The sequence below is a fragment of the Parasteatoda tepidariorum genome, chromosome 10 (genome assembly GCF_043381705.1).
Source record: "Parasteatoda tepidariorum isolate YZ-2023 chromosome 10, CAS_Ptep_4.0, whole genome shotgun sequence".
Lineage (NCBI taxonomy): Eukaryota > Metazoa > Arthropoda > Arachnida > Araneae > Theridiidae > Parasteatoda > Parasteatoda tepidariorum.
The window spans coordinates 82,546,178-82,618,266 of NC_092213.1; the positions used below are offsets into that span (position 1 = coordinate 82,546,178).

The following is a 72,089-nucleotide window of genomic DNA, read 5'->3' on the forward strand; positions in this document are numbered from 1 at the left end:
TTTATCTCTTGCTGTAGATTCTTCAGATTTTGCTATTGGTGAAGTTTTGCAACAAAAAGTAAACAATGAATTACAGCCTTTGAGTTTTTATTCTCGCAAACTTAATGCTGCAGAGCAAAAATACAGCACTTATGATAGGGAATTGCTTGCAATTTATTCAGCAATCAAACATTTTCTTCACATGCTTGAAGGTCGAAATTTTCTAGTGTACACTGATCACAAACCTCTCATTTACGCATTTCAACAAAACAGTGAGAAATGCTCTCCAAGACAAATGCGACATTTTGAGTTTATTAGTCAGTACACTACAGATTTAAGACATATTCCCGGTAGTGAAAATATAGTTGCTGACACTTTTTCGAGAATTTCTTCCTTTAGTTTAAATAATTCAAGTGATATCAATTTTGAAGAGACTGCGGAGGCACAGTTTAATGACACGGAGCTTCACTCTTTACTTGAGTCTAATTCCGGTCTCGAACTTAAACCTATGAATCTCCCAAATTCAAAAATGATCTTTTGTAATATTTCTACTGGTGATATAAGACCATACATTCCTAAAGACTCTCGTTGGAGTATTTTTCAGACTTTTCGTGGTTTATCTCATCCCGGAGGAAGAGTAACTTTAGACCTCATCAAGAAGAGATTCGTATGGAAATCCATGACCAAAGACATAAAGCTTTGGTGCAAGACTTGCCTCTTATGCCAAAAATCTAAAGTTGGACGTCACACGAAATCCCCTCTAGGAGAATATGGACTTCCTAGTGCCAGATTTCCGAATGCTCATATAGACATCGTGGGTCCTCTACCACCGTCAAGAGATTACAGGTACATACTTACATGCATTGACCGTTTTTCTAGGTGGCCTGAGGCATTTCCAATGCAGAATCAGACAGCTGACACAGTTGCAGAAACATTCTTTGCTGGTTGGATAGCCAGATTTGGCGTTCCGGAGACTGTCACAACTGATCAAGGTCGCCAGTTTGAATCTGAACTTTTTTCTTCCTTGACTAAGTTTTTGGGAACACAGAAAACCAGGACGGTAGCTTATAATCCAAAGTGTAATGAAGCTATAGAAAGGTTCCATATAAGCCTAAAAAATGCTATTAAATGCCACCTAACTGAGCGCTGGATGGAAGTTTTACCAACAGTTTTGTTGGGCATTCGCTCAAGTTTAAAGGAAGATATTAATTTTACACCAGTTGAAATGGTGTATGGTTGTTCGATACGCCTTCCAGGTGAATTTTTTCGCAACTCTTTTTCAAAACCTGTAACATCTCATTCTGACTTTTTACAGAAACTTCGTGAAAAAATGAGAGACTTGCGCTCTGTTCCTCTAAATACTCGTGGTGCCACTCGTCCAATCTTCATCAGTAAAGTCTTGTAGCCATGTTTTTGTCAGAATAGACAGCGTCCGACGTCCTTTGGAACAGCCCTATAAAGGCCCATTTAAAGTAATTTCACGAACTAACAAAGTTTTTGTTCTAGATCTTGAAGGACTGAAATCTAGTGTTTCGATCGACTAATGAAAGCCTACCTATTTTCTATCTGATGAAGTTGCAGACTCCACCAATCAGTCTCCTATGGTAAAGCCAGAAGTAACTACTAGGTCTGGAAGGAAAGTTCGATTTGTCCTGCCATTCCAAGCCTAAACGTCTTACAGACTGGAAGGGGAGTACTGTAGAGTTCACTAGATCAGACCGGCGGTTCGGAATACCGAACCTGCGACCTCTCATCCTGATATTCTTTCTGCTGTCAGAAATTAACTGCAACTGACTGCAGGATACTGATGTCATAATTATTCATCATACATTTTCTCCAGTATATATATTCATCTGTAAAACCACAAAACTACTACTACTCTGTTAAAACTCTATTTTGAATTTTAATTTGTTTTTAAGTTAGTCACTCAGCTTTTGTGACTTTATCATTTTTCCGGTAAATAAAAGCGTTTATTTTTACCTTCTGATTGTCTTGATGTTGTCTTTGATTCCGTAAAAATGTAGGAACGCTATTCCTCGTTCCCACAAGACTTTCAATTTACACTGAAGAACAACTTAAAATCAAGAGTGATCGCTTTGTTTTAGATTATCACCTTCAATAAAACCAAAAATTAAAAAGAAAGAGTTTTAAAATCACAACAGACCTAGTTGCTAAATTGTAATTAAATATCTATATCATAACATTATGTATAATTCATTATTGTCATGCAATAACAACACTTTTCGTTTTAAGGATTTAAATACTAACAATCAAATTCAAAAACGTAAGAACAAAGAATACTATTAACAAAGAAAAATAACTCTTTTCACATATAGAACACTTTATTCGCTTTAAAACATTGAAAAGAAGTTTAAAAAATAATATATATTAAAATAAATAAATAAGTAAAAATTATCAGAAATTTATCCGTTTATTAGCTATTATTCGCTATTTACCAAAGAAAAAAAAGTGTTTTTTTATATACAGAACGCTTGATTCACGTTAAAATATCAAAAAATATATTAAAAGAAATAAAATGAAAAAAAAAAAATTAAATGTCAACAATCACAGGGTTTCGAACACATGGCCCCCGGGACAACAAATCTAACTTGCCACACAGCTTTACCTACAGCGCCTCGCTTCACGTGCCAACCCTGCGAATATTTGGCTTAAAACACCTCCTCCCGGTTAGTAAACAAAACATATTTTGGCGCATTGTGGGCCCACTTATTAGTTTATAAAAAAATCCTTCTTTACAATTGTTCGAAACATTAAACTCTAATTTTGGGCGGAGATTGAGATTTATAGGATAATATTATATGGAGTTACGGGGTGTGATGTGTGCGTGCCTCCTAATATGACTTCTGTCCCTTTTTCAGCCATTATTCGCTGTTAAACAAAGAAAAATAATTCTTTTCGCATATAGTACACTTTATTTGCTTTAAAACATAGAAAAGAAATTAAAAAAATAATATAAATTGAAATAAATAAATAAATAAAAATTATCCGTAATTTATCCGTTTAATAGCTATTATTCGCTTTTCTACAAGGAAAAAATAGTTTTTTTTAAATACAGAACACTTGATTCACTGTAAAATATCAAAAAAAATATTAAAAAAAATAATATGAAAAAAAGAAAAAAATTTAAATGTCGACCCCCACTGGGTTTCGAACCCATGGCCCCAGGGACATAATATTATAAGGAGTTACAGGCTGTGATTTGTGTATGCCTCCTGATATGACTTCTGTCCCTTTTTCAGCCATTATTCGTCCCTTTTTCAGCCATTATTCGCTCTTTAACAAAGAAAAATAATTCTTTTCACTTACAGAACACATTATTGGATTTAAAATATTCAAAAGAAGTAAAAAAATAATATAAATTAAAATAAATAAATAAATAAAAATTATCCGTAATTTATCCGTTTATTAGCTATTATTCGCTTTTTTACAAGGAAAAAATAGTTTTTTTTAAATACAGAACACTTGATTCACTGTAAAATATCAAAAAAAATATTTAACAAAATAATATAAAAAAAAGAAGAAATTTAAATGTCGACCCTTGCTGGGTTTCGAAGTCATGGCCCCAGGGACAACAAATCTAACTTGCCCTACAGCTTTACCAACTGCGCCATACTTCACATGACTGCCCTACTAATATTTGACTTAAAACACCTCCTCCCAGTTAGTAAGCAAAACTTATTTTGGCCCATTGTGGGCCCACTATTTGGTGTATAAAAAAATTCTTCATTACAATTGTTCGAAACATTAAACTCTAATTTTGGGCGGAGTTTGAAATTTATATTTTAATATTATAAGGAATTACAGGGTGTGATGTGTGTATGCCTCCTGATATGACTTCTGTCCCTTTTTCAGCCATTATTCGCTCTTTAACAAAGAAAAATAATTCTTTTCACTTATAGAACACTTTATTCGCTTTAAAATATTGAAAAGAAGTAAAAAAAATAATATAAATTAAAATAAATAAATAAATAAAAATTATCCGTAATTTATCCGTTTATTAGCTATTATTCGCTTTTTTACAAGGAAAAAATAGTTTTTTTTAAATACAGAACACTTGATTCACTGTAAAATATCAAAAAAAATATTTAAAAAAATAATATAAAAAAAAGAAAAAATTTAAATGTCGACCCTCGCTGGGTTTCGAAACCATGGCCCCAGGGACAACAAATCTAACTTGCCCTACAGCTTTACCAACTGCGCCATACTTCACATGTCTGCCCTGCTAATATTTGACTTAAAACACCTCCTCCCGGTTAGTAAACAAAACTTATTTTGGCCCATTGTGGGCCCACTATTTGGTGTATAAAAAAATTCTTCGGTACAATTGTTCGATACATTAAACTCTAATTATGGGCGGAGTTTGAAATTTATAGGTTAATAATCTAAGGAGTTACAGGGTGTGATGTGTGTGTGCCTCCTGATATGACTTCTGTCCCTTTTACAGCCATTATTCGCTCTTTAACAAAGAAAAATAATTCTTTTCACATATAGAACACTTTTTTCGCTTTAAAATATTGAAATGAAGTTTAAAAAAATGATATAAATTAAAATAAATAAATAAATAAAAATTATCCGAAATTTATCCGTTTATTAGCTATTATTCGCTATATCACAAGGAAAAAATAGTTTTTTTTTATACAGAACACTTGATTCACGTTAAAATATCAAAAAAAATATTTAAAAAAATAATATAAAAAAAAGAAAAAATTTGAATGTCGACCCTCGCAGGGTGTCGAACCCAAGGCCCCAGGGACAATAAATCCGACTTGTCACACAGCTTTACCAACTGCGCCACGCTTCACATGCCAACTCGTCGAATATTTGACTTAAAACACCTCCTCCCGGTTAGTAAACAAAACTTATTTTGGCCCATTGTGGGCCCACTATTTGGTCTATAAAAAAATTCTTCGGTACAATTGTTCGATACATTATACTCTAATTTTGGGCGGAGTTTGAAATTTATAGGTTAATATTATAGGGAGTTACGGGGTGTGGTGTGTGCGTGCCTCCTGACATGACTTCTGTCCCTTTTTCAGGCATTATTCGATCTTTAAGAAAGTATAATAAATAGGTATTGCTGATAAAAACTGTTATGAGAGAGGAAAATAAATAATTTACAGGTAAATGCTTTTATAACGTGTGTTAATTTAATGTTGAGGACAGCAAACGATATCTGCACCTTCTTTGTTTGTGAATGATCAAATCTCACGGTTTTTCTGTCCGAGAAGATTGTAAGAAATGATAACAATTATCTTTTTATAATATCCAGTCATGACTATCTAAGTCAATGGGTCCTAACGTGGGCACTGTCACCTCTTGTGAAAACTTTTTTGGGTGGAAGAAACTTTTTTGGGCTGTGAAAACTTTTTTGGGTGGTTTTAGCTAAATTAAGGGTATTTAAAGAATGTTGGGGACTTCTAGTGGGTTATTAAAAACTACAAATTAAACTTGTATTGAATACATGTTAGAATTTGTATTATTTTTTTTTGTTGCTATTTCTTGCATTTAAAAGTTACTATAAAGAATTGTTTAATTTTAAGAAGTATTCTTCTAAGAATTATTACAACACGAATTTATTTTTATAAGAATTATTATTATAAGCATTATTGTTCTAAGAATTTATTGTTATAAAAATTTATTGTTATAAGAATTATTACTATAAGAGTTTACTGTTATAAGAATTATTGTTATACGAACTCTTGTTATAAGAATTTATAGATATTAAAATTACTGTTTTACGAATTATTATTATAAGAATTCCAGTTATAAGAATTTATCGTTATTAGAGTTACTATTATAAGATTATTGTTACAAGAATTATTTTGATAAGAATTTATTATTTTAAGAATTATTATAATCAATTATTTAAACTTAATATTAGTTATATTTTATTTTTATTTGATACTCCTTTATTTCCCTTCATGATAACTAACTATTGTAACCAACTTTTCAGAGTCATCAACGATGAAAAAGCATTGCATTTCATTTCAATTTCTCCTTGTAAATACTTGTTGTTTAAATAATACTTGTTGTTACTATTTGTAAACTTGTTGTTCAAATATAAATGTTATTAAATTTTCAGCTTTTCATTATTTCTGCCAAGTAGAACATACATACATACATAACATCGCAATTCAGTCCACCATCTGTAGACAAAAAAAAAGTCTACGAAGGATAGTAGAAAATATTCCCATCAATAGTACCCTAGATTGTAGTTAAAATAAAAAAAGGCTGTTTCATAAGTCCGTGATTTAAAAAAAAGGCGGCAATCTAACTATAATATATATTCGTGAACTTTACAGACGATATTTGAAATAATTTGCGTTCTATTGGATTCGAAAGCAAACGATTAACGTGTTTGTTTTGATTGCAATGAAAAAAGAATTTCATGTGTATATATAGCATTATTTTTTGTTCGAAAAAATAATTACAGAAACTACGGAAAAGTTGTAAGCATATTATAGGAACTCTTCCCCATCGCATGGTATGGTTCACAAGCTGTTAATTTTGTTGTGGTGGTACAAGCACAACAGATGCAGAGCCCTCTGGGCGTCCAATTGGGTACTTGCACTCCAAGAAGAAGGCAACCAATACCCAAGCATGTGACCTATGACGTCAGCACTAGCTAATTACAACATACCAGAAATAAAAGAATAGTCCAAACCAGAGGTCGCCAAAGTGGTCTATATAGACCCCCAGGGATCTATTTAACAAAATTGGGGGTCGATCTGCGCCAGGGGGTCGAATGGTGGTCGATCCGAATCGGAAGGGTCAAAGAAAAAACAGTTCTTAATGCGTAAATCCCAAATATCTAATTGAGTATGTAAAATCTGTGAATTTTTCTTATAATTGACTTAATATCAGTTTCTATATAGAACATAAATTAATAAACGCATCATCAAAAACGTGGACATCAACCTGCAAGATGAGTTTGCCGAATTATTATTGGATCTTGAAGCAGAGACGCTTTTTAAAAATTTAACAATAAGTAAATTTTGAACAAATATAAATATAATGCAAAAATATGTAGAACTTTATGAAATAGCTCAGCCTTTTTATGCTAGCTTTTCCAAATTCCTATATGGTTGAAGCCGGTTTCAGTCACGTAAATTCAATCTTAACTAAGTACAGAAATAAATTAAATGTGGAGTTACGAGGGGATTTAAAATTAAAATTGACCAATTTTGAACCCAATATAGCGAACCTTGCAAAAGAAAGGAAAAAAAAACACAGGGCACACTCGTCTTATTGGTTAAGAAGCAATAAATCTGTAGTTACTTTACTTATTATTTCTACTTATTTATAATTACTTATTATTTAATAAATATTAAGGTATTTAAATTTCAACATTAATATATTTTTCATAAAACTTTTGCTACACAATGTACTTTAATAAATGTTTAAATCATGAAATAAATGTACAAACACAGTATCTAACAGAGTTTTATCTTAATTAACGGAAAATTACTTTTATGGGGGTCGATGGAGATTTCGAAAAATTATATAGGGGTCGATGATGAAAAAAGTTTAGAGACCCATGGTCTAAACAGTGGATGTTTTCGTGTGAACTTGCTCTGAAAATGGCAAAAACTGTTCCATCGGCTGGAAAGATTTGTCACAATTTTCTGGGTTTCAAAGGGCATAATCCTCATATGCAAAGGGAAAAAACAATCACCGGAAAATATTATGGTGATTTATGCTGATTATTTGCTGATTTACATATTTATTTATATTGTTGATACTTTTGATTGATTTATTTAATTGAAAGGAAAGCGGTTCCATCTGCCCAAGGAAAAGTTCTTCCTCATAACGATAAAGCGTCGGCTCACTCTTTCGTAATCACAGCCGTTAATTTGGTTGAATTACGCTACAAATTTTTCCCTCGTACACCCTATTTGGCTTACCTCCTTACTTGTGGCCCCAGTGCTTTTGTAAAATAAAATGCATTTTAGTATGTGTATTGTTCTTTTCTTTTTTTTTTCTTTTCTTTTTTTTCTTTAGTTTCGCATTAAGTCCCGAACTTATCAAACTGCTCTCGTAAAAATTCAAAATAAAAGAAGTAATTAGAAGAAACGTCATTTATTTAGAGTTCTGACATGAAATAATATATGAATTTGCTTATAAGCAAACATTTTCGTTCGAGGAAGACAATTTCATCTGTTATAAATGAAATTTTAAATATAAATTATCCTAATGTGAATATAAATATGCATTAAGCTAATATTAAGGTCTGGTAAAATTTAAACTATTATTTTCCTTTTAAGCTCATTTGTAAGAAATAGCTTTTTTTTTCATTTTTATTTAGTTTTAACTTACGTTTATAATTAGCGATCAAGTACTCTTAATATTAATATTTCAGTCAATAAGGTTTTTATCGGCAAACATAATTTTCACGTTTTTCTGAAAGTTAAATATCCTAAATAAATATTTCCTAACTAAGATTTTTACAGATTGGAAATTCCCTTATACTAGTTTTTTTGTTCTTTTTACATTCTCCTTAGCTTAAATTGTAAGAGATTTTTGAAAAAAATCTTCGCTTGAGCAAATTAATATCTCCCATTATTCCTTTTTTACATTATGTCTTTTTTTTTTTAATTATTTAAGCGAAAATCTTTATTGTTTTAAGAAATATTCAAGTCGATAAAAAATTATATCGAAACAGCGATTGATTAAAGGAGTAAAATAATTAGCCATTTGAGAATATGATTTATCATTAATTTATTTTTATCGAAAAGTGAAAGCGATTATCTGCTAATGAATTAAAAATGAATTCGTCGTTGAAATATTTCATAAGGGTCTTATTATCAATCTCTACTCTCCTGGGATACATAAGAATTCATTGTTGTCCTTTAATCAATGACTTAATTGTCAAACATCCAATTTCTTGAGCAAATAATCTCTTAAATTGATTGAAAAAACGATATCATTGTTTGATGTAGTTTAATAAGTCGATTTTTTCTTAATTTGGAATGGGAAAAAAATATTTATTACCGCAACTACATTTTCAAATAAACTTGGAAGCGTTAACAAAGCTCTTTATAAAGGATAATAATAAATAGATTATAAAAAAATATACATAAATATTCGATTTCAACAAAATTGAACATTTATTAAGTTAATCTGATTTATTTTAACTTTTTTTCAATTTTCATGAAAATTAATATTCCTTTTAAAACACATTTATATGTGTACAGTACCTAGCGAAATTATTAGACAGACTATAAGATACTATGTAAAATCTTAATTATCAGTTGATACTATACAGCTTTATTGTTTTTACGCGGATGTAACCGGTTTACACTTTGTTTTCGTTCGTGTATCAATGAAATAAATTAGGTTATATACAATATAAACGATATATTACACGATATATATACACAATATAGACGATATATTACATAAATATAGAATATTTATTATATCAGGTATTATATTATTTGTCATAATTAGTTAAAATTATTAGACTCATCGTAGTTTTATAATAATTACACGTTTTACACGAGTTTATATGCAATAGTTTTTATAGTTACATGTAATGGGTTTTTATTCAGGAGATTTTTCATATATCGTGTTGCATTACATTGTTAACCAATTGATACACGAACGTAAACAAGTGCAAACCGGTTTCATCCAAGTAAAAACAATACAGCTGTATAGTATCACCTGATAATTAAGATTTTACATAGAATCTTATAGGGGCCGTTCAAAAAGTACGTACACAAAAATGGAGAAATTTTAAACCCCTCCCCCCCCTTCGTACATTACCGTACATAAGGTCTTACTCCCCCCTCTTAGAGTACGTACATTTTATTAGTCTACCCCCCTTTTTCATAAAAATTAAAATAATTATGTTTTAAATAAAATTAAATATTTACTTAAGGAGGGTGTAGGATAAAGTCAAATTTAAATTTGGTGTATGTTTATAAAGTACGTACTTTGTATAATACCTCCCCCCCTCCCCATCGTACAAAACCGTACATAATAGCAAATCCCCTCCCCCCCCTTCGGGATGTACGTACTTTTTGAACGGCCCCATAGTGCATTTAATAATTTGGCCAGAGACTGTATAATAAGAAAAAAATGAATTTCTTTTTTGTACACATCCCGTTATCCGGGAATAACAAGTTATTGTACGCATTGTACGCATTGCAAAAAAAAATTTAAGTTCTTTCTGTAGATTTCTTAAGCTGAGCTTTTAGAGCTGAAAGAAAAGCTGAGCTTTTAATTCAGTTTAAATTTCTGGGACGACAGCTTCAAATAATTTTACTTTTTTTGTCTGCATTTTTCAATTTAACAATTTGATATTCTCACTTAAAAAATATAAAAAGTTCACCATGCCCTATAAATGTTCTTTTTGTTATTGACAAAAAAAAAATAACACGAAATACTTTCGGAACAAAAGAAAATTCCAGATTCGACATTTGAAACACTCCAACAAATTAGAGTGTCTTCACTGTCAAGAAATGATTGATAATGTGTAGCGAAATTGTTCCAAAAAGTATCGAATTCTTCTCCCAATAAAATGGAGCCATGTAATGCGAGACCTTATAAATCGTAAATTTGAAGTCGAATGTTTTGTCTGTTTTCTTTATGTTGCAGCTTTTGCTTGTAAAAGCGCATTTAGGGTGTTTAAAAGTATTTAAAAATACTACGCATACAATCAAATATATGAAATCTAAAAATGGTGTGATTTTTTTTAATTGATTCCATCTGTAGAAAATAAATCATGCAACCCAACAAACTCTCTAATTCTAATTTTAACAGTTTGATTGTTTTACTTTATTATGAAAAAATTGATCTCAAAACTAAGATTTTGTAATAATTTGAGTTTAAAGACGTTTTTTCCCCTGTAATCAAGCTAAATTTCTACAAACTTGAAGACTCAATTACTGATATTAAAAGATGGAGTATTTATCAGAATTCTTGGCAGTTTTGTGGTAATGGGCAAACAGAACGTACCCTTAAATATCGACTTATAGAACGTAAAAGATATGCTCGAAATCAAGAAGTTAAACAATCACCCTGCATAGAGGAAACTCTAATCACAAGTTTGATTTTTATTTCCTGCTAAAGTCATTCAATATATTTGATTGTATGGGTAGTATTTTTAAATACTTCTAGCAATATATTGAACGATCATCCATCCTCCTACTAGAATGGAACTTTAATCATGAGTTTGATTTTTCTTTCTTGCTAAATATATTAAACCATCTTCCATCACCCTACATCAGTGTTTCCCAAACTTAACGACTTTTGTGTACCCTTTCTAAATTTTTCGTAATGCTGTGTACCACTTATAAAAAAATGAGTGTATTTTTTACTATAAAATGATTGCACAAAAGTTGAAAATCAAAACTGGCTGTTGACACCACTCATTATTAATTGTTAACTCTGCAAAAAATAGCCAATAGAAAAAGACGTCATCTTAAATTTTCATGGCTAGCTTTGTTTTTAAATTAAAAAATTTTGAAATTTTCGTTTGTCGCAAGATATTTCGTATAAGAACGCGTACCTCCGCTAAACTGTTCCCGTACCCTTGGGGGTACGCGTACCACACTTTGGGAAACACTGCCCAACATTGATGAAACTCTAATCACAAGTTTGGCTTTTCTCCTGCTAAAATCTTTGAACATATAACATGATTTACGATAACTGTCTTTGCAAACACACATAACATTTATGTGATAAAATGCATTAACATATTACCTTTTTTTGTAAGAAGTATTAAATAATCTTATTTTCACTTTTATGAATTAAAGACAGTTCGGAGAGGCCTTATGTGCCGGTTAGGCACGAAGAGGATAAGTAAGTAAACATTCGGAACAGTATTTCCTCAAAACAGTTTAAAATTTTAACTTTGATAAATAAGTAAGTAAGTAAACATTCAGAACAGTATTTCCTCAAAACAGTTTAAAATTTTAGCTTTGAAAAGTAAGTAAGTAAGTAAGTAAAGAGGATAAGTATGTAGACATTCAGAACAGTATTTCCTCAAAACAGTTTAAAATTTTAACTTTGATAAGTAAGTAAGTAAGTAAACATTCGAAACAGTATTTCCTCAAAACAGTTTAAAATTTTAGCTTTGATAAGTAAGTAAGTAAGTAAGTAAAGAGGATAAGTATGTAGACATTCAGAACAGTATTTCCTCAAAACAGTTTAAATAAGTAAGTAGGAAAGTAAAGAGGATAAGTATGTAAACAGTCAGAACAGTATTTCCTCAAAACAGTTTAAAATTTTAACTTTGATAAGTAAGTAAGTAAGTAAACATTTGGAACAGTATTTCCTCAAAACAGTTTAAAATTTTAGCTTTGAAAAGTTAGTAAGTAAAGATGATAAGTACGTAAACATTCGGAACAGTATTTTCTCAAAACAGTTTAAAATTTTGGCTTTGATAAGTAAGTAAGTAAGTAAAGAGGATAAGTAAGTAAACATTCGGAACAGTATTTCCTCAAGACAGTTTAAAATGTTAGCATTCTAGAGGTGCGTTTTATAACATTGAAAGGAGAAAATTAAATGACCAAAGAAAAAAAAGAATAAATACTGAAACTCTTATCGCTGAAAAACCAGGGGGAATGCCTTACTTTGTTATGTCTTTGCATTAAAAAGAAAAAGTTTGATATCGCCTTCATTGCTATTTCAGAAAACTGTCAAAGTTTAACTACATTGAAACCTCTCGGGAGCAACCACATTCCCTTTCTCAGTTAAATAGTCTTCATTGGAAGTTAATCGTTCTTAGGCGTTACCCCCATTCACTTTAAAATGTTATCGAAGGTACTTGATTAATTTAACCCAGTGTCATTTTCTTGGTGCGGAAATGCCACTTGTGGTGGCGTCATGAAAAGATGGATCAATGAATCAAATTTAGCCTCATTAAAAATCACCCCTACGGATATAATTATATTTAAATGTAAATTTTCCAATTATGAATCATATAACTATTTTAAATAAATAAACAATTGTGTTTTTTTTTTTTTTGTTTAAGTTTGCATTTAATTTTATATCATAAAAAGTAGTTTACATTTTTAAAAAAATGAGAGGTTTGTTTGTTTGAGAGGCTTTGTCCTTTTCTAATATTACCTTTTTTTTAATTTGACTTTTAACTCTAAACTAAATCATTAATAGCATCGTCTTTAGTGTAGGGGAGAGTGGGGTCAATTGTAACAGGGTACGATTGTAACAGAGCAAAAATTTCGAGTGTCGGGTTCTAGATTTGGTTCCTAGGTGGCGCACAAGGTGCATTTAACAAATCTACATGTACACCCCTGATGGCAACCATTTTTATGTACTTTTGAAAGAGTTACATCACAAAAGATATTTTCACGCCACGCAAGTACTTTTTTTGGTATTAGAATATTATATTGTAACAAAGTAATTTTGTTTAAACAAATAAAAATTAGTAACCGAATATGTAAGTGGACACCTTAATTAACATTTCAATAAAAAAAAGATTAGTTTTGCTAATTAACTAGCATTGTTTTTAACAAATGAAGCTGAAATGGCGTCTTGGGGACAATTGTAACAATAAGTAAAGGGACGATTGTAACAGCTGAAAATAAATAATCTTATGTTTACAAACCATTACTTAACTCTTTAAGAACCACCAATAGTTTCCTATATCATTTATATTATGTTGCATGTGCATTATTTTATTTGTCACCTTTCACAGCATAAATTAAAATTTTTAACCCCTTAAAGTTAAAAGTTTAACCCTTTAGGTCTCTGCTCATTATTATTTTTACTCCTAAAATATCACTACTATTTTGATCAATAAAAAAATATATCACAACTATGATAATATGTATAATTAACTATGTTTTAGTTGAATTTATGAACTGTTACAATTGACCCCGTAAGTGGGGACAATTGTAACAAGTGCACGACTGTCAAAAATTGTTAATAACTAATATAATAATATTTAAAATCAGGTATTTATTTTTCTACTAGTAGAGGATAGTCTACTTTACACGTCTGTCAATAAATACTAATAATATATTGGATTTTTTGTTAGTTAAAAATAGTTAAGTAAAAAATGTTACAATTGACCCCACTCTCCCCTACTCTGATATAGCAAAATGAGATAGTTTATCTTACTCACAGATTGTGAAAAAGAGCACTCTAAATACGAGACACAATCGCAAATATTTTGAATACATTTGAATTTACTTATTTGTTTTGCTAATATTAATTTTATTTTGATATTTTTTTCGTGTTTCCTTATTTGACCCGTTCCATATTTGGTGCGGAGGTTTACCCGGCCGTTGAGAGAGGTTTTGATGGTCTCTCCTAAAGGTTTTCTGAAACACAAAAACGGAAAAAACTCCGTGCCTCCCAAATGTGGTCCTAAATAAAGGAGGTCGCTACACAGAAGTGGTCTTTCCTAAAGATTTCACTGTATTAGATAAATGATTCACTGTAATAAACATGGACTCAATTAAACCTGGTAAAATGTAACTGTAATAAACCTGGTGGCTCCACTGTTAAAAAACAATTTTCTAAAAATAAGCATAATGAGAAATTATGCTTATTTTTAAAAAAATTGCTTAAAAAACATTCTGATATCAAAATGGTATAGGTAAGTTTTTGAGTTATTTTATTTCAAATGTTTATTTTAATGTCTTAGCGCAATTTTTATGGAAAATATCACGCAAGCTCGACCGCTTTAATCACTAATTAATTTATCTAAAATCAGAAGGAAAAAAAATTGTCTTGAAATTATTATACTAAGCTTGAAAGTTTCCTACAAATCATTCTGAAAATAACTACTCCATCTTCACCCAGTAATCCCGTGCGAACGTTTGCCTAAAACTATACCATTCGCTGAAGCATGTTCCAGAGCTTTGATTACCTTTCTGCAATTGCGATGTCTAAAATTTATCTACTGCGAATTACGGGGTTGTATTGGAATAGATTGTGATAAGACTGAAACGGCAGGCGATCAAAAATAATGATAGTAGGGGGTAGAGAATGGCATTTCTAGATTAGAGTTTAGGAAGTAATCGAGAGTAGGAATCGGGACACATTTTCAACAACGAATCAATTCTGCGATGCCTCTGGGAATCAGTTTCTCCCGGCCACTTACATCTTGCTTAACTTGTCAACAGCTTTACTAGACTTGGAAAACCGCTGACATAATAATAAATGTATCATCTTGCCCTTAAATGTCATACTTTGTGCCATGTCGACCTCGTTTATAGCGTGCCCTGATTTAAGGAATTTCCGGTTTTAAAGAGGAAATAGTTCATGAATGGTTCAAATAACGTTTAATAGACTAAATATATCCGTGTGTTGTTACGGGCCTAATTCGCTGCAAGCCGGCAGCAGAATTGAAAACAACCAGTCATCATTTGGATTCGAACCTGGGTCACTTCATTAAGATGCGAGTGCTCTATTCTTTCATCCACAACAGCTCCCTATTGTGAATTATAGTTATAAAGGACGTTATAAAATTATTGAGGACCTTTACTGTCTCTCAGAAAATTGCATTTGATGATACCTTATTCAATCCCTAGGTAGGTAGGTACGTTATTTACGTCGCACTAGAGCTGCACAATGGGCTATTATCGACTGTCTGAGAAACATCCCTGAGGACGATCCGAAGTCATGCCATCATAATTTTGATCCTCTGCAGAGGGGATGGCTTCCCTGCTTTGGTAGACCGATGATCTGCGCTTGAAGTCGAGCACTTTACGGTAGAACAGTTTAACGAGGACCCATACCGCATACCCTTGGTCCCTACGTAGGTATATCAAAGTGGTCACTTACTGATTGCAGCCAGTAATGCTTGACTTCGGTGTTCTACTGAGAAACGAGTCGTTACGATCAATCCACTGGCTGACGCTTAATTTTTGAAAAACATTTAACAGCGAAAGATATATAGGGTAATAACTATTTTTCTAACCTAAAAATACCCGTGTGTCTTGTTTCGTTTGTTCAGTACGAAAGTTAACTTTTTTTGCGTTTGACCAAAGTTAACGGTAATAATCATTTAAGTTAAGCCCCTCTCGCTATTGAGATTGCATCATAATACGTGGCAATTCTAACAGTAGATCAAAAATTATTGAGATATCTCGTTTTTATTTTGCTTACAGTACTGGGTCATCTATGGAGAAGCCCTGAAAACAGAGCCATGAGAATTGTCACCTTCAAGAATCCCGAGGGGTCACATCCCAGAGGCAGATGGCTCAACGACATCGAAAATGATCGGAAAACTCTAAATAATAGAAATTGGAAGGGAGTTACCGGGGATAGAAGGCAGTCAAGGCCTGCAAGGATACTATAAGAGGATACTGTAAAACTGGAGGATACTTCTGTTTAGTAAAAAAAAAAAAAAAAAAAAAAAAAAAAAAAAAANAATATCTCACGGAACATTTAAGAGGCAAGGGAAACATTAGTCCTGTGATTAAATATTCACCGAGATCTTCTAAATGCTATTAAAAAGGGAAACTAATTCACGTAAACTCCTTCCTTCAGATGCAATTAAACTTTTTTTTTTCGGAATCGATGATACGGTTAAAGAGTCTCCGGAGATTAATTGCTTAACCCACTGAATTTAAAGGCATTTAATCCATGGATCCAATTAAGAAGTCTTACATTATTGGAATAAAAATTAAGCAATTTCACTACGCCTGGTTGATACAATAAATTTTCGTTAATGGGTATTCTTTCAGCGGGGAAAAAAAATAAAGAATCAACCTAAATATTAAATAATCCACGAGGAACATTTAAGAAATAAAACGAAGTACCTGATTGTTTTAATTTTTTTGTTTCGAAATTGCAAAAACTTAGCGCCAGTTAATTTACATCAGTAATACAGATTCGATCAAAATCTGTTCTAAAAAGTAGTTTACGTTGAGTGAGTCAAACTCGCTTATATTACTTATAATATAACTCAGGGTTCGTTATAAGCGAGTTCGGAACATAATATTAATTGTTTTCATTTAACCCCAGAACAGAATATTGAGTAATAACAAATTTTAAAGGTGACTTTTCTTTAGAAAAAAAGAAATGACTTTTTTCTTAAAAGAAAATCAAAAGAATGCCGACTTTCTCCGAATAGTAGTTATTCTTATGTTTTATGACTTTACTTTCTAGGGTAATATTTAAGAATATATTTTTCTACTTTTTTCAACATATTCAACTCAAAAACTCGCTATCTCGAATTTTTTTAGGCTCCCTTCAACTTTGAGATATAGGAAGTATAGGGGAGAGTGGGGTCAATTGTAACATTTTTTATTTAACTATTTTTAACTAACAGAAAATCCAATATAATATTAGTATTTATTGACAGATGTGTAAAGTAGACTATCCTCTACTAGAAGAAAAATAAATACCTGATTTTAAATATTATTATATTAGTTATTAACAATTTTTGACAGTCGTGCACTTGTTACAATTGTCCCCACTTACGGGGTCAATTGTAACAGTTCATAAATTCAACTAAAACATAGTTAATTATACATATTATCATAGTTGTGATATATTTTTTTATTGATCAAAATAGTAGTGATATTTTAGGAGTAAAAATAATAATGAGCAGAGACCTAAAGGGTTAAACTTTTAACTTTAAGGGGTTAAAAATTTTAATTTATGCTGTGAAAGGTGACAAATAAAATAATGCACATGCAACATAATATAAATGATATAGGAAACTATTGGTGGTTCTTAAAGAGTTAAGTAATGGTTTGTAAACATAAGATTATTTATTTTCAGCTGTTACAATCGTCCCTTTACTTATTGTTACAATTGTCCCCAAGACGCCATTTCAGCTTCATTTGTTAAAAACAATGCTAGTTAATTAGCAAAACTAATCTTTTTTTTATTGAAATGTTAATTAAGGTGTCCACTTACATATTCGGTTACTAATTTTTATTTGTTTAAACAAAATTACTTTGTTATAATATAGTATTCTAATACCAAAAAAAGTACTTGCGTGGCGTGAAAATATCTTTGGCGATGTAACTCTTTCAAAAGTACATAAAAATGGTTGCCATCAGGGGTGTACATGTAGATTTGTTAAATGCACCTTGTGCGCCACCTAGGAACCAAATCTAGAACCCGACACTCGAAATTTTTGCTCTGTTACAATCGTACCCTGTTACAATTGACCCCACTCTCCCCTACTGTATTTACATTATAAAGCATGATTAAAACTATAGTATGAAAGAGTTTGTTTGCTTCTATTAAATCGTCGCATTTAATCTCTGTTTTATGCCAACTTATTACCCATTAGCAAAATGGGTGTTGTTTTGGGTTCGATGGCATGAGCAACTTTGCTTGGACGTCATAACACTTTTCAACTGTGTTCAAGAGTAATAGTAAACAGTGCGCATGCGTTGCTATGGCGACCGCTGCTGTTTGATAATTTTTTTAGAATTCTATTTTTCACTTTTAATTTTGTTATGCATTCAGTGGGTGAGTTTATTTTTGAGATATGGGACCAGAGAGACCCCTTAAATACTTGTTGAGTTGCGAATAAAAGAGAATTTCATCATTTGAACGATATTTCTGTTTTTATTGTTTTAATTAAGAATCAGAAATTCTAACCTACAGTTCAAACTGGATTATTTTCAATACTGATTCAAGTGAATATAACAAATAAAGAGGGTTCAAACTGATTGACACTGCCCCAAAGGTTAGAGTTGAAGCAAGGAAAAAAGACGATAGGAAAAAAATTAGATAACAACCTTTTAACCAATGGGTAACCTGTGATCTCCTTTCGGCGATCACGATTTTCTTAAAACCTTTTATTTATTTATTGAAGTTATACTTCTTATGCGACTTCCAACAAGGTTGCGTTAAACGTTTAACGCTACATTTTTACACTACAATCACGTGGTAGGATCCAGTTTTCCCTCATTCATTTCCATATTGTTTTGGTTCTCACATAATAAAAGTCATAAAAGTATTGTTTTTCTATAAATATTGTTTCAGTTTGTTTTGATACACATATAATTTAATAGGGTAGTATTTTTTATTTTCAAATTTAGTGGATAACAATTGTAAAAAATGAGTGAAAACAATCGCACGAACAATGCGACGGATTTAAGGTTATGTCAAGGTACGTCTCTTGTGAATATCAATTCATTGTTTCTCTTCTGAAATTACATTTTGACGCATACATTATTAATACAAATACATTTTCCAGGGCGAGACGATGAGGCAACCACAAGCACTTCCACTGTTTCAAGAGGTCCACGAGGGAAAATGCGCAATATTACTGTGATAACAGAGCACGGAAGAGAGCGGAGCAGGAAAAAGAGTCGTTGAATAGAACTAATGATCCTTCTACGACTGCTGATTCTTCTACAATTAACGTCGCAGGTTGCGAAGTTTAACTTCTTCCGCGCGGAGGGACTTCACGCACTATTTTCTTTTTTAATTCAGTTTGTTTCAGCTCCTTGCAAATGCAAAAAAGTACTTTCATCGTTTTAGTGAGGCATTCGTATTTTATGTAACAGTGATTTTTAAACGCGCCATGTTTTGTGCCGAGTTGCAAAATGGTTGCGATGTAGAGAATCAGATCTTTTCATTATTTTACAAAATGTTATTTACACTTACATGCTGAAACTCGCGTTATAATAGACTTTGTGCGTGACTTAAAACTTATTACATATTTCTTCAACTTTTATTACATTTCGTGCCGCCAAATGCAGAAACGTGAACGGATTCTGAAATAACCTTAAAAAAGAAATCAAGTAGACATTCCTCCTACATATTTAGAACAAACTATTATACTTCGCGAGTTTTGCAACTATTTATTCCAAGTTACATTTTCTTACCTTTAAAACATTTTTACTGTTCCAAATAAAAGGATATGGAATGCATCAAAAAATGAGATGATAAATTCATGTAATTCGCAATGAAACAAATTCAAAATTTAAATAATAATATCAGCATTTTAAAAGCTACGTTTTTCAAATATATTTTTTTAAAAAAAGAAAATATCGTTTTCTTTCTTTCTTAATCGTTTGGTGAACTAAAAACGTAAGTTACAGCGTGTAGGGTAAAATTAGGAAATTTAGTTACTGGTCATTTGTGTCATTTTTAATAGTGGCCACATTCGAAAACATGCGACCACTTTTTAAAAAATTAAAAATTAAAAACGGTTTAAAAAAAACTTTAGATATTAATATTGAGAAACTATGGTAAACACTACAGGGCTCGTTTCTAAAATGAAGAAAAATTTCCCTGGTCTTATAGGCTTATGTCAAGTAGGCTTATGTTCAATTTAAGTACTGTATATAAAGTTTCTAAAAAATGAAGTTGGAGTTTTTTAAAAAATAATGAAACATAAAATTTAAGTTGAAGAGAAAAAACATAATATTTATTCTTTGCAAAACGAATCTGATATAATAGTGATGATGTATTACTTTTAAATATTATCGACCATAAAGAAATAAAGTAAAATAACAGGAAATCAACTTGAACTCGAATTAAACCTTTCATAACCTAATTCAATCATCTTGAAATTTTGAATCGACTTAAAATGAAGTGAATTTCAATATTGCCATTGAAAATAAAGATATCAAATGAAATAAATAAATTTTAGTCGACAAAGGAGCTTAGTTCCGACATAGAGGACAGGCAAAAATACTGACTAACCCGTAAAAGAAAAATTGATAAAAATATTTTTGAGACAGGAACTTAAAATTTTGTAAAAAAGAACTTAAGAAGGCTTATCGTGTGATTCTTAACATTAACTTTGCATCATTAGAAATTCTTATAATTTATAGCAAACTATTTTTTTTTAAAAACTTAGATAACTTTTGATTACCTTTTTTCTAAAATTCATTTATTGTTATCATTGGCTGTCATTACTGTTTTTAGTTCGCAGTACTATTGGCGATCGAAATGGGCTACAGGTGGCCTAGAGCAGAACTCTCAACCTATGGCAATATTTTTCTTAGCGTGTGGATAGCCATAGGAGAAGAAAGTGCTGTCTTGATTTTCAAGTAGATTAAAAATATTTATGTTTAGAAATTATATGGAACTGAAAACTGCGTGTAAGCTCCGCGGAAATTTTAAAGAAATATTTGTGAGGATTAAATATGAAAAATATTAAGAAAGGGGAATATATTACAGTAAATTCCTGTACAAGTGATAAGAGGAGAAAAGGGAAGGGTCAAGCCATGGAACCTGTCCTCTCCCCTGGTGGCATATTCGAGCTTTGAGATCGCGAATAATACTGCTCCCGGTTTTCAGCGACCACAGTGTTGACGTTAAACTATCCTTATATGTACACGAAACATGGGTCAGAATTTTTTGAACCGTCTGACTAACTATGGAAGGTTTTCATGGTTTTACTCTTCATGTAACGCATTAGCTAATAGTTTCGCGCCGACCTAAAATTTCCTCAGTGGTAGACGGATCGTGGAACACATAGTGATAAGCCAAAAGTGAGATATTTAGAATTTTAATTTGTTTTTCAAGTGGAGACGAAAGAAAAAAATAAATTTTATTTCTGTCAGTCCTAGAACAAAACAAAAAATAATAACAAAAATAATTTAATAAAAAAAAATAATAATAATAAATAGATAAGTAAACGGAGTAAAGAAAATTACTTAGCCTCTTTTATGATTTACCAAAACTTTGAAGCGATCTTTAATTTAACTAACTTCCTTGTTTGAAGAAAAAATATCTTAACACAAAAATTAATAATAATAGCAAATACTTGTACTCTATACCTGTATTTGTTCGACATAAAAGAAATACTTCTACGCTTTCAAGCGTATCAGTATTTTTTGCTTCATAAAATTAATCATCTTGAAGTTAAAACTGCAATTTTAAGAACGATGTTCCCCTGAGCATTAAATAGTAATTGAAGAATGTATAATTAAAAAAAAAATTATTCCTCACACTATAAAATTGTTTTTTTCGGTCTAATGCCTTCATTGTTAACTATTAGTGCTCGAATCATCTCTTGAATTAACGATAACTTGAACAAGTTCTCGGTAGCTTTAAGGCAATAACTTTTCAAAAGCTATACTTTTTAACGAAGGCTTTTACTAAAGTTTTAAACCGAACGCTTTTGTTTTGCTTGATATCATAAACTTCAATAAAAATGAAAAGTGAGGAAAAAAAAGTTTTAAAATCAAAACAATAACTTTGTTTCGCTTTGTAAATTGAGAATTAAAATTCTGAAAGATGAGTGTTAAAAGTATTTAGCAACTTTTTATAGAACTATTTGAAAACTTGATAATAAAGTATTTAGAAAAATTTATGCAAAATAATAGTAACTAATTATTCCGTAATATTTTGTTTTGCAACATACTTCAATTAGGGTGGCGATTTTCAAAAACATATAACTATTAAACGGTAAAGATAAGAATAAAATAAAAAATAAAATTTTACAGCAAAATTTATGTGCTTGGACATAAATTTTTGTTCACTGAATTCCTGGTTTTAGCTCGGAGTGATCGTAACTGTAGACTGATCGTAAAGACACAGTTCCCAGTAGAGCACTGAAGTCAAGCATCACTTGCTGCGGTCAGTAAGCGGGTGGGTGACCACTTTGATCAGCCTGTGCAGGGACAGAGGGTGCGTGGTATCGGTCCTCGTTAAACTGTTCTATTGTAAATTGCTCGACTTCGCGCAGGTCGTCGGGCTACCGAAGCAGGGGAGCCATCCCCTCTGCAGAGGACCAAAATTGCCATGCCATGTCTTCGGAACATCCTCAGGGATGTTTCCCAGACCGTCGCCAATAGCCCATTGTGCAGCTCTAGTGCGACGTAAATAAAGTATCTACCTAAGCGTTGCAAGCAAAATTTCTCTTCATTTTATTTCCAATAAAAATTTTCGATGGGTGATATCAATGCAGATTACAATTGTTTCCTAAACGTTGTAAACAAATGTCTCCCCATTTTGTCACCAAAGAAAACTACGATGCGTTATACTAATACAAATTACAATTGCTTCCTAAACTTTGAAAGAAAAATATCTCCCCATTTAACCACCAATAAAAATTTCGATGCGTGATACTAATGAAAATTCATGTCTCCTCATTTTATTACCAATAAAAATTACGATGCGTGATACTAATAAAAATAAATGTCTCCTCATTTTATTACCAATAAAAATTGCGATGCGTGATACTAATGCAAACAAATGTCTCCTCATTTTATTACCAATAAAAATTACGATGCGTGATACTAATATAAATTACAACTGTGCCCTAAGCTTTGCAGGCAAAATGTCTCCCCATTTTATCACCAATACAAAAAAGCAAAAAAAGAAAAAAAATAACAGAATCAAAGGTGAGGCANAAAAAAAAAAAAAAAAAACTAACAGAATCAAAGGTAAGGCATAGAAAATAATGAAATAAATGAAAAAATAATGTAGTGAAAATAATGTATTGAAAATAATATAATGAAAAAATTAAATTCTTTTCTACTCGTAAATAATCTTTTCATAAATTATAAGTATGTTATTATTATTATAATTTCTTTTATGATTTAAAACGAAAAGCATAGTGAACATCACTTTTATATTAAATCTATCAGCCCAAACCTCACGTCGTAATAAAGTGATGAACTTTTACTTTTTTTTATATAGGTCTACGTTCAACAAAAGAAAAATTATTATTATTATCATTATTATTTTATTTTTGTAGTCTACTAGGAAAATGTAGTTGTTAGAAATTTTATTTTAGTCCGCAATAACTTTACAATCATAACTGTGTGCCATATTTTATCTGTTATGTTCAGTTTATCAATCAGGTTTTGGTTAGAATATAAAAAAAGATCAAGTTGAATTTAAAACAAATCATCAAATCATAGAAACGTCTTCATTCTTAATCTTGTATAATAATCATAAAATAGTTCAGATAAACAAGTAATTGATATTAATTAGAATGCTCAGTGCACAAAATGAAAAAGTGAACACCCTGAATAATTTTTGATCTGATTTTCCCGTGCTTTCAGAGCCAAACATTAAATATGCTAATAAATAAGTGCAAACGATATTTTAAGTTACGAAATCAGACACGAAAACGTTACTTTAAACGTTATTAAAAATATTTTTTTACAATAGATGTTTTTGTTTTGTTTTAAAAATAGTGAAAATATTCGTTGAAGAAATATTTTTTACAAAATAAATTTATTTGTTTTTTGAAATTCATTGATCAGTGAAATCATTGCTCTTGCCGTTATCATCTGTTTCTTAATAACACCATTTTATAACTTAACTTCAGTTATTACCAAATTTTAACTGTTACCATTAGTTACTTAGCAACCCAAAAGAAAAATAAATAAGTATGGATTATAATAAGGTTGATAAATATGGACAGTCAGGGCCGGATTAACCTATAGGCCCACTAGGCACGTGCCCAGGGCCTACGAAATTCAGGGGCCTACGAAAAACTTGGGAGAAAAAAATTTGTTGGCAAAAATAATTTAGCTTTAAAAACAACAAGTGTATTTTGCACAAAATTATGAAGATACAAATAAAAATATAATATTTTGCGGTAATAAATTATTTTGCAGAATCTTATGATGTAATATATTACTTTTTTGCGATTTTTGGATTCAACGAAATCTTGTATTATGCTGTCGAATTCCAAACTACTCAAAATGTCGTATTCAATGGACATAAGGGCGAGCGATGCAAACGATCTTGATTCATTCTTGAACGCAAATAATTTTTTATCAATTTTAATCTGGAGAAAGATCTTTCTCCTTCTGCATTTGATCCAAGCATCGACAAATTTGTTCTTAATGCAATGTGAACGTTTGGAAAAGTATTCATTGTGCAGATTTATGTTCATACAAATTTGAAAATAGTAAAAATTCATCTACAAAGTTTTTAGCATATATTAGCATATATTTCGCATATACATTTGCATTAGCATATACATTTTAGCATATATTTTGAAAAGAGGGGAGGGCCCAAAAACGGCTATGCCTAGGGCCTACGAAAGGTATAATCCGGCTCTGTGGACAGTAGTTATGAAGTAATTATGTGACATGCTCAACATCTGCCGCAAAATGAAATATTTTTCATAACTTAATTTTTTTTAATTGTTTCTATAAGTGTTGAGTTTTACTCTCATAGATGGCGTCACTGTTTCACCTTTACGCATTTTAATCACTGGCTGATTCATGATTCTAAATCAGTTCCTCCGCAAATTTGTGGTAGTTCACTAACATGTTTTTTTATAATCTTTTTACACCACAAGAATTATTCGAAGCTTTATTTAAATGAAAAAGAGGGCGTCAAAGATCTAAAGCTCTCAACAAATGCATGGAAATATTCACGGAACGTTTTTAAAAAAATGCAATTTTTTTCCAAAACTCTTAAAGTCTGTAATGCATTCAAAACACGCGCTTAATCAATATGGGTGTTACACACGAAACATTTTAATCTTTCGTTCAGTCCCTAAATTTTCTGTAATTTTCACCCTATGTATAGCTAAAAAAAATTTAATGCAATCAAATTTTAAAATTATAGGTCATCATAATATTTGAGAAAATAAGGCCTATTTCATAGTATCCCATATATAGGGACATATAATTTTATGGGTCGAATATTCTTTGGGCTGACCGAATATGTCTGTAATGTAGACCACCTACTATATAGGGCCACCAGTGAATGATTTAATTTTCTAGCAAATTTTTTTTTTTTAATAAATACTCTTTATTTTATTACTTTTCTAATCTTTTTCTTTATCTATATTTTCTTGCCCTGAAATATGCTGGAATTCCATTTCCCCTCAGAAATGTGAAATAGCATACTTTATAGAGAACAACAAAAAATAGCATGCATTGCAATCAATAGTTTTGAAATTTAGATACATTTATTGTAACAAAAGTTTAGTATAACTTACCAAAAATAGGGGACGAATTTGGATTCGAATTATAATGTCAATAAACCCCTTAATTTATATTTTGTTCGATAGAAGTGTCGCCATCTATCGCAGCAACTGAGTAACATAACGACTTAGCTTGCTCAGTCATGGCTTCATTTATTTATTTATTTTTACCTTATTTATTTTTTCTCATTTATTATTTTTTTTTTTTCAAAAAGAAATATTTCTTTTTAATACTCTTCTATATAAATATTTTCTATCGTTGAAATCGGTTGAATTTTAATCCTCTCAGCAAAGTGTGGTAACTGCAACTGTTTTGGACAAAAATGTTCCATAAACATTTCAAATTGTTGGTATTTTGGGAAATTGTCATACCACTTCTGTTATATGAAAAATAGTTTGCAACAAAACTATAGATAGTTCAGTCGGGGCTCAATGGGATCTAATTGAATGACAATATTTTCTTTACAGAAGGGCATCGCTCATGTTCTGAGTTTAATGTTTTGAATATACACATTGACCTATATTTTCTCTGATATAAATTTAAAATTTTGAAACTGGGTCAGATATATTTTTATAATGTTCCAGAGATCTACACCAAGCCTCACAATTTTAGACAAGTTAGAGGGGGTGGCTTGAGGGGGCCCACGCTGCAAATGAGTTAAAATCCTGCATCCCTTTATTCAGCAGGATTACGTGACGTAGTGGGGTTATCTCCATACTGATTGGTTGGGCATTTGTTTACGTTAGCAACTGTTCTTTCCATTCTATTCCAAGTAAGCCAAACCAGTCAAGTATCAATTGTCTTGTTGTTGCTGTTGTTAATTTACGTCGCATTAGAGCTGCACAATGGGCTATTTTATAACTGTCGTTGAACAGCCGACCCAATTTAATGGGTTTACGACTACTAATGTTCAACTCCGTAGCCTTGTAATTTTGAACCAATCCAGAAGACAAGGAAACTCCTGGATCAGTACCCCCAGAGGTATTGATTTGTTGTGGGAACATGGAGGACTTTGAGACTCGACAGATTTAACGTGCATCAGTCACCATTTACTACACGGGGAGTCTTCGGCCGGCGAGGATCGAACCCACGACCTCTTGGACTTGGGCCCAGCGCCCTACCGACCAGGCTATCCCGGCCTCACAATGGGCTATTGCCGACGGTCTGGGAAACATCCCGGAGGATGATCCGAAGACATGCCATCAGAATTTTGATGCTCTGCAAAGGGGATGGCACCTTCGCTTCGGTAGCCCGACGACCTGCGCGCGAAGTCGAGCACTTTACGGTAGCACAGTTTACCGAGGACCAATACCGTACACCCTCGGTCCCTACGCAGACTGATCCAAGTGGTCACCCACCCGCATCAATTGTCTTAAGTGACTCATTCTATATTCTTTCACAAAGATTTCAATTCTTTCACTGCATATATTTCTTACTCAACACGAAGATAGACATGAAGCCATGTAGAATATAAACAAACTAATTATGTATCGACGTTGCCAAGTGCACAAAGCAAAAATATATCATTGTTACAATAAAAGACATAAACAAATGATAAATTTAAGTTAAGTACAGACGCAGACGAGAAAGAATTATATTTCAACGAATTTGGTGTGTATTTAATGAACTTCACGTTAATTAACAACCTAACTTGAAGAAATTTAGCTCAACTTTAACATGCCATTTTGCTTACAAACCATCAGCTGGAACTGACTTCACAGGTCACATGTTTGAGTATTCGTGATCTTCTTCCTCTTGAAGTGCAAATACCCAATTATAAAACAAAGAGAATAAATATAAAATTTAAAACAAAAGAATAAAAAATAAAGAAGAATCAAAAGAACAGGAAATAAATAAAATTAACTGAAAATAAATTTAAAGATAAGAATTAAAAGAAAATTTAATGCTGCCCAGAATTAACTATATTTTTATTTCATATCCGCCTTTGAACAGCCGACCCAATTTTTCGGGTTTACAACTACTTATGTTCAACTCCGTAACCCTGTCATTTTGAACCCATTTCTGAAGACAAGGGAACACCTGGATCATGTATTGGGAGAAATTTGCTTTCGTGGAGTGCTCTTTGATGGAACTTAACCGCATTTGCGTTACATGGAGAAGAAGACTACGAGAACCTCCCAAGGTTAACCTGACGGTAAGGAGACTCTAACCCATGATCCGTCTATCACTGAAGATATTTCACGTCAGTACTGTGGTCGGTGCAACCCGGATGCGAAATTCGCATCGATCAGCCATCGCTGGGATTCGAACCCGGTTCACCTCATTGGATGGTAAACCCTCTGTCCAGGAGCCATCACGGCTCAGAATTAACTATAGTACCAAACCTTTCACAAAGCAGACGGAAAGGTTTACAACATAAAAAGTCATTAAATATCGCTTACTTTTTCTTGTTGTAAGAAGCCCAATCTTATTGAAAATTTTAAACAGTTATCAACAATCAATTTTATATTCAACTTTCTTACATGTCGAGAAATTGAGTTGACGGGCAAACGTACATGTCAAGAAAGTGAACTGTCCATCAAAAGTACTATGAGCGAAAAAAAAAATAATATCAAAACCCTCCTGAATAACGTCAACTCATTCCTATTGGTTCGAATGGAGGATCTTAATTAATTTGAACAGACAATATTTTTAATTATGAAATCAGATACAAAAACCTTCTTTCTCAGAATAAACAAAAAAAATTTTTTGAGTAATTCGGATAGCTGACCTCCAAAATATAAAGCAAAATACGGTAGTCGCAATATGGGAAATGTGGGTCCATTAGTTGGGCTAGGAGAGTGTTCCAAAGCTTGAACCAGTTAATTTCAATTTTTGCGTATTAAGTCAAATCTCACGAACAATTTAAGAAAATCAAAAAAAAAAAAATATTGCACACAATTATAAAATTTGTTTACCTAAAGAGAATTATAAGCAGAAAACGACTTTTTAGTAAATATTTATTATTTATTAAATAACAGTCTAAAAAAATTTAATTGAAAGGTATATTTTTTTACATCTTTGTGGAGAAAGTAATTTTGCATGGTAAAATACAAATTTTAACGAATTCGGTCTAATAGTTCCTGAAAAAAAAATAATCGAATTTTAAGAATACGTCTTCTTGAAAATCTTTCACGTGCAGCTTCAATTAAGCACAATTATCACATTATTTTCAAATTATTCTTCATGATTTACGACTGAAGTATATGGCAAAAAAAGAGATCCAATGAATAAGTTTAAGATTTTTTTTTTCTATCTAAATTGATGAGCAATCAGGAATCACTTCTCTTACTGTCGAAAGCTGAACAAAAACAATCTATCAGACGGTGCAGAGTTTCGGTAACATAGTCGCTGGAGCACAAGTTGTTTCAAAAGTGAAGTGAAGAGCTGAAACACAAGTTAGCTTGTTCCATAAAATTGCTCGACAGAAACATGATTCTTGTTGTCAAACTGGCACTGAAAACGTGCCGATCTGGAAAGTAGTTGTCGAACTGTCATACACACTTCTTGTTTCATCATGTTTTGGTTGACTGCTTCTTATTATTCACGCATTTTAAAATACAGATTTGGCTTAAGCATGCAAAAAAGGAAGCTAAAGCGAGAGTGAGATACACACCAGTATAAGAACCTCTCTCATCTCGAAAAAAACCTGAAAAAAAAGAAAATATAATTGATTATTATCAGGATAACGGTAGGGTACGTGGACCAATGGACTGCTTGGTGACGACGACGAAACAGTCACGTGCAAGTAATTAAAATGAATGTCACGACGCACATTTAAATTTTATATATTATTTTTACGAGTCACTTTAATTTTATATTCAGATATGTTATTTTTTGTTCAACAACAAAAATCTGGAGGCAACTCTCCCCTATCAGCAAAATAACTTGGGTCCAATAATCGCGAATCTTGTCTAAATGAGCGTTTAAGGGGCCGTTGTTTTCCGATACTGGCCCAATGTAGAATTGTCAGATTCATCCAATATTTTATAGTCATTTTTTGGCCAGTATAAGCTCTATATAGAATTGTCAGATTCATCCAATATTTTATAGTCATTATTTGGCCAATATATGCCCTATATTAGTTGTATAAATAGGACCAATATTTAAAAATCCAGGCATCCCAATATAGGTCCTTCGGTGCATGTTCTTACAGGACCAATATTGAGCCAAACTGGGGCAAAGGTAAAATTGTTGCTAGGGTTTTAATGCATTGATGATGGCAGTTGGCGTAAGAATTTGCTTTATTTACGGGGTAAGGAATTTCTCAAATTTAAGATGAATTTTAGAATTTTTTTGCGTTACATATGCCTTAATACCGTGGAATGATATACTCAAAGGTTTATGAGCAGTGATTGTGTATTTTTTTTCTTGCATATTTGGTAGTTAGTGGGCCTATAAGTTTTTAATTTTTTTTTAATTTCATTTTTTTTTTACGATATTTAGGTAAACTTAACTGAAAAGATTAGGAACCTCTGATCTAAACGACTCGCTGTACCATTCATAAATAAAAATGGCCCTTTCATCATTTCAAATTTCATTTGGTGCATTCCTTCATTTGGTTCGTCATTCAGGTGCATTTCCGTGGACTGCATAATGACCTGCATGGTACATTTTTCTACTAGTCTAACAATTATAAAATCTTGAACTAATTTTCAAATTTTAATTTTTTATATTCCTTCTTACTCGCTTGATATTTTTTCTACACTCGTTCGATATTTCAAGTCATTGCGCAACAAAACAAAATGTGTCGTTAAACGACCTAGCGGCTACTGTTACGATTTTTGAATATAGAGAGAAGTTTAAATTATTGTAATAAAGAGAGCTGATAGTGTTTTTCTTACCTATTAAGGGTGAAATGGCTAAGTCCAAAGGTGCAGCCAAGATAAACATTGATGCAAGAGCTGATGCCTGAATTTCCTTTTCTAAGGAGTCAGATACCACGGAAGGGTAGATCAACGACAACCCCGTCTGCGTCCACTGAAATACGAGAACCACCAGGGCAAGAAATATAATATTTGGTACACATGGCATAAGAGCCAAAGCTGTAGTTTGGCACAAAAACATTGTGATTGCAAATCCATTACTAGACAAAAGCTTCAAANAAAAACATCGCGAGATGGAGGTACGTTAAATAGAAGCCCGACTGCATATGTGTATAAAATGTACCGTTGAACACTTATAACGGCAGCGGCAACGGATACTATTTTTGAATATAGAAAAGAAGTTTAAATTATTGTAATAAAGAGAGCTGATAGTGTTTTTCTTACCTATTAAGGGTGAAATGGCTAAATCCAAAGGTGCAGCCAAGATAAACATCGATGCAAGAGCTGATGCCTGAATTTCCTTTTCTAAGGAGTCAGATACCACGGAAGGGTAGATCAACGACAACCCCGTCTGCGTCCACTGAAATACGAGAACCACCAGGGCAAGAAATATAATATTTGGTACACATGGCATAAGAGCCAAAGCTGTAGTTTGGCACAAAAACATTGTGATTGCAAATCCATTACTAGACAAAAGCTTCAAATCCGCTAACCAGCCAAGTACCAAACAGCCCACAAACTCAACACATGTTGAGTAGATCACTACGTATTTAGAATGTATTGGATTAATACCGACGTCTATTGCGTAATCAACAAGAAGCGTAAAGAATGCCGGTAATACGAAATAACGCATTCCATTGCTGATTAAAATCAACCAGAAAATTGGATGGGTAAACAAAATTTTCATCAATTTGTTTGTGTGAAGCTTCTGTGTGGGTGCAACAACAGAATCAGTTGTGAAGCACTTCGTCGAACTTTCAGTTTTCGTACGTATAGATTTCATATTATGATCGTATTTGGCTTCGTTATTCTTAGAATCAAGAGGGATATCAATCCATTGGTTAGATTTATTTCTATTTATTTCAAATGCGTCTATGCCATGGGCTCTGTAGGATATTGCTTTGACTTGCAGTTCAGTATCATTGCAAACTGTTTTGAAGTTTCCGGGATAAATGCTGCTAATGCAGTCTTTTGAACCATTTTTCTGTGTATGAAAGTCGTTTTGATGGGCAGTTTGTATTGAGTCCACGCAGTTTACAATCTCTTCGTTTCTTCTATGACCGTTCGTATTCTCATTAACTTTATCGTATTCTCTAGAAACATTCGCACTCTCGTTCGCATAAGGTTTTATTCGTTTACCTGGTTTATTTAATAGTATTAAAAGGGCTGCTGGAGTAGCGTGCATTGTTGCGCCAGCAAGAAGTAAGAAAGCACCCGAAAGACCAAAACTGTCCACTAAAAAATCGAGGTATGGAGAAAAGCAGCAGATCCCAAGGACAGCTCCAGCATTTGTCACTCCCAACGCTTTGGATAAATCATTCTTAAAATGTTCCATTGTAATTGAATTGAGAAGAAGAATTTCAAAAGCGAATCCAAATCCTGTAAAAAAATAATTAAAGTATTAATCCATAATGATTTTTTTCAACTAAAATATACTAATATCTATTTCTGATGGTTAAAAAGATTCATCGTTTGTAAAAATTACTTATACGATTATAATTGTTTAATATCATACCAAATATAATTCCCCACAGTACAGTTACTGTTTTCACATTTTCAGCAAAGAAACAAGCACCGATTGCTGTAGAGGATAAGATGCATCCAAACAGAATTGTTGAACGAAGACCTATTATATTGCCTATATAGGCAATTATAGGACCTATAAAAGAGCAAAGTATAAAAACAATAAATAGACTTTGTCAGTTTGCCATTCTGACAAAGTTAGGTTAAGAATTTAAAGGAATTTTTTTTAATGTAATAGTTAGGAAAATAAGTATAACTGAATGACAATGTCAACCTTCATCTATGAAAATGTACTTCAGCATAGAATCGAGTTAATATGCCTTATATACTAGTGAATTTAAATAGAATAATAGTAGTGGTAGTCACGCTACACTACTCCCCCACCAGAATTTTATTTGTAATAGAATTCACTGAGCCGATATCACTAGTTGATTTATTGCTGTTGTGTGAGTATCCGGGAGAGCTGTATTAAGATCACGGTCATGGTTGCTTCTGTGTTGCCATTAGCAGTCGAGTGTATACAGACCGATGGTATGTGCGATCGGGACTTAGTAGCAACAGCGTGACGAGGTCAATATCGCAGTCACATATAGCAAGCCAACTGTTCAATGTGGACCATCAATCGAAGGAAGCGTGTTCAAATCGAAGTGGGCGTGTCTGTCGAGGTAAAGTGTGTTCAGATCATGTCCGAGTCAACATTGTTATGTTATTAATGAGTCAGATAAAGTTTAGATGCAAAATTATTTATAAACTTGACATTTTATTAAATTAAAATAACATAATACCTGCAAGCCGAAGCTAATGAAGCGTCAGCGTTCAAGCAATCCCTGGACCGAGCTGTTGACTGGGGCAAGGAAAACCTCAACCCCCCAAGGGCAGTTGCTGTGCTTAAAAGCTTTGATTGAGAGGTGAATTATCTGCCATCTGCTGACAAGTTTTGATATTGCTACAAATTAATAAAAATTATTTTATCTGCTTATCTTCTGGGATGTTGCTGCATCACACTTGCATCGAAATTTCAAACGCTCAACTTTATGAACTTAGTTTAATAGTTTTCTGATCGAAATGTAAAATGTTTTGTTCAAGTTAACTTACTTTACTCAGTTTTGTTTATTTTAACAGCGTTGTCATTTTAACTTTTAATTGATTTCCAGATAATGATTCTTTTTTATTTAACTGTGCCCGAGAGAAGGTTGCTCGTTTCTGGCGTGCATTCTTGGCATCACTTGATGAATGTATTTTTCAGGAGCAGGTGACTCGTTGCTATACCATATTTTTCTGAATTTTCGGCCTCTGCTTTCCCGTCTGAAATTTTTAAGTACTTTAAGGATTTTAAAAAGAATAATTTTTAAGAAAAAAAAATGATATTTTAGTTTTTCTCATCTTTTATTTCCTAAGTTTAAAAATATAAGAATGATTTGAGACAAATAGGAGATGGCACGTGCCTGTTATCACTTTGGCGAACCCTTTATCGCCAGAGAAGTACATGTTAGGCAATGCTTAATTCCATCCACGAAGCTGACTCTCCCTTAATGGCGTTATTGGAGTAAAAGAAGTTTTATTTCTCGACATATTCCGAAGGAAGAATGAAGTTTTCCAATTTTTAAACCTCAATGTAGTAATCCTATGATGCATCTGCAGAAGAATCATAGCATTTCCCCAACCCTTCAGCTGATCTGAATGATATAAATAAATAAAGGAAAATCTAAAATGGGATATTTCCGTATCTGTCGCACCAACTGCAATCGCCAAGGTACCAAATAGAATTTAAACTTGCAAATTTTTAAAGAAAAAATGGAAATGAAAATTTTAAAAATTATGAGGATTAGTCCACCTTTACGCTCCTTTTGTGACATGACATAGCTCTAAAATTAAACTTGTTTTAACCTTGTTTTAAACTTGTTTTAATCTTGTCTCTGAAATTAAGCTTGTTTAACCTTAAATTGGCTTTAACCTTGGAATATTTGAATACTACTTTCTACTTTGCCTACTTTATTACCTAACTTTCTTTTTCCTTTATTTATCCTTTTTTTTTCGGTGTTTGTTTCTTATACATTTTAGATGTTTATGTAAAAATAAATTACCTAAATAAGCTGTGTCTCTAAACACTGGGATTTCAAACTATGAATTATATGACACATATTTTTGGAAATATTAATTAATTAAATAAATAAAACACGTTTCAAATCAAACTATACTGGCTTCGTAACTTGAACTGGAAGTATTGAGAAAAGTCTCTAAAATTGGGAAGAGGATCTAAGTTTTTTTTCTCTTTCATTTTCCATGACAGTCAGAACCCTGTATTAAAGGCCTGTAGAGCAATTTTTTGATAAAATATGCAGTCTGTGAATTTAATTTAAAGAATAAAAAATTCAAGTTTGTTTAATTTTGATAGTGTTCTGAAAAAGTCTTGCTATAACAAGTAATAAAACATGGTTAAAATAAATTTTTTTTTAATGGTCGCCACTTAGGATCTCAATTGCCTCAGAAATGACAGACTTGCTACTCTGCCTAAACCACAGGATTGGGGCAGCGTCGCCCACGTCATGCAACCACAAACCCGTTTATAGGACGGATTACGTTTACACAATCACACAGAAGAATAGACATAGAACACAGAGAGAAAGTTACATCCATGCCTACGGTGGGATTTGAACCCACAACCACTGGCCCTGTAGTCCAGTACAGCAACCACTAGACCAGCAAATTGAAATTTAAGAAATGGATAAAAAATTAACCTGATCCGTTTCTAATGGTGTAGAGCAGTGTGTATGGTAGAGATGCAGCTTCACGTGTAGTGTCGAATCTGCTCATAGTGTAGACCATCAACATTCCGGCCACTTCTGTCGGACCATATGTCATGAACTTAATAACACAACTGGCCAGCACTACCAGCCAACTTTGTTTGCTATCTGGACCGTATTCCTTCATCCTTCAAGATATACAAACCACTCTATTGTTTCTATAAGGAATAAAATCAGAAGCTGTTGGTGTAAACTTTTAAGTTATAAAGTTTTTTTTTTAACTAAAGTACTTTGACCGACCTAGAGTCTAAGCCAGCAGTCGGATGTCAATGAAACTTTATACATGTTACCACTAAAGCTTGAAAACAGTTAAAATGCATGTCACAGTTATACTTTACATTCAGTGTCACTGTGTGTATACACATACACACATGTACACTGCCACAGTTACATATAAAATAAAAATTACTAATTAAACCTTTATTTACTCTTAATTTCTTAACAGTTTATCCAATGCTTTATTTTCAAGTTAGTTTTCTTTAATTAAGGGAATTTTTAAAAAAATTTAAACGTAAATATAATGAATATTAATTTTGGTCTCGCAAAATTTCACTTTTATTTTGGAAATAAAATCTTAAATTTTTATGAAGCCCTTTCTTGGCGTTCAGCTGTCATTGCATCTCGTGCCTGATATTAAATTTCCTGTGACTTAAAAGAGCCGCAATTAAAAAAAAATTTAAAGCTCATTCCACTAAGGCACTTAAAAGATCATAACTGGCACCCTATGTTTCAGTAAAATTCAACATAAAGGTACGTACCTTCTATGCTACTTCCCATTCAATAATAGACTGGTTGCATTTTATTCCAAATTCTGTTTCCATTGATATTTTATTTAGAAAATCTATTTCATACTAGTGAGTTTCGATTATTTTGCATTCAAAATTTGGAATAGTAAAAATTACCAGAAGGTTCCGCCACCAGTTCGCTCTGCTCAGCAACCACCGTGGTTGCATCGCATTCAACAATATTTCTTTTCATAATAAGATTTTTCATAAAATATGTAATTACAATTATTTCAAGCACATTTTGTTAATATGTTAATTGTGCGAAATGTACGGAACAAATATTATTAAAATTCAAAAAAATGAACATAATGTTATTTATATATTTTTTATTATCTAAACAATCAAGCTTAATAAAAATGTAACTAATAAATAGAAAAACAAACTTTTGATAGGTAGATAGGTAGGTACTTTATTTGCGTCGCACTAGAGCTGCACGTTGGGCTATTGGCGACGGTCTGAGAAACATCCGAAGACATGCCATCGCAATTTTGATCCTCTGCAGAGGGGACGGCTCCCCTGCTTTAGTAGTCCTACGACCTGCGAGCGAAGTAGAGCACTTCATGGTAGAACAGTTTCACGAAAACCGATACAGCACGCTCTCGGTCCCTACGCAGGCCGATCAAGATAAGACTGATCCAAGTGGTCACCCACCCACTTACTGACAGCAGCCAATGATGCCTGACTTCGGTATCTTTACGATCAGTCCACTGCGGGAACAAACTTTTGGACTTTAATAATATGTTTACCGGACACACTATTTAGGTAAAAGGCAGAAAACACTTGATTCCGCACTTTAAAATCATCATAGTTAATCTGCAGATAAGCTAGGCCAGGGGTCCCCNTTTCAAGGCCCTGTTACAAAATCCTGATGATGCTGACCTCATTTTACATACTGAAGTACGTTGGCTCAGTAAAGGCAAAGTAATTGATAGATTTATACATTTAATTGAAGAAATAAAAAATTATCTTGCAGCCAAAAATAAAATATTTTTAGAGCTAAGCGATTCTCTTTGGCTAGCGGATTTATCTTTCGTAACAGACATAATGGAAAAACTAAATAATTTAAACTTGGAGCTGCAGGGAAAGGATAAACATGTAGCAAGAATGATAGGGGCTATAAACTCTTTCAGAACTAAGCTAGTTTTGTGGATATCACATTTGAAAACAAAGTCTCTTGCCCATTTTCCATACATGAAAAAAATGATAGGTGACAGTGAAATTGATTTATCAAAATTTGTCGTCAACCTCCAATTACTTCAAGATCAATTTGAAAAGCACTTTCAACATTTTAATAGCATCGAGCCTATGGTCACCTTTTTTGTAAATCCTTTTACCAACCAAATAAACGTAACCGAAATAACAACATACATTTCTTCAAGTGAGGCAAGAAGAAGTGGAGATAGAAATTTTGGATCTTCAGAATGATATTATCCTCAAAACTATTATATCAGATGAGAAATTCTGGAATATAGTTGACAGAAATAAATTTCTATTCTTAAAAAGAGCAGCATGTGAAATAAAGTCGTTTTTTGGTTCCACATACTTGTGTGAATCATTGTTTTCAACAATGAATATTATAAAATCAAAATATAGATCACGACTTACAAATGAACACCTTGACGATTGCTTGCGATCAGGAATTTCATCATATTCTCCCAATTATGAAGCTCTGGCCAGTGAAATGCAATGTCAAAGATGACATTGACTGTATTTATAAATAATTTTTATACTACAATTTTATTGTTTTGCAAACAATTTAGTAATCATTTATTTTCCAAAGGATATTAATACTAATTATATTTATATGATAAATTAATTTTTAAAATTAATTTTTTTGTGCATTATATGTAGTGTGTATTATTACCTATGTTTACCATACCAAATATAAATTTAGCTTGAAAAAACAAATGGTGCCCGCCATTGGACCGATATTCTGGTATTTGCTCTTAGGTACAAAAAGGTTGGGGACCCCTGAGCTAGGCAATGTGCGCAAATTAAAAAATAATTCATTTCAAATATATTTAATTGAAAAGAGATTTAATCAAAAGAAACTTTAAATTCAAAGAGATTTAAAATAAATTTAAAAAGATTTAAAGATTAGTCAACTGTATTTAAAGAATAACAATATATTAAAATTTATGAATAAAGAATGTGCAACAGTAAACAAAGTAATAAATGAGAAATAATTTTATTTATTACTGATATATCTAACGGTAATATTATATTACATGACAGATCAAATTGATTATAGTTTTTACCTCTCTTAAGCCTTTTCTATTTTTAAAAATTTCGATACATAATGTACAGATTAATAACCCAATCTCTTATTTTGTTTTCATCATATGTATTTATTTATTTTTCGTTATTTTTAATATTAAATTTGCGAGCTCATCGAATGAAGATCTCGAGAGAGATAAATTTTTCTACAATAATGGATAAATATTCCATATTTAAAGCAAAACAAATGGGAAAATTCCGCTTAAAAGTACTTAAAATTACAATAACTTTCTAACAAATTAGAAGAAACTCGTGTCAATAAGTTTATAAGTGAAAATTAACTTTTCAGCACATCAAATAACTTTGTAGTTGCATTCTTGTAGACTGCAGAGTGGTCTTCATGGTATTTTTTACTAAATATTTAACTGTTAATAATTCTTAAAGTAATTATAGAAAGCTAAATTTTTTTTGTTCACCCGTACTTCCTGTGCAATTTTCTACTTACTGTTTTACGTTACAATTTTAAGTTTCGAAGTCTTATCGTTTCTGCGCAACAAAACAAAACTTAACATTAAGTTAAATACCTAAACACCTAAAACAGGGGTGACACTAAAAAAAGTGAGAAAAACGAACAATCACTTACTTTTATTCAAATATTCATCCTCTTTTAATTTTTAAACATCACTTTTCTAAATTAAACCTCAACAGGAAAAATCCGATAAAATAAATTTTATCAAAAAAAAGAAAGAAACATTTTGAAATAGTCAACATAGTTATTTACAGCTTCTGAACTTTTAAGCCGGACTGCCAGTCTGCTGACAATGCGCCACAAGCTTTCAAGTTCAAGATAAGCCTTTCATTTTTTTCACAGAACTGCATAAATTTGTTAAAACATTGAAAAGATAAAATTTAATTATTTATTAAGTCCTCGGAATAGAATATATAGCCCCTAAAAACATGTGGACATAGGATGGGGGGGAAACAGTTTCTTATCAAATCTTATCACACCAGAAACTCCTGAAAAAAAGCAAGGATGCAATGCTACAGTGATCACAATTTACCATTAAGAAATGCACTCTTAATTATCATAATCTATTTTTACACCATCATAAATAAATCCCTTTCTTTCCTTTCAACTACGCAAAATTATTCATTTAAATTAAAATGCGTATATCGTCATTTTTTTTTACTCAAAAGGATAAAGATGAATAATACATACAAAATCAGTAACAGATAATTCGTATCTTTTATGAAATCTTATCCTGTTCCGAAAGCAACGGGTACTTTCAGCGACGGGATGACATCATAAGGTATGCAGCTAAAGGATCCAGTTAACAATTAAGACATAACATAACAAAAAAATTTTATTTTGACAAGACAGCGTAACAAGAACGCAAACGAAGCAAAATCGGATTCAGATTACAAATATGAATAAGAAGAATCAAATTAGAATTAGTAACAAGAATTGGAAATTAAACTTTATCACATTTTAAATCATTATTATTTATAATGCAAATAAATGAAATCAGTCGATTCTTCAGCCATTTTTCCTTCGCCTTTCATTTTCATTAATTGGGTATAATATGAAAAAAGCACAACTACTTCCACTTACTAGGAATAACATTTACCTTTTAGTTTAATTAATAAACTGAGGTCCCGCAGTGGACTGATCGTTAAGACACGGTTCCCAGCAGATCACCGAAGTCAAGCATCACTGGCTGCGGTCAGTGTGCGGGTGGGTGACCACTTGGATCAGCCTGCGTAGGGACCAAGGGTGTGCGGTATTGGTCCTCGTTAAACTGTGCTACCGTAAAGTGCTCGACTTCGCGCTCAGGTCGTCGGGCCACCGAAGCGGGGGTGCCATTCCCTCTGCAGAGGATCAAAATTGTGATGGCATGTCTTTGGATCATCCTCAGGGATGTTTCCCAGACCGTCGCCAATAGCCCATTGTGCAGCTCTAGTGCAACGTAAATTAACAACAACAACAACAATAAACTGAGTTTTAAATATGCTTACTAAATTCATAAACTTCGGTAAAACAACAATATAAATTATTTCCAAAGGAACTAGACTAATACAATTCCAACCTGGCGAGTAGCGACTTATAAACAAGACACTTCGTTTGATACTTTTACTTGTTGCTAGAAATCAGGTTCGCAGAAAATGCTGTTTACTGGTTAAATTTAGTAGGAATAACACGATCTGTGACGTAGGCTATAGTATACCCAAATGGGTATAATATGAAAAAAACGCAACTACTTCCACTTCGAAAAGTTTACTTGGAATAACATTTACCTTTTAGTTTAATTAATAAGCTGAGTTTTAAATATGTTTACTAAATTCATAAACTTAGATAAAACAACAAAATAAATTATTTCAAAAGGAACTAGATAAATTTCAACCTGCCGAGTAACGACTTATAACAACACACTTCTTTTAATGTTTACTTGTTGCTAGAAATAAGGTTCGCAGAAAATTCTGTTTACTAGTTAAATTTAGTAGGAATAACACGACCTGTGACGTAGGCTATAGTATACCCAATTAAAAGGACCTTTTTCTATTATTTACATTACAACTTTAATGCTTGGGTTAATTATTATGCTAAATCGAGTTTCAGATCAGATTTAATTGGATCCCTGCAAGCAACATTAAGCGTGTATCGAATCTGATTGGCTGACCCACGCGTGACATCAACAGCAAGTATCCAAATTTAGGATTGTGAAAGATAGCTGACTAGGTTACCATGCTTGGCGATACATCTTTGAAATATCTCTTATTTCCTCCTTATTGTAAAGTCTTCACTTAACAGCGAATTTTTTAATCTTTCTTTAGTAGGATTGAGAATTTGAGTTAAATATATATTTATGATTAAACTAAAGCTAATACCATTTTCATGGCATTAAAGCAAAGCACATTTTGCTTGAAACAATAATTATTGATAAATTTTCTCAGATACGTACAAGTTTTCTTTTATTTTTAAGCACATTTATTGACTTAAATAAAAAAAACTGTATTAATAAAAATACATTTTCTATTTTAGTAAACATAATTTTACTAAAATTAACTCGCTCTCGTGTTCTTGTCGATGAAATTCCCCACTCGAAATTTCGACCAATTTCTGGCAAGCTAGAGCAATCCAAACTGTGCTGAAGCAACAAGACTTCCTGAACGCTACCAGCTCAAATTAATGCGATATGTCTGTCAAAGAGAATATATTATCATTCAAAATGTCCATCACTTTCAGACTAACTAGAGTACTCACATAATAATTACATCTCTGTGCCTGGCCGAAATAAGAGTTTAAATTGCTTCCTCGCTTTTACAATAAGGATTACAGATGATAAAAATTTCGATGATTTTCCTTTTAACAGCTGTCTGACATGCTAGAGTGCTTATATTTTAACTGGACGTCTGTACTGAATGACATTTTTAGTTTCAATCATCTCCTAGCTACTATAAGTAAATTTCATAGTCACACATTATTTCTAGAAAGAATTTATTTTGACATTAACAAGCATAATTCATAACATCGAATGAAATATGCCGCCATTTGCAATTTTTGACCACTTTCCAAATAATTTAAGTGCTTAAATTTCAATTGGAGCTCTGTGGTTGGGGAGAATACATTCTGTAATGATGCAAGCAAAATTTATTACTAATGCATATTTCGACCACTCTCTCGTATAAAAAAAAAATAGAGAAAATGAAAAAATAACAAAATAAACAAACGAAAAAAATTGAGAACTAGGGTTTTAAAATGAACGAAAAATGAGTTATATCAGGTGATACTATTCAGCTTTATTGTTTTTTCGCGGCTGAAACCGGTTTGTACTAGTTTGCGTTCGTGTATGAATTGGTTAACATTGTAATGCAATACGTTCGAAATAAATTCAAATAGGAAGTATACGTGAAAAATCTCCTGAATAAAAACCCATGACATGTATGTTTAAATAAAAAAGAATTGCCTATAAACTCTTGCAAAACATGTCATTATTAAAACACTACAATGTGTCTTTTAATTTGGTCTAATTATTATAATATACTAATATAATACCTGATATAATAAATATTCTACATTTATATAATATATCGTCTAAGTTGCCCAATAGCCTAATTTACATTACATATCGTCTAATTTAACCAATTGATACACGAACGTAAACCAGTGCAAACCGGTTTCAGTCGCATAAAAACAATAAAGTTGCATAGTATGACCTGATAATTAAGATTTTACATAGAATCTTAGAGTGCATCTAATAAATTGGCACGGGACTGTAGTCATTTTCTCAAAATTGAGACAACTTATTGAAAAATTAGCATATTGTTGAATGTATTGAATACGTACTGCCTTAAAAAATATTTACGTAGTTCAATTCGGGAAATTAAGTTTAAATAAAGAGAAAACAAATAGTAACAATATTTTATTTATTTATTTACATTCGTTTGTTATAATTTCAATAATAAGAAATATACAGTGAAAAACATCACGCATTAAGATTCAGATTCATTTTTCAATAATAGTATAAGAATTTTATATTACGTAGCATATTAATTATTCAAAGATTTCCTAATTTTTTTAAACAATTTTCAGCAGAAAACGATTTATTAAACTATTCACTTATTAAATTGTTGTTTATGTGGAATATATTAGTAAAAATAACTTGATAAAAGTGCAAAGTAGAGCTATTGTTTTTTTTTCAAATTATTTAACAAAATAAATTGTTATTTACAAACACTATTTTCGCATGTAATAAATACTTTGAATAATTAAGATGAATTTTAAATACAAGAACAAAAATACATGTCTATAATTTTGAGAGTTCGCCAGAAAAAAAATACCTTGTCAATGACCTTATGTTAAGTCTAAGAGGAAATGTAGATTTTTCGGAATTTTTTGGCTTTTAACCAATCAGAGAATGCCACCCCATATGTCGTAGCCAGGGCCGGATTAACCTATAGGCACACTAGGCACGTGCCTAGGGCAGTGGTCGGCAAACTTATTAGCCAAAGAGCCAAATATGAACATTACAGCAATTTATAAAAAATTGGGAGCCAAATCTGCTTGTTTAGTAAACTTTTATTGCACTAAATAAGTAGTACACTAAATAAAACTAAATTTCATACTTAATAAATATTTATTAATGCGAACAATGTGCTTGCATCTCCTTGGAAAGTTTGAGTAAGTCAGGTTTGTATGTTGTTGTTTTTAATTTTAGGCATGATTCCAAGTTATCATCAATAAGACGACTCAGTTTACACTTGATATTGTTCATGTTTGAAAAAGATTGTTCGCATATATATGTAGAACCGAAAAGGGAAAGAACAGCAAACACGAGTGCTGGTCTGTGATGCCAATTTGTACCCCCATTACTTTAGAAAAAGTATATGCGCGCATGCTTGTGGTACCTTTGTATCACACGGGAGTACGCCGAAAACATACGAACAATTTCAGCCGATAGCTTATACATGGTTTGTGTTTACGTTTACGAAAACTAATAAAATTAAACTCGATNGTGGGGAAAGTAGGGGAGGGCCCAAAAACGGCTGTGCCTAGGGCCTACGAAAGGTATAATCTGGCTCTGGTCGTAGCCCTCTAAGATAGTTAGTTATCTATAGGAATTATATGAAAAGTTAGTGTGAATCAACTGACGCATGGTTCGAACATTTCTCTTTTATTTATTAATTTATTTTTATTTCAGTTTATTTTTACCCATTGGCAAAAGGGGTCTTGCTTTGGGATTGATGGCGTGCTCACTTTATTTGGACGTCATCACACTCTTCAACTGTGTTCAAGAGTAATAGTAAACAGTGCGCATGCGTCTGTATTGCTATGACTACCGCTACTGTTTGATCATTTTTTTAGTATTTTTTTATTTTCACTAGCAGCCATTTTTAGTGTATTCACATAATAATAATTTAAAGTAATTTTATATTCTTTTTATTATTAACATATAATTACTGGCTTGATGGTGATTTTAATGTAAATATGAAGTATTTTTTGACTTCTTGAAGCACGTACATGGGCAGAATATGAAAACCAATGCGAAGACAAACATCAATGGAGACAGTTTTTGCAATCCATGATTTGATATGTGATGTTTAACGGAGTCAATCCAGAAAGAAAAAGCATTTGACAAATGGATAACCAGTTATCGTCATAAGGCGGTCATTTTTTTTTTTTTGAATTATCGCCAAATTGGTCACCCGAAGGCAAGAGGTTGCTTCATTTATGGCAATCCGAAAAGCTTATTATACATCTCGTTATGCCTTTATGTCTTAATTATACTGTTATGTTATGTTTTATAATGTTTTGCTATGTTTTTAAGTTTATGTCTTTTTTGTAAATTGACGCCATTTCTTAAACACACCTTGACATAAGCATGATTGCTGCCAAAAAATTGCCATTTTTCGCTAAATGATACCTCAGAATATATTTTTCCCCAATCAGGCTATCCTTGATAAATTTTTTTATTTGATAGTTTTCTACGACTGACGCATTTTAAAACACACAATTGACTTAAACTTCCAATAAACGCAGCCAAAGAAAGAGTCAGGTAGACACCAGTATAAGAACCTCTCTCATCTCGAAAGAAACCTGGAGAAAAAAAAAGAAAATTGTAATAGCAATATACAAAATTTTCAGGTTCCAGAACCAATTTTTAGAAGCCATAATATATTTTTTTATGAAAAGTATATTTTTTATGAAATTACACAGTTATTCTTTTTAGAAAATCTAAATTAGTAATGATTTCAAAATCTAAATAATTTAAAAATCTAAATAATTTAAAAATTTAAATAATTTAAAAATCCAAATAATTTAAAAAACTTAATAATTTAAAAATCTAAATTAGTTTGTTCAGGAAGGACTTATGAACAAGCCTGGTTGGTAGGGCACTGTACCCGTGTCCAAGAGTTCGGGGGTTCGATCCCCGCCGTCCGAAGACTCTCCGTGTAGTAAATGGTGCCTGATGCACGTTAAATATGTCGAGTCACAAAGACCTCCATGTTCCCATAACAAATCAATACCTCTGGGGGTACTGATTTAGGAGTTTCCTTGTCTTCTAGATTGGTTCAAAAATTACAAGGCTGCGGACTTGATCATTAATAGTAATCGTAAACCCAAAATTGGTCGTTTGTTCAGCGACGGATATAAAATAAATTTTTAATAACTTAAATAAAATTATTAACATTGTTGTCTATTTTTTGTCTATTTATTAATATGGTTAACTATGTACTTTTATCCGATATGTCACATGAGCACAGGATCAAGTTGAATGACATTGGTGGACTACGTGACGAATTAGTTATTTGAGGCCAACTGATTAGTTTGTTTATAAGTTATACCTTTGAAGCATGTTTCTGCAAAATAAACAATTCAAAATCAATGGTACGAGGGTTGCTATTTATATTTCTGGCCTAATAATGAAAAAACAAACATGTAGGATCGAAATTGGTTTTATTGTTTTTCAAAATATTCTCCATGATGATCAATACACTTTTGCATGCGTTTGAACCAATTTTCAAAGCACTTTTTCCAGTCCGATTGAGGTAACTCCAAAACATGCGTTTTGAATGCATCAACCGCTTCTTCGGGGGTCGAAAATCGTTGTCCACGTAATTTATTTTTGATGTGTGGGAATAAGAAGAAGTCATTGGGTGCCAAATCAGGGCTGTACGGCGGATGACCCATCAGTTCGATCTTTCGCTCCGTCAGAAATGCCTTTGTTTGAGTCGATGTGTGAGAGCTCGCATTGTCATGATGAAGAATGATTCGCCTGTTCTTCTGCTTTTTTCGAATTTCTCCGATGACTTCTGGCAAACAAATGGTCGTGTACCATTCAGAATTGACCGTCCTGCGTTGCTCTAACGCCACTGTTGCCACATGACCGTTAATGCCGAAGAAACAGGCAATCATTTGTTTCGATGTGCTTCTTCCTCGAACAACTTTTGTTGGTTTTGCCTCGTCTTGGAAGACCCATACAGTTGATTGCTGTTTTGTTTCCGGCTCATATGCATAGATCCATGATTCGTCACCTGTGTAGATGTTATACACAGCCTTTGATGTACCTTGAACGTATTTTTCCAACATTTCCTTGCACCAATCGACACGAGCCTTTTTTTGAGCGTTTGTCAGATTATGCGGGATCCAACGCGAACAAATTTTTTTTACGCTCAAATGTTCATGCAATATTTTATTGATGCTAGTCATACTAATGTCCAAAGACGCCTCTATCTCACGGTATGTCACATGACGATCTTGCTTTATCAGTTCACGCACAGCATCGATCTTTTCTGGCACAACAACGGATTTTGGACGACCTGCACGGGATTCGTCCTGGATCGAACATCGACCACGATTAAATTCGTTATACCAATTTTTTACAGTGCTGTAGGATGGCGCTTTATCGCTGAATAAAGAATTAAGTTCATCGAAGCACTCTTGTCTTGACAATCCACGTCGAAAGTTATGAAAAATAATGGCACGAAAATGTTCACGATTCAATTCCATTTTTTGAAAGAGAAGAACTTTTCAATTTACTGTCAACAACACAAATGAAGCTATAATGGTAAATCGTCTGCTGAATTTATGTTTAAAAATATCAAACTTTCGATTAAAATCGTCTGCGGTCGCCTAGCAACACTTACTGTTGCCAAGGCCAGAAATATAAATAGCAACCCTCGTAATTGCAATACAACAAATTATTTGAGCGACGAAGAGAAAAATTAATAGAAAAAAATTTTTATGACCCATAAAATATCGCGATACTATTTAGACGCTATTGATGCTTAATTAATTTTTAAAGTAGATATTACTGCTATTTTGGTAATATGTGCAACTTTGATAGGTAAGAAATATAGTATTATTGGTATTTAATATAAATACTGCGGTAACAGCTTTTGAAGACCCCCAAAAGTGATAAATACCGGAGAACTTTACTTGATTGTAGTAATTTTTGACAATCGTGCTTTGGTTAGGATCAATAATATCCTTCCAAAGGTTGCAGACAAGTTTAAATGAATAATTTAATGAACCTAAAGTGGAAAAATGAACTTGATAATATAATAACTTGTTTGCTTAAAAACTAAAGAAACTTAATGTGTAAACGTGAATGAGGAAAACAAAAAAGATTTGAAAAAAGAAATGGGAAAATGCAAATGAAAAAAAAAATGGAAGACAAATATAAATTAAGAAACAAAATTAGAAAAAAACACGGTAGCCGAGAGTGAAACAAAAAATGTAAAGTAGCTAAGGGAGAATGAAAAATAAATAAAAGAGAAAAAAACTAGAAAAACCGCTGTGGCCGATGCATTTGTACGCGCTTTGGGAAATCTGTAGTTAACAAAGGAATTGGCATCCATAATGAATGAAACAGGATTACAGAGATTCAAGATGAGTTGATGTGACAAAAGTGGAAAGAAAAATAAATTAATACCTAAAATAAATTTAAAAAATTAAAAAATTAAAATATTAATAAAAAAAATTAAAAAATTAAATTTAAATAAAAATATAAAAATTAAATTTATACCTAAAGTTTGAATGGCGTACTGCAATAAATGATTGATCGCAATCACATCTATCGTGTTTCTTTAATCTAAATTTTAAAGCGCGACTTATATGTCCCATGTAGCCCAGATCACAGTGATGTGGTTGCAGCGTACGAAAAATAAATTGTCTAAAATAAATAGTTAAATCAAATTAATAGTATGAAGAAAAAAAAAGTGCGTGGAGTTCCCCCGCGCGGAAGAAGTTAAACTTCGCAACCAGCGACGTTAATTGTAGAAGAATCGGCAGTCGTAGAAGGATCACTAGTTCTATTCAACGACTCGTTTCCCTGCTTCGCTCGCTTCCGTGCACTGTAATCACGGTAATATTGTGCATTTTTCCTTTGGACCTCTTGAACCAGTGGAAAAGCTTGTGGTTGCCTCATCGTCTCGCCCTGGAAAATGTATTTGTATTAATAATGTATGTGAATGCGTCATAATGTAATTTCAGAAGAGAAAATCTAACAATCAATTGATATTCACAATAGACGTACCTTGACATAACCTTAAATCTGTCGCTTGGTCCGTGGGATTGTTTTCACTCATTTTTTACTATTGTTATCCACTAAATTTGAAAACAAAAANAACGTTTAACGCAACCTTGCTGGAAGTCGCATAAGAAGTATAACTTCAAAAATAAAATCACTACAATTATTAAACATCAATTCACAAGTAAATAAGACGTGTAAATTCTATTCTTTCTTGAGATACCTTTTGATTGATGAATGTTGACATTGTCGATTTCTATTTTCCCCACATTGGCGGCACCAGCGAGATATTAGCTCACCTACCTCGATTAGCACTTCGATTAAGACACGCCTACATCGAGGGATGATACAGTTATGTTGCTATTTGTAACTGCATCAGGACCCTCCTCGCTCTGTTGCTTCTCAATCTTATTTATACACAACGAGATCTTGCACACACACGACTGCTAATAGCAATACAGGAGAGACCACACACACTACTGCGAACTTAATACAGCTCTCATAACAAATGCTCAAAACTCGGTGAACTTAATACAGCTCTCCCGGTCTTTCTCAAATACAGCAAGTACTGGTATCCGTTAATCGAATTCTATCCTAGATAAAATTCTGGTTGAGTATTATGGCGTAACTATCACTACGATTATTAAACATCAATTCACAAGTACGACGTGTTAATTGGATCCTATCTTGCGGTACCTTTTGATAGATGAAGGTTGGCCATGTTGATTTCTGCGCTACCCACATGGCTAAGTCCCCAACGATTTTCTGTACTTACAGAATCTTTAAGGGACTTGAATTAAGAGAAGGGTATTGTATTAGTAAATAAAGAAAAAATATTGTGATTTAAAAAAGCAACTTACCTATTAATGGAGAAATGGCCAAATCTAAAGGTGCAGCTAAGATAAACATTGAAGCCATCGCTGATGGCTGAATTTCCTTTTCTAAAGAATCAGAAACCACAGAAGGGTAGATCAACGACAACCCTGTCTGTGTCCATTGAAAGACAAGAACTACCAGGGCCAGAAAAACGATATTATGAGCCAAAGGCATGAGTAACAAAGCCCCACATTGGCACAAAAATAATGTAATGGCAAACACGTGGCTGGATACCAGCTTCAAATCCGCCAACCAGCCAAGCACAAGGCAGCCAACGAATTCAGCCATCTGTGAGTACATCACAATGTATTGTGAATTAGCTGGGTCCATACCGATGTCTATAGCATAATCTATGAGAAGAGTGAAAAACGCCGGTAGAGTGAAATAATGCATTCCATTGCATATCAAAATCAGCCAAAAGATTGGATGACAAAAAAGAGTTTTCATCATCTGGTTTGTCTCGAGTTTCTGTGGCTGATTGTCTGTAGGCAACTGGGTTTCAAAATGACGAAATGAATCCGGTTTAGTGTCAAATTTCAGTGCGCCATTTTTAGAGTAAAGTGGAACATCAATCCATTGATTTGGTTTATTCCAATTTGTTTCAAATGCTTCCGAATTATAAACTCTATAGGCAATTGTTTTGACCCGCTGTTCTGTGTCGCCACCATTCCTTTCCGAATAAATGTCCTTAATCGAACCATTTTGTTGGTTACCAAAACAACTTTGATGCGAAGTGGCGCAATTTAAAATGCCTGCATTGTCTTTAGTTCCTTTCTGATCGTTGGTATTTTCAGTTATTTTATCATATTCCTTGGATACGTTCGCAATGTTGTTCGCATAGAGTTTTGTTTGTTCATTTGGTTTATTTAGTAGCATGAAAAGTGCGGCTGGAATAGAGTGCAAGGTTGCTCCAGCCAGGAGCAAGAAGGCACCTGAAAGACCGAAACTGTTCACTAAAAAATCAACGTATGGAGAAAAGTAGCAGATCCCAAGAACAGCTCCAGCATTTGTTATCCCCAATGCTTTTGAGAAATTTATTTCAAAGTGTTCCATGGTAATTGAATTTAAAAGAAGACCTTCGAAAGCGAAACCAAATCCTGCGGAAGAAATAAAAGTACATATTTAATTTTAATTACATTATTCAGAATACATATAACATATTACGGAATAATATTGTTCTATGCTAACAACTCTTAGTATTTGTTTTGTTAAAAATGTCAAAAATCTGTTAAAGAAAACAGGTAGAAGTCGAAAATTAGATAAAACAAGGTGGAGAAATAACAGTGCGGACCTAGTATGAATCGGTTATTTGTATATATGTTTCCATGCATGATCAAAATCAAGAGAATGTCGACTTTCACCGGTGAAAGTTAATTACATACTCCTAGTTGGTAGGGCATTGGGCCCATGTCCAAGAGGTCGTGGGTTCGATCCCTGCCGGTCGAAGACTCCCCGTGTAGTAAACGGTGACTGATGCACGTAAATTCTGTCTAGTCTCAAAGTCCTCCATGTTCCCATAACAAATCATACCTCTGCGGGTACTGATCCTGGAGTTTCCTTGTCTTCTGGATTGGTTCAAAATTACAAGGCTACGGAGTTGAACATTAGTAGTCGTAAACTCAAAATTGGGTCAGCTGTTCAACAACGGTTATAAAAAAATAAAATAAAACAATTACATACTGAGCCGCGATGGCTCAGGGGATAGAGCGTTCGCCTTCCAATGAGGTGAACCGGGTTCGAATCCCCGCGATGGCTAGTCGATACTAATTTCTCATCTGTCTTGCAGCAACCACATTGCTGACGTGATATATCCTCAGTGGTAGACGGATCATAGATTGGAGTCCCCTTGCCGTCAGGCTAACCATGAGAGGTTCTCATGGTCTTTCTCTCCATCTAACGCAAATGCTAGTTAGTTCCATCAAAAAGTCCTCCACAAAGGCAAATTTCTCCCAGTACTTGATCCAGGAGTTCCCTTGTCTTCTGAATTGGGTTCAAAATGAGAAGGCTACGCATTTGAACATTAGTAGTCATGATCCCATAAAAATTGGGTCGGCTGGTCAACGACGGTTATAAAAAAAACAATTACATAGTCGCTTTGGTGAATGTCCGAAATATTTTTTATATCCGATTTGATATTAATTTATTCGTCGATATTATTACATTTATTCGATATTTTAATGTTTGCTAAGGATAGATTAGGAGAAACATCGGTGTACGGAGTACCGGGCAAATGTACATCGGGCAGCGACGCTGAAACTTAAAAAAAATTAGCATGGGGTATTCCGGGGCAGGACACTTAGGGGGGGGCATAGGCACTTAACTAGACCTAGTATATACTTCGAACAATTACCAAAGCTACTATGTGATTGTCAACATTCACCGGCGGAAGTTAACAACCACCCATTTCTGCCATTCACTGTAACATACATTTAAGTCGTACTTATTTTATAGGTCATTGCAGCATTATTCATAAGTCATTACAGTCTTACAAATTATTTTTAATCCAACTTGTGATACGTTTATACTAAAGATTCTAAATACTAAAGATTCTTATCCTAAAAAACAATAAGGATTTTGTCTTATAGTAACTTTTTTTCTATTTCGTTTCGATACCCTTTGCTCTCAGGTAACCTTATCATCTCAGGCCTGGTCTTAACTGAGCTTGCACCTTCTCATGTCTGTCTCTGCTAGGCACGCGAAAGTTGTAGTAAGAAGGTAACTCCAGAACAAACTTCATTGCTCCCTCCTTTCTCGTACAAAAAGCACTCTTCTCATATTTTGCATTTTCAAAACCTCTTCACACAAAATTGCAGATACATAGATATAAAGAATTTGTCCATAATTTTCTAAAAAAATAATTAATAACCTCTTTATTTTTTATAAGAAATTTCGGTTGAATTCTCAGGTAGATTCTTGCCCCTAGGGTAGTCCCAGAACAATTGCTACTCCTCTCCACCCTTGAGTACGGTCTTGACTACATCACATGTAAATTACATTCCTAATTTTCTTAAATTGTTACGTGAAATAGAAATGTCTGCTACATTTGTTCAGAAATTCTAGTATTTCAGAATTTTCTACAAAGTTAACGTATGTGCCTGGTCTCACCTACCTACCAGGGGCCTCCCTGGCCGAGCGGTATCGCCGGTCCAAACGCTCTGTTAAGCGTGGAGGTAGCGGGTTCGAATCCCGCCGTAACCCTGGATGTATTCTTTGTGATGTCTTTCTCTGAATTGTTCTATCTGTATTTTCTACTTGACAATGACTTATAAGCCTATATATTGAGCACACAAGTCAGCAAATGTATGTAATTTCAATAAATCAATCAACCTACCTACCCAAATCAAAATTCTAGATGGTCCCATTAAAAAATTTTAATGGTTTATGTAAGTTTCAATGCTATTCGTGATGGTCCAACATCATTTGAGGGTCACCATCATCCAACATTTTCCTTTACATGTTCATGGTTTTGATATGCCAACGAACTTCCATCATTCCTTGATGGAAAATGCTACTTTAATACTATGATGGTTTACTATCAAGAGAAGTTTAAATCTCAAGAACCAACAATCCGTGATGGTTCATAAATGGTTCCAACTATACATTTCCATGATGGTTTAATGGGAATTCTTGTTGATTCTCACGAATATACCATCAAAATAATTTGGTTTTTTTTATGTTGGACCATCATAAATCAGTCTAAATTCCTACATTGGGATGGTGGTTGTTCATGATCGTTCCAACATTGGATTTCTAAGACACTATGATGGAAATTCCTGATGGTTCATCATGAAAAAACCATCAAAACAAGTTGCTATTCTTATGTTGGGCCATCATAAATCAGACCGAATTCCTACATTGAGATGATGGTTACCTATGTTGGTTACCAACAAAAAACATAATGGTTCATGATGAAATTATTGATGGTTACCATCAAGATTATGTTAGTTCATCAATGGAAAACCATCAAAAATCTTGACTTGGTTAGTGGGGTAAAATAGGGTGATTTGACCTTTTCTAGGGGAAAATAAATCATCTATAGAAAAAGTAATATATCTATGACTTTTCAAGAATGATGTACATAGAGAAAGTATGGTAAGACCGGTTATTTAAGATTCGAAGGATTCTTGGAACTAAATTGTTTGACCTAGAAACTGTCAGATTCATTGTCATAGCCGGTCTTGCCCCCACAAGTTGGGTAAGACCTGGGGTTAACATGCTTACCCGGCTTTTCCCACTATAGTGGGGTAATATCATATTTTGTTTTGACCTCTTGTAGAAAAAGAAATTAATTAATGGGTTTTGTGCTCCATCTGACAGAAAAGTTCCTTATCTTAAATTTAAGTTCATTTAAGAAAGGAGAAAGTCACTTAAGAACATAAGGCACGTGACTTTCGTACACTACCGAAAATTTTCCTATAGTACTTCTTTAGAATTGATAGACGCATTCCTTTTTAGACCACTTGAAAAACGTAGTTTTTTTTTAAAACTGATATTATTATTTTCTCAAATATAAATTATGTTATTAAAAAATAAAGCATTCATCAGCTCATTGTGGGCCAGGGGTCACGGAGCCACCAAGGGCAGTGTAGTCAGCACTATGCACAGGCCGCCTTTACTTCCTACTTAAGCTGAAGCTGTGTGAGCATCAACTGCCACTGAGAATTCCAGTTTTTCACTATGACAGCCGAGTGGTCTATTATATGTTATTAACAATAGATTGCCCATTTTGACTGCTTTTGAATTTCAATTCGAAAAACAATGATCTATATAATGACACAATTTCTTAGAATTTTGTGACTTTTTGTACAACATATAATTTTATTTTATTGTTAATACCTACTAATAACTTGTTATATAACTGCAAATAATATTAAAAATTAATTTTAAGCAGATTTCTTTACACATTAGTTATTTTTTCACAATCCAGCCATTTTGACTGCTTTTGGGCAATATAGGTATATTACTAAGTTTCAGTCTTTCTAGTGTTAATTCAGTTATATTATTTAAATTATAAGAATTATTATGAAGTGTTATTAAGCACTCAAGAGCACTTTTTCAGCAACCTTTTATACGATTGCTTTATATGACTCAAACATAAAACCAATAATCAGAACAGAAACGAATTCAGTACTTACCGAAAACTATTCCCCATAGTATAGTCACTATTATAACATTTTCAGCAAAGAAACAAGCACCGATTGCTATAGAAGACAAAACACAGCCAATGAGGGTTGTCGATCGAAGGCCTATAATGTTGCCTATGTAGGCAATAATGGGTCCTAAATGTAAAAAAAAAAATAATAATAATTTAATCAAACATGATTTCAAATGGAAACCTAAATTATCAAAGCTACATCTTTTACTTTTTTGTATCGTATGCTGTACTTATTCTAACAGTTTTTGTCAATTCTCTTATTAAAGATTCTATAACAGTGATAAAAACTGACTTCCAGCTGCGGTTTTGACGCCACGTTACTTAGCCTTTTGAGTTTAGTACTGAAATTAACTAAGCGAAGTACTAAAGCGAAGTAAAGCGAGTACTAAGTGAAGTAGTACTAATTTCACTTGATATTTGACCGACGCATTCAGAGGGATAATCAAGAGAATAAATACTTACCATAGAATAGAGATCTTCAACCTGGGTTCTGTGGAACGCTACTATGAACTTTGACACAGCTGGTTACGTGAATGATCACTGTTTGTTTAATCTTCTTTTCCTTCACTGGCATTACAACCCTGGGTGGGCCCTGGCCTTCTGTATTAGTTTCCTTCAACTGTTTCTCTATTTCACGACTGTCCTCCAGTTTTTGATTTTCAAAGTGTTGATGTCCATCGCAGCACTGTCGATTCACCTTAGGCATGGTCTTCCTCTTCGTCTTGTTCCCATAGGTTTGGATAAAAATATTTTATTACAGTTTCGGTCTGATTCTAATTGAATGTCCTGCCCATTTTAGTCTTTGTACTCTTAATGCAATAGACATCATCAAGCTCCCAGCTCATCATCAAGCATACAGCTTTATTCAAACAATGTTCAGAGACGATAATTAAAAACATATCCCCGTTAAAGTAAGCAATCAAAGAGGTGCGCAAGTTTCCCTCAATAGTGATTTCTCAGAATTTGATACTGTTTTTATTTTTTTATTGGTAACATTCATTATGATTTTCTATATTATTAAGCTTTATGAATGCAAACTCCGATTTGAGCGATTCTTTTGACAAGGATTTTAACGATGCACATTAAGGGTGGTCATTATGAAACACCCTGTAATTATTGTAATGTTTGAAAAACATTTTTTTAAACAAGACACACCCTTACGTTTGTATTTAAAATTCAGAATTTTAACTTGGTACCGAAAATAAGAATTTATAAATTCAATGAATTACGAAACAAAACGGCTGCGTAATCCTTGCCAATTAATATTTTCGAAAATATTTCAAAACAGGTTTTTTTTCCGATAACAATAAAATATTTTTATCATTTTTAAAAATTGAAAATTCAAGTTAATTATTACAATGATGTTATGAATTTTTATTAAGCATGATTCATTACAACATGTTTATTCAGAAATATTATTTAAAAAAAAACACAAGAAACCATGCTTAATGAAATTCCGCCTTTATGAGAAAAATATCAAATTGCTAAGAAAATAACTCTTAGAAATAACAGTTATTGGCTAAAAGGGATCATGGAGATTATGGCTCTACAATTTCGAGAGCAACAATTAGTTTCTTTTAACGTCTGTTTTGTTTTCCTCATTGACGTTTGGCGAGTTTTAAAAATGAGCATCTATTCTTATAGCTAGTGACTTGTCAATATTTTTCGTCTATATAATTTCTTAAACAAGTAAAGTGCTTATATAATCAATTTTCTCATTTACTTCTCAGTTAGCCTGATTTATCTCATTCAGTTTGCAGCAATCCTAAAATACTAAAAGCTAATTATAAATAGCCTTTCAAAAATTTCTCGCAATAGCCTAAGCAAATTTAGGGTTATTGATCAATTCCTTTTCCATTTCTTAATAATTTATATTTATTGTAATACGCTTAAACAACAATAATAATAGAATTAGTAAAAAAGAAAACTTCAGAGAAAATATCAGCTTTTAAGATTTATTTAAGTATTAACAACTGCGCATCAGCTGCAAGTACATGGTTTTTAATTATTTGTAAGAAGTGCTTAATAATATTTTGTCTTTTTTTAAATTTTTTTTTCTTTTTACTTTTTTATTGTGTTTTTTTTTCTTCTTCTTTTTTCTTTTTTTTTTTTTTATCTTGACGTTACAACGCTATTGAAATCTGTCAGGCCTATATTGAGGAAAGCTAGTAATTAGCATCAAAACCTGCTTTTTTGCAGGTAGAAACAGAGATGAGCTGAAAGATGACTATTAGAAACACTTGTAAACTTCAACAAGTTATCAAACAGGCTTTGATGTCATATGCACTTACTTTCATCTGCAGTAATTCGTTAGATCACGATAATGCTTCTATTTTTTCCTTAGTTATACGTAAATTTGCGACCTTACCACACAATATATAAGCAAGGTAATGTATAATTTTTTTGTCTTCATTTTTATAAGGAATCTGAAAATTTATATTAAATGGTAAATGTTAAGGGCAGTAATTGTAGAATACCATATATTTAATATTACCTGCACCGTTTCTAATGACGTAGACCAGTGTGTAAGGTAAAGATGCCGCTTCTCGTGTGGTGTTGAAAGTGTGCATGGTGTAGACCATCAACATTCCTGCTATCTCTGTCGGACCGTATGTCATGAACTTGACCACGCAGCTGGCGAGCACTACCAGCCAGCTTTGCCTGCTATCTAGCCCATACTTCTTCATCATTCAAGTTGACCTTCTTTCAAGAATAAGTGTAGCCCATTTTTCTGTAAAAAATTTAAGAAAATTGGGTAAAAAATAAGTTATTATACCAGGTTGAAATAAAAATACCTTAAAAAAACAACCCTTTCAAAAAAGGAGATTTATTCCATGTTCACTGAAAGGAAATTATTAAAAATTATTTTAAAATAATAACTCAAAAGAAAACATTAAAAATTATTTTAATATAATAACTCAAAAGAAAACATTAAATGTCATACATTAAAAATTATTTTAATACAATAACTCAAAAGAAAACATTGAAAATTATTTTAATATAATATTTCAAAAGAAAGCATTAAAAATTATTTTAATATAATAACTCAAAAGAAAACATTAAAAATCATACATTAAAAATTATTTTAATACAATAACTTAAAAGAAAAAATATATTCAAACAATTAGCTTCTTTGGTTGCCAGAGAAAAAAAAAGTTAATGTTGAGTAGTTGAAATACCTTCAAGTTTCATCAAATTTTGATTTTTTAAAAACCACTTTTCTCTCTAGTGCTAACGGTGGTTCATCTATATAATCTAATTCTAGAAATTTTATTAAGAAGTGATCAAAGTAATGCTAAAAATTCTATCAAAAGTCATCAAACAATTGTAATTCAACAGTCAAATCTAAGAATATTTAAAGTATTTAATAGAAGAAAAGAAAGTGTTTACATTTCAATTTAAAAGCTCAACAGCTACATGAAATTCTAATAATCGACTGACTATTAAAATTCAGTTCTTTTTTGTTTTTAGCAGAGCGCATGCGCGTCGTCACTTCTACGTTCAACCAGAGTGAGAAAGCGAAAATTAAAATTGCAATTAAAACCCAATTATAAAAATTCTATTCCAGCAAAACTGGAAACAAAATGTGTGGAATAAAATCATAGCTCAAAGAATAAAAGTTTTTGAGATCAATAATTTTTTATTTATAAATGTGTTTAATGATTGAAAAGCATGGCAGAGATTTGTAAGCGGCAGTAAAAGAAGGGGATCATCTCCTAATATTTACATAAAATGAAAAAAAAAATGGAATGCTACCGTTTTTCATTCTTTAAACGTGTTGAACTTTTTCATTTCGGCAGCGGTATATAACTATTTAGATTGCGAACGTTACAAAACTCACCTGTTGTAGATTTTTAAAACGATTTTAAAAATACTTGTAAAATTTGCAAACCAATTCACATAAAAAAATATAACTTACTTTAATCGCAATCCATTCATGGCTAAAGCCCTATAGTATATTAATTGAAAGCTTCCTTACTGAATTTAGTGTCTTTCTTAACAAATGTCAGAACTGTTTTGAAAAACGACGACTCGGCTTATATTATTTACGACTTGATAGATACAGTTAATGCTCTGCACAATTAAAGTCGTCTTTTGTAACATCACCTGTAAAAAAAAAAGTCATTTTACTTCTACATTTTTAGCCACTTTACTCATTTGTTCTTAAGTTTTCTTACAATTATAAATTCTTGAACAGTATCGTAGTATCGTGTACTATTGTGTGTGTGTTTGTATATATATATATATATATAGCATAATAAATGGAAACAAAAAGACACGAACAAAATTAAGAAAAACAATAAGTTTTATTTATTATAAGTTCAAAATGTACAGAAAACAAGGAAAAAATTACAGAACAATGAAAAAAGGGGAAAAAATAATAATAAAATCAAAAATAGCAAAAAACCAGGAAAAAAAATTTTTAAAAAATCCGGAAAATAAAAGATATGATCTTTTCATCAGCTCACACGATTGTATCCGCAAAAAAAGAGTGCTTTCTAATATTGCATCAACATAACCAAAGCAAAATATATCAATACAATAGTGTGAGAAGCACTCAAAAAATTTTACAAAAAAATTACAACGAATAAATAAAATAGAACACAATAAGTAAAAATATCACGCAGAAACAAAAAACAGAAAATAAAATATAAAGAAAAAACAGAATATAGCATGAAATGAAGTCTATAAAGCGAGCAGCGAATTCAAATGAACTTACATGAACGGGTCGCAACGAGATTGCCAGATTGCAAAAATTGAAAACAAAAGCGTAAATTGAGCTAAAAGCGTAACTAGGGAAGTTTTGTATTGAAGTGCATTCTTGCAGCGTTTGATTTGTTAGTTACCAAGGATGGGCCCGAAAATGGATGTGCTTAAGGTAATATAATACTGGATAATTTAAAGAAGTTGACAGTAAATAATTTTACAGAATAAATGCTTATTTAAGAAAAAAATATATTTACAAAATAGAAAAGAGAAAGAAACATGAATTGCCTGTTTTCCTCATAATTTTAACCACAGATTTGTCCGAAATGGATTTGCACATGGAATATATATATAAATTTANTAAGAAAAGTAATGGCTAAAGTAAGGCGTGGCAAAAGTAATGTCTGAAAGACATTAAGCAATTATTTTTCTTGTTTTTTTGTTTGAAACTCTGAAATTACTAGTAAACATTTAATTAAAAAACAATTAATAAAAAAATAATTCATTAAAAATACATTAATTAAAAATAATTAATTAAAAGTTAATTAATATAATCTTATTTTATTCTATATTGGAAATCTTCGTGTGTGCACGCGTGCACACGCAAAGATTATTTCCATATTTGTTACAATTATAGGTGCTGCAATAAAAATAGAAATGCTACAATGCATTATAGGCAATGAAACTGAAATTAATCTAAAAGCAAAGTCTTCAGATAATGCGCCATGCACGCACAATGAACCAGAAAAATATTATGATACAACTGTTCAAAACACCTATTTCAAAATTAGTTAATTGTAAAAATTTCAAAAATACAATACTGTGTGATACTCACTTCCGGGGACTATACAATGTATCTATGACATTACATTTTGGTCGAATTTTCCCATCAAATATGTTTATATTACTGTGGAACACCGAAAGGGGTTGCTGTTGACTTCCACCGGTGAATATTGAGTTAAGTGCCCTTGCCCGGTATGCCCTACAACAATGTTTTTCTAAGGTCAAGAGCCACTAATGCATGTAACCGGTTCTCCGAACAGCGATGTTTATCCGTATCTATCCTCAGCACATATTAAAATATCGAATAAATATAATAGTATCAACGAAAAAATTAATAGCAAATCGACTGCAACGAATAATTCGGACATTCGCAAAGCGACTATGTGAGTGTTGACTTTCACTCACCAGTGAAAGTAGACATTCGCTTAATTTCGGTGTATATATATATATATATATATATATATACACCGAAATTAAGCGAATGTCTACTTTCACTGGTGAGTGAAAGTCAACACTCACATAGTCGCTTTGCGAATGTCCGAATTATTCGTTGCAGTCGATTTGCTATTAATTTTTTCGTTGATACTATTATATTTATTCGATATTTTAATATGTGCTGAGGATAGATACGGATAAACATCGCTGTTCGGAGAACCGGTTACATGCATTAGTGGCTCTTGACCTTAGAAAAACATTGTTGTAGGGCATACCGGGCAAGGGCACTTAACTCAATATTCACCGGTGGAAGTCAACAGCAACCCCTTTCGGTGTTCCACAGTAATATAAACATATTTGATGGGAAAATTCGACCAAAATGTAATGTCATAGATACATTGTATAGTCCCCGGAAGTGAGTATCACACAGTATTGTATTTTTGAAATTTTTACAATTAACTAATTTTGAAATAGGTGTTTTGAACAGTTGTATCATAATATTTTTCTGGTTCATTGTGCGTGCATGGCGCATTATCTGAAGACTTTGCTTTTAGATTAATTTCAGTTTCATTGCCTATAATGCATTGTAGCGTTTCTATTTTTATTGCAGCACCTATAATTGTAACAAATATGGAAATAATCTTTGCGTGTGCACGCGTGCACACACGAAGATTTCCAATATAGAATAAAATAAGATTATATTAATTAACTTTTAATTAATTATTTTTAATTAATGTATTTTTAATGAATTATTTTTTTATTAATTGTTTTTTAATTAAATGTTTACTAGTAATTTCAGAGTTTCAAACAAAAAAACAAGAAAAATAATTGCTTAATGTCTTTCAGACATTACTTTTGCCACGCCTTACTTTAGCCATTACTTTTCTTACTTTTGCCACGTTAACCAACAAATTATTACGTAAAACACTTTCACTGGATTACGTTAAATGACTTCATAATATTTTGGAAAATTCTTATTACATTTTTCTACGGCATGTGTTTTAGAGAAAATAGTTGCTAATTTAAAGGTTATAAGTATTTACAGAGAAAAATACAGATTAGTAATAGGTGAATTTTATGTAAGCATATTCATTATCAAAAAAATTAAAAAGCGTAAATTTATGGTTTAAATCATAAATTTGGATCAAAATTGGATAGATTGCGCGTTTTTTTATTTCTTATAAGGAAAAATACTCTTAACAACCTGGATTTTGGATTCCTTACTGCAATCTCTGTAAAAAATGCATTTTCATTTAAGCAAAACATTCTTCTGAAACAGACTTTTTTTTAAAAATTTATTGTAGCCTTTCTTATATTTCAATGGTGTTTATGTCATATAAAACATGGATGAAGAAATAAAAATTTGGCCTCTAAGAAATAATTTCTCTAGAGGATATTTCTTTATTCACTTAAAGAAAAAATTTCTTTAAAAAATTCTTAGATGGCAAACTTCTTCAGTCAATTCTTTATTTCATCTGCAGACAATTGACCTAATTAAAACCTAATTAGCTAATATTAGTTTTCTTCACTGTAGATACATCGAAAAGAAATATTTAGTTAAAATGTTAATAGAACTCATGCAAATTACTTAAAATTATACAGCTCACTCAGAAAAATTGAATAAATTAAATACAAAAATTGCAATAAATAAAATTAAAACAAATATAATGACGGTTTGGACAGGTGAATGCTATATGATAATAAACATGAGAATTTCGGTTCGAGATTTCGGCTATAAATAAAGATTTAAAAAAAAATTCTTTACATCATAGATCGAAAATCAGTTCAAATTGTTTTTATAGTCAAATGAATGGCTTATTATAATAGATTACTTGCATTTTTCGACATTGCAAGGTTAACTGTTTGCTCATGAAGAATTCATTTATTATCATAATAATTAATGTAAAGAAGTGGACATCAATGACAAACAATTGGCGAGTTCTATAACGAAACTAGACTTAACGAAAGCGAGACATCTTGTAGTGCATTGATTTTTTTTATAAGGGGAGAAGACATAAGTTAGTTTTTGTTCATATTGCATTAAATATAGATATTAGATTTTATCGATGTCTAAATTCTGTTTCTGTTTGAATAATGATTTAAATTCGATTCACTTTTAATGGATTTATCTGAATCATCTTAAAATTGTTCGTTTGTTTGACAAGTTTCTTTAAGGCAGATGGTCCGATCTTCACTGTTTACCAAAATGCTTGAGTTGTAATTGTAGTTGATTTACGTCGGACTACTGGCGACGGTCTGGGAAGCATCCCTGAGGATGATCCAGAGACATGCCATCACAATTTTGATCCTCTGCAGAGGGTATGACACCCCTCCTTCGGTAGTCCGACGATCTGCATGCGAAATCGAGCACTTTAGGGTGGTTTAACAAGGACCCATACCGCACACCCTCAGTCCTTTCCTAAACTGATCCAAGTGGTCCCCCACCCGAACACTGACCACAACCAGTGAGGCTTGACTTCGGTTTTCTACTGGCAACCGTGTCTTAGCGATCAGTACACTGCAGGACCTAAACTGCTTGAAGAAGCAAATAAACACAGTTCCCTCAAGCAGCGGATGGAATATTCCACCACAAACTTAGAAACAGGAAGCTACTGCCAGGACGTAACAATGCCACCATATTGAATCTCTTTTCTGAGTGCCAAGTCTGTAAGGTAATGGAAACATCAATCAGTCTGTAAGGTAATCGGAGTAAATTTTATCAGATTAATCAAGTAATGGTTTAATCAGAACACAACTTCCAATCACAGCTGGTTAATTAAGAATACTGATCGAACTGATTGTAAGCAATGATTTTATCAAAGTATTTTACGGAGTTCAATTTGTTATTAATCATAATAAATTTTTTATTTATTTTAAAGTCATGCCCTTTTTTGAGTGGTTGGCAACCAGCTTACTTTAGAAAGTCCCCTCCTGAGTTTGCTGCCAGCCAATCGATCAACATTTTCGCCACCAGATACAGGAGGAACTAAATCCTTCTCTGAACTCACAACTTTAACTGGTTCAGGTCTATTGCGTATGGGTCTTAATCTCCTCGCTATAGGCACACTCATTTTGTCCGCATCTTTTGTGTGAACTTCAAATTTATTTCGGTTTCGTGACTGACGAAGCCATTTTTGCAAAGTGCAATTTATTTTGACGTGGAGTGACGATTCTGCACCTGCAACAAGCTCGGGAAGTTTGTGATCATAGTCAGCGTTCATATCATATTCCGTCAAATCAACATTGGAATCTTTTAAACTGTCTACGAAATAATCAGGAGTGGAAGTTACATCAGTCGTTGCATCGGATTCATAATCTGGATGAGAGGCAGAAGTTTTCTGCTTTTGTCGCTGTCGAAAAAAATGCTGACTCAACGCAATATCTGATTCATTTTTTTCTTTGAGTTTATTCCTTTTACCTATTGCCTTAAGATCGAGATCACCTCCCAGGTTCGTTATACTGATTCGAGATGGATCTAACGAGTCTGTAAATTCAGAAGGGTTGATTGTTGACATTAATAGGAAATTTAAAGATTCGACTCCTGTTTCTGATGCCGATTCGAAAATTGCAGACGTGACAGATTCTGATTCAACAGTAGTAGGCGTGACTGCTGATGATGATTCATCAATGTTTGAGTCGCTAGATGATTCGGAAGCTGTTGACTTGACTGTAGCTGATTCGACGGTTTCTGATTCAAAAAATACTGTCTCGGCAGTTACTGATTCTGTAGTTGTTGGTTTGATTGTTGCAGGATTTTTGGTGCTCGTCAAAACGGAGGTTATCATTGTTGATACTGGAATATTGTTATTCCACGGAAAAAAGTAAGGATTATATATTCCATCCAGACAGTTGAACATCATGCCGAAGTCATTCCAAGGGTTTACATAAGCATTTGGGTCGTAGAGAGGGAACATCATCGGTTGAAATAAGGGAGTTTTATCCTGATGTTCCCATCTAATCTGCTGTTTTCTTGAATGCTTGTCTAACAAACGAGTAAGAATTCCACCTTCAGCTATGTGCAGAAGCACCAATATTACCTATAAATAATAATAAGTTTTACTTCACTCTTTTTAAATAGGTTATTGCCATGCAACAGGAAAAAAATCAAAATTACGATTTTTATATATTTGTCACTTTGTATCACATTGTCGCAAAAAAAGAATTTTTTTTCAAAATTAAATTTTGAAATTTTTTTATTATTTTGGAATCCCATTTTAGCAATCCTGTTTTAACAAAAACTGTGAGACAAGCAGTAAATCAGGGTTAATCTTACCGCATGTGACGTCAATTCAAAGTTGGCAAAATATGGATTTAAATGTTATTGTAAATTCTCTTAAAAATTGTGGGATGGGATAAATGCAAGGGACGCTGTGTGGGTATCTAGATTGTATCTGATGGGTTGTTGAAAAGCGGCTTTTTGTTTACGTTAGCAACTGTTCCTTCCATTCTATTTCGAGTAAGCACGTCAAGTATCATTTCTCTTAAGCGACTCATTCTATTTTCTTTCACAAAAATTATTTCCTAAAGGGTTCAATTCTTTCACTATTTATACAGATACTTATCGCAAAGACAGGCAAAGAAACCATAAGGAACATGAACAAACTAATTATGCATCGAAGTTGCCAGGTACACAAAACAAAAATATATCGCTGTTACAATAAAATACATAAACAAATAATAAATATAAGTTAAGTAATGAGAATCAATTTCAATCCAAGCCTCGGAGAATAAATATTAACATATATTAATTAAAATACTGATATTGTAATAGAGCATTTCATAGACATTTTGCACACACGATTGTAAAGTATTATTCAATTTTATTTATTTGAAAGTACGGAACTAATTCTATTTTAAAAACCATGATTTCAGTTTGATGAGGAAATATTTCGAATGGGCAACACATGGATATCATTACCAAAAAAGTAGCATAACTGGATAAATAACTGTATTTTATTACTGTTGTTATTTTTAATGCCACTTGCCGAAACCATCAACCCTATTTGGTGAAACCAAGCAAAGTTTAAGGCAAAGGGTGAGTTTCTTGGTTTTTAGTTCCTCCATTTATGGACACACACAAGTCACAACTCTTTTATTGGGAGGACCCATTCATACATCTATTCATTCATCCACAGTTCGTTTATTTTGACTTGAACCAAACAATCAATCTTCAATTCAGCCTCCCCAGAGGTATGATTTGTTATGGTAATATGGAGGACTTCGTGATCTGATGGATTTAACGTGCACCACTCACCATTTACTACACGGGGAGACTCGATCTCTTGGGACTAACACCCTACCAAAATGGCTATCTCGGTCCATTTTATTATTGAAATATTTAGAATGTAATTGCCGGTGATTTGTGACTGATACAAATTTAAATGCGAAAAGTGGAACAATTTTTAGAACTCACCTCTACGCAATGATGAAAATTAGAGACAAAATTGCATTACGCATATTTAATAATGGTTTTGTGGTAAAAGAGGAAAAATTCCATTCCAAGAGAGCTAAATTTCGATTTTTAAGTCGATAAAAAGAGTTACTTTGTATGGCGGCTAATTGCTGTTGGGAAGATAATGCTCTCTTGCATACAAACATTGTCTAACATCGGATCAAAGTCGATTGGGCTGGTTTTCTTCCGAACGATGAGTGGCCCTCATGCTCACCAGATCGTAATCCATAGCATTATTCTGCGTGGGTACTGTGAATTGAAAAAAAAAATTTTTAACCGTGTATAACTTTTTTTCATATGATCGGGTTGGGTTCCTACAAACTGAACACCGATCTTAATGACACAAAAAGATATTTTCATGTACGCCATTTAGCTATTGCTAACTATTAAGTTAAGAAACCCGACACAAAAAGTACTTTTTTGCATAAACATATCTTATTTTCCAACTGATTTGGATTTCTGACCATCAAAATAAGGGAAACCACAATTTAGAAAATAAAGTCATCAACAGTTTAGTTAGGTCACTTAAATGCTAGTCTCATTTTTAATGTACTGTGCGCAAAAAAAAACAAATAAATAAATAAATCGAATTTCAAATATCTGACTTTTTTGAAACATAATTTTTCAGAAACTCTTTCACCGATTTCACTCAAATTTTGTATTTTGCTATGCAAAATTATATTCTCTGAAATGATGCAAAAATTCTATACTTTAAATTCAAAAGTTTTTCGACCTTTTTAATTAAAGTAACGAAAACTATAATAAATGTTATTTTTTGCATGGAATTACCTTTGAATAAATGAATTTTATAATGGCGTGCAAATATTTTTCAATTCTGTTAAAAACTTCTCGAGATATAAGTAAATACGCAAAAAGTAAAATAACACTATCGGGGCCATCATCTGCACTTATTATTTAGCATATTTGAGGTCACCCCCTCAAATCATTAAGATTGAGTCTTAGAACGTGAAGATCCGATCATTAGATCTTAAGTTATTCAGAGTGGTCCATTTTTTTTTCCTCACTGTACATCGTCATATCTTTGGAAACTTTTTGAATCCGAGATTCATACTTCAATTAATTAGTTTTAATAATAATTAGCATATTTGCAGTCAATGTACTTTATCATTAAGATTTGTGCTTATTGTGTGAAAATACAATCATTAAAACAAAAGTTATTCATGATATCCTTTTTTTTTTTTTGACTCACTGTACTTATACCCTCAAAATTAAGTTTTGTTAAATGCACAACGTTATAGTGCGAGTAAGGAAATAAATTTTTATGCATAATGTGCGTACTACTAGTACTAGTTTTGGAGGAAAAAAAAAACTAAAGCTTGTGGAAAACCTGAACATTGGATTGGGGGCCGGGATAGCCTGGTTGGTAGGGCACTGGACCCATGTCTAAGAGGTCGAGGGTTCGATCCCAGCCGGCCAAAGATTCACCGTGTGGTAAATGATGATTGATGCACGTTAAATCTGTCGAGTCACAAAGTCCTCCATGTTCCCATAACAAATCATACCTCTGGGGGTACTGATCAAGCAGTTCCCTTGTCGTCTGGATTGGGTTCAAAACTACAAGGTTACGGAGTTGAACATTAGTAGTCGTAAACCCAAAAAGGGGTGGGCTTTTCAACGACGGTTATGGAAAAAAAATTTGGATTGGAATCATACTAACTCACTTGCTGTTAATGATTTAGTAAATAATTTTAATCTTTTTGATGTTAATAAAACCACTCACAATACTTTTTACCATGCCTCAGAGTTTCCTGTTTGAAACTGTATGAGAATTTATTTGACATCCTGTACATTTTTTAAAGAAACATGAGAAATTTAGTCCTAAGATGCTAAAAAAATGATCTCCCGTAATTTCTTTCCCTGAATTTCTTACGCAAGATATTTCGTACTCCAAGTTTCGTAAAAAGATATTACAAATTTAAGAAGATATTGATTAATACACTTATATAAATATGCGTAATTAAAAATTCTCTTATCGCAACTATTCTTCTAAATGAATTTTAATTTTTAAAAATATTGGTCTCAAATAAAGTCTAAAACAAATGTTTCTCTAATTGAGTTTAAGATATTGAGTTTCAAGTGCAAAATATTTAAAATAAAAGCAGATTATCTATCAATTTTGTAATAAAATATTTCGAAAAAAAAAATTTTTTTTTATAAGTGAACAAACATATTTTTAAAAGCATTTAAAACAACAGTTGTTTTAATCTTATTTGGGATCAAATTGTTTCATAACTTAAAATTATCTTTAAAAATTTATTGACTAAGATTTTTTTTTCAAATAAAGGTAATTAAAAATGCATTTTAATTAATATCTCCTTACCTGTCAATATTTTTTTAAAAATCCTCATGCATTAAGGTATATATAATCCTAGGCCAAATTATTAGACGCACTATAAGTTTCTATGTAAAATCTTAATTATCACGTGATACACTATACAGCTTTATGGTTTTTACGCGATTGAAACTGGTTTGTATTTGTTTACGTTCTGGCATCAATTGGTTAAATTAGACCATATATAATATCAATTCGACAATTGGATACGTTAGACCAGAGGTCGCCAAAGTGGTCTATATAGACCCCAAGGGTCTATTTAACAAAAGCAGGGGTCGATCTGAGACAGGGGGGCGAATGGGGGTCGATCCGAATCGGAAGGGTCGGAAAAAAAACAGTTCTCAATACGCAAATCACACGTACCTAATGTAAAATTTGTATGTAAAATTTGTGAATTTTTTTTATAATTGACTCAATATCAGTTTCTTTATAAAACATAAATTAATAAACGTATATTTATTCAGGTGAAACAAGTATTTACGTACCACCGAGCAGTGGCACGAACTCAGCTCAGTTTATAAGTAATATGCATATGTGCGCTTGTCCAAATGTCACGTGTGACGAGCATTAACGTTACAAATGCAAATATCATACGCAGTTTCAGCTATCTTTGCAAACTGTGTTGAATATTTGTAGTGTCATTATTAAAACTTTTATAGTTTTGGATAATTAGTTATTGTTTCGATAAAACCATTCGTTTAGTTTAGATATCAATTTTAATTATCAANATGGCTGGAGATCAATACCACATTTCCGTTAGGCAAATTTACGAGACTGAAAGCAAGTTATGCCATGAATTAAAACTTGCTTCACATACAAAAGGTGATATAAATGTTGATATCTTTCATTGCGATGAAACAGTTACAGATGACGAACTCCCAATGGATTTAATTTTTTCTGGTGTTACAGTTGAAGATCATGACATTAAAGCAATTGAAGACAGTTTGCCAATAATAACTTACCTCGCAGGATATTGCTCTCATGCCGCATCAAAAAAAACGAAATGTGCAGAATGCCGGCAATTATTAATTGTTGATAAAGACTTGGTCTCGGAAAATTATTTTAATTTAATTGAGGAGAAAGATAGGGGTGGTTTGATGTTTCCAAGTGAGGTAGTATTCAATGCAGTAATTCATACCTACATTGTGGTGCAAAAGTTAATTAGTAAAAAGTATGAGGAAACTTTCATGAAAGCCACAAGTCAGCGCAATGTGGTTACAAACATTGTTGAGGATATTTTAGTTGCAAAAGATTCATTTCTGTGTTTTGATACCTGCCTAAAGGGACATGATTTATTACCATTAATAAAAATAATTCTAAAAGCTGCTACTAACGGTTTACTAAATAATTATTGTAAGGTAAAAAATGATAATTTAAAAGTTAAGAAAATTCCTAACATTACCGTAGTTGCAAAAAATAAAAGGAAATTAGAAACTTATTCTAAGAGTTCAATAAAGAAAACACAAGATGAAGCTAAGATGTAGTATAGATAATTTTGTTCCAATTTTAATGAATATAATTCTAATATATCTGGATTTAATTCATTTATTGATCAGTTTTACCTTCCTTTTTTAAAAATTATAAATTAAATTTTATAACTTGTAAATTTTTTAGCATTGGCTGCTTTAAGAGTCAAATCCCCTTCATCTCAATTGTTATATTTTTTTATTATTATCATTTTATCTGTGTTCTTTGAGATTTTTATACAGTATTAATATTTTTTCATCAGGATCCTTCAAATATTTTTGTTTCTACTTTGCAAAAAATTTTTGTTTTATGTTAAGGTTTGTATGTAATATCTCGAAAATAATATCTGATGTTTATATGTAATTATGTATAATTCTTCACCTCGATACTTTAAATAGTTTTAGTTACTTTCTTGATATGTTTTGAGATTTGTATGCAATGTCAAAATAAATACTTAAATTATTTTTGCTTGTTTTATTTGTATACTTGGAGATTTGCATTCATTATCAATCTGAATGCTTAAAATACTTTAGCTCACTTTATTATTATATTTTGTGTAATTGAATAAATTTGTTGTTTTCAATCTGAATTGGTCTCTAAACTTTATCTAGAAACAAACCGTGTTACATAGAACAAGAATTTTCTAACATGTAGAATAATAAATTATTTCTAAAATTTTTACATATCTAGGTTTGTCTCATTTAAAGGCACTTGATTAATATAAAATTATAAATATGTAAAATATTATTGAAATAATGACATTAATGCTTCTTAAATGAAAGTAGTCTTTTGCATTCAGTAATTTTTTCACTTAAGCAATTACTTTTAGATAAGTCATTTATTTCAATTCAATTTATAATGATTCTAATTGTGTTGTGTAAATTAATAACTTAAAACTATTTTATAACAGTGTTAAACTTATAGTTGAATAAACTTATACTTTCAGTGAACTATTTTCAAAACATACCAATAAAAAATATTACAAGCATTTGTAACATTTATTATGACTTTAATTTTATAAAAATATTTTTATGCATATCTTATATCAGAAAAGTTAATTTTATCTAACTTATAATGAAAATTATTAATATTTAAAATCTTTTTTTATGTGTTATACCAAATTATTGTAAGCCAATTACAATTAGCTGTTATGAAAATTGGCTATAGTATCATTAAAGCATGTACGGTAAAAATTAATGGGATTTGTATGCAATATTGAAATTTTTTAATCTCGCTGTCTTAAAATTTTTATTCATTTAATTGTATGGTTCGAGCATATGAATAAACTTTTTGGTTTTTATCTGACAGAAGAAACATAAAACGAATTAAAAAAATTAGTGCTCATTAAAAACTCCCATGTAAACCAGGGTTCGTGACTTTTTTGAATTTTTTAAAAATTAAAAAAAAATTTTTGATGTAAATCTGATTTTTTTTATTTAAAAAGGATTTTTTTTTTATTCCGATACACTGCAAGAACTTCGATTTATGACTATACTTTGCACGAGTTTATATGCAATACTCTTATATTTAAACATACCTGTAATGGGTTTTTATAGAAGAGATTTTTAATATACGTCCTATTTGTATTTATTTTTAATGTATTGAATTACAATGTTAACCCATTCATACACGAACATAAACAAGCGTAAACCGGTTTCAGCTGCGCAAAAATAATAAAGCTGTAGAATATCACATGATAATTAAGATTTTACGTAAAATCTTACAGGACGTCTAATAATTTAGCCAGTGACTGTATGTGCCCCCAAAATAGTAGATTTTTAATATCAAAAATAATTAAAATCATTGAAATAATAAGTTGGAGGTGTTCTTACCCAAGCGCGCATTATTAGTCCATTTGAACTCAGATGAAAAAGTTTAATTAATCTCAACTCTCTTCGTTATATATATATAGCTTTATAAAACAAGAAAATCATTTCTTTAACTCTGTTTAAAAAATGATAGATTCGTAAAATAAAACACATTACGCTGCTCTACTTTTTAATTTACCTTTATATATAATTAAGGAAACATAAAATAGGTCTATTTCATTAGAAAAATCTTAATGAAATTAAAAGCATCTTTTTTTTGCATCTTTTTCAGTAACATTTTCATAATTCTTCCTTCAATTCATTTCAAATTTGCTTTTTCTTAAACATTCTAAAATAATTCATCCTTTGCTTTAAAAATAAAAAAAGGAAACTATTTCTTTGCGTATTCGATACAATGAACAATAGATCAATTCTGTTGCTATATTTATAGAAGTTCTCACACGAAGCTTGACTTAGTTTTAAAAAAAAAACTGCAGGTTTTAACCAGGAAATACCTGACTAAAACAAGTTTGAAAAGAATTAATATTTTTGTAGATCGTTTCCCCGATTCAAATCCTCTTCTCTGTTCATTTCATAATTTTCATATTTAAATTTCGCGATCTAAAAAAATAATCTAAACGTAATATCACACAATTTAATCCTTTATGAGTCCATTTTTTTCTAGTATATATTAAGGTGAAAAATTTTTAAAATTAAAATTGATTTTTAAAAATGAAAAAAAAATTCGTCCACCTTTTACTTAACTTACTAATATTTTTATTATTACTACTTAATATTTTTTCTATGGGAAAGATTTTCAATATATTATATACTGAGAAGAAATC

General features: G+C 32.0%; 3 protein-coding genes across 4 annotated transcripts; 1 reads left to right on the forward strand and 2 right to left on the reverse strand.

The window, feature by feature from the left end:
* Positions 1-28,748: 28,748 nt before the first annotated feature.
* On the reverse strand, positions 28,749-39,063 carry LOC107455033 (monocarboxylate transporter 5). The gene is made up of 5 exons (XM_016072434.3): positions 38,821-39,063; positions 35,110-35,333; positions 32,364-32,507; positions 31,073-32,227; positions 28,749-29,451 (listed from the first exon to the last, which is right to left on the reverse strand). Exons 2-5 carry the CDS (start codon positions 35,300-35,302, stop codon positions 29,318-29,320), a joined length of 1,626 nt encoding a protein of 541 aa, XP_015927920.2. The 5' UTR covers positions 35,303-35,333; positions 38,821-39,063; the 3' UTR covers positions 28,749-29,317.
* A 3,800-nt stretch (positions 39,064-42,863) lies between these two features.
* On the reverse strand, positions 42,864-58,257 carry LOC107455007 (monocarboxylate transporter 5-like). Of its 2 annotated transcripts, none has more exons than XM_043043400.2 (5): positions 58,159-58,257; positions 56,734-56,970; positions 54,220-54,363; positions 49,069-50,181; positions 42,864-44,772 (listed from the first exon to the last, which is right to left on the reverse strand). In XM_043043400.2, the coding sequence occupies exons 2-5, from the start codon at positions 56,927-56,929 to the stop codon at positions 44,627-44,629; spliced, it is 1,599 nt and encodes a 532-aa protein (XP_042899334.1). In that variant the 5' UTR covers positions 56,930-56,970; positions 58,159-58,257; the 3' UTR covers positions 42,864-44,626. The 2 variants fall into 2 exon arrangements, with proteins under 2 accessions (XP_042899334.1, XP_042899336.1); XM_043043402.2 differs by lacking the exon at positions 58,159-58,257 and adding an exon at positions 57,996-58,100 and having other exon boundaries at positions 43,697-44,772.
* A 10,440-nt stretch (positions 58,258-68,697) lies between these two features.
* Positions 68,698-69,900, forward strand: LOC139426906 (uncharacterized). Its single transcript, XM_071187043.1, has one exon. The coding sequence runs from the start codon at positions 68,698-68,700 to the stop codon at positions 69,451-69,453; it is 756 nt and encodes a 251-aa protein (XP_071043144.1). The 3' UTR covers positions 69,454-69,900.
* Positions 69,901-72,089: the final 2,189 nt, after the last annotated feature.

Excerpts from the sequence above, each read along its gene's own strand:
- LOC107455033 (XM_016072434.3), bottom strand. The coding sequence starts at position 35,302 with ATGAAGGAATACGGTCCAGATAGCAAACAAAGTTGGCTGGTAGTGCTG. Across the intron at positions 32,228-32,363 it reads ACTGTGGGGAATTATATTTG|GATTTGGATTCGCTTTTGAA; the intron begins GTATGATATTAA and ends ATTTTTTTACAG. Across the intron at positions 29,452-31,072 it reads AGCCATTTCACCCTTAATAG|GTTTTTTTCGAGATGAGAGA; the intron begins GTAAGAAAAACA and ends CTTTTTTTTCAG.
- LOC107455007 (XM_043043400.2), bottom strand. The coding sequence starts at position 56,929 with ATGATGAAGAAGTATGGGCTAGATAGCAGGCAAAGCTGGCTGGTAGTG. Across the intron at positions 54,364-56,733 it reads CGTCATTAGAAACGGTGCAG|GACCCATTATTGCCTACATA; the intron begins GTAATATTAAAT and ends TTTTACATTTAG. Across the intron at positions 44,773-49,068 it reads GGCCATTTCTCCATTAATAG|GTTTCTTTCGAGATGAGAGA; the intron begins GTAAGTTGCTTT and ends TTTTTTCTCCAG.
- LOC139426906 (XM_071187043.1), top strand. The coding sequence starts at position 68,698 with ATGGCTGGAGATCAATACCACATTTCCGTTAGGCAAATTTACGAGACT.